This window comes from Equus caballus, chromosome X (genome assembly GCF_041296265.1).
Source record: "Equus caballus isolate H_3958 breed thoroughbred chromosome X, TB-T2T, whole genome shotgun sequence".
NCBI classification, from domain to species: Eukaryota; Metazoa; Chordata; class Mammalia; order Perissodactyla; family Equidae; genus Equus; species Equus caballus.
In genome coordinates, this window is record NC_091715.1 from 138,048,552 (window position 1) to 138,120,640 (window position 72,089).

The window sequence follows — 72,089 nt, forward strand, 5'->3', positions numbered from 1 at the left end:
AAAAGGAGTTTGGGCTTCAGTGGGGAAGGGCAGGAGGGTGTCTTGGCTACCTAAAAAACAAAGTTTGAATATTGTGAGGAAAACAAATGGGTGTAAGCTTTTCAGGAGTTTTGAAGGCAGGAAGTGTACTGGGATTGTGCAGAAAGGAAAGACTAAGAAGTACAAGAGAAGGAGGATCATGTTCGTATCCTAAAATATTGTTTCAAGTGTGGTCAGTCTTTTTGTAGACAAAGAGTTATAAAAATCTGAAGAAACTACATGGCAGACTTTTTCCAGGGGCCCTCAAATTTTGAATCAGGTCTCTGAAGAGGTGCTTCAGAGAGTACTGGCAAGTGGTCCCTCACTGAAGGGTAGGTACCGGGGCTCAAGGGAGTGCAGTTCTGTAACTAAAGCTCCACCCACCATTACAAGTACCACCACAAACGTTGTCCATGTTGCACATTACTCTACTCAGAAAGGTGCCATTCATATACCAATCTATGTGAACAACGCCTCCCTGAGTAAGGCACTGAACAAACGTAGCTGAAGGTGACATTCTTAACCTTTTTTAACAAAGTGATATAAAGCCCTGAAGAACCTACAGACGAGGCTTTTCCTAGGACTATCCTTCTCCAGGTTTTAGAAGCCTTTTTAAAGTGTCCCATGAGTCGAACCAGCTGTTGAGTGAACGATTCCAAGATTCAAGAAATGGCACCTGTGTGCAGGTCGCCATATTCCCTCTCCCAGAGCCAGCACTGATGTACCTGTTGTGCATTACTTCACTCTAAGAGGTGCCAATCATATTTCTAGCCACATGGATGGCACTTCCTGAAGTGGAGCACTGCACACAACATGGCTGAAGGTGGCGATCCTGCACACACCCCAATACACCCCTCGCTATGCCTGTTCAATCAGTATCCCAACACTCTCAGTCAAAGAGGGATCAGCAGAACACACCCAAAAGAACTGGAGAACAACTGCTGTGTTCCCCTCTCTCTTTTCTCTTTCCCTGAGTGCCTATCCCCTCACGTGCTGTGCATTTAATAGGACAGATTTTAGGAGTGAGAGAGAACAGGCCTTCCTCCTTTCCTTTTCCCTCTTCCTCTTGGACTTAGAATACTTGCCTGCATTATTCTGCTTATTTTCTATTTAATATAGTTGGCACATGAAAAACTACTTTGTATTTCCCAAAAGTCAGTTGTTTAAGTAGAAAGGATCACGCAACTCACTTGTTGTATCTGGATATTGCAAACTGGCTAGAGCTTGGTTGGAACAGTGCTGGACAGAATTATCTTCTTCTTCACACCTTGATTCTTCCTTATACCACCATGTGGGCTGCAGCTTGGCATCCTCTGCCCAGAGATGGAAGTCTGCAACAGCAGAAGCTGCAACATTACATACTAGAAAGTCAACATGCAGACAACGCAACCCATGCAACACATGCAAATAAACATGCAGATAAAGAAACAAACCAAAGTATAATCCACACAAAACAGTGCAGTGGCAAACAATGGAAAGTCAAAAATACCACAGGAAATTCTAAATAACACACATTAAAAAAAACACCAATCAACAGAGCAGTGAAAAGAAGGCACAAATACAACAAATTCTAATACACAAAAGCCCACAGGAAACAAACCCCAAAAAGCAAACAAGTAAAGAAAATAACAACAAAAAATAATGCACAAACCAAATTTTAATGAAAAATATCATAAGCAAAAACAAGAATTAATTCCATAAGTAAAACACTAAAAAGGAAACAAACAAAAAACCCCCACAGAATATATTCTTACACACACAAATACAAAACTCCCAAAACATGCACACTGAAAAATGACTTCACTCCTAATAAGCACAAAAACCTGAGAACAAACTTCAAAGGAGCCCCTGTTGCAACCTAGCACATATGAGGGATGGAGGACACTCACTGCAGATGGAATGCTGAGAGGGCAGGAAAGAGAGAAGTGGCCACTGTGAGAAGTAAACAGACATGGTACCCTGGTAACAATGTTAGGAGATAAAATAGAACAATTTTCCTCCTCTTCATTACAGCCTAAATTTCCTCATGGCTTTGCATCAGATTTTTGGGTATATGGTGATTTAGAGATAGGCAACAGAATCCACAGATATCAATTGCCAACTCAACACCCTGATCTGATTTATATGAACTTACTCAGGAGGTGATGTGGCATTAAGTTATCAGGTTATGTCTCATTCCCTGATATACGAATCTATCACTTATACCTTGATCCAAGGTGGTCTGTAGGAGTTGGCGCTTGCTCACTCTCTCTTGCTTTCTCCTGTGAGAGCCCTGGGTTAAGAGTAACACCTCAAAATGAGCAAGAGAACAGGCATAAAAACAGGCATATAGACCAAAGGAACAGAATCAGGAACAGAAATAAACCCACACATACATGGTCAACTAATCTTTGACAAGGATGCCAAGAACACACAATGAGGAAAGGATAGCCTCTTCAATAAACAGTCCTGGGAAAACTGGATATGCACATGCAAGAGAATGAAATTGGACGCATCTTACACCACTCACAAAAATTAACTCAAAATGGACTAAAAATTTAAACGTAAGACCTGAAACTGTAAAACCCCTAGAAAAAACATAGGGAAAAGCTCCTTGACATTGGTCTTGGAAATGGTTTTTTGGATAAGATATCAAAAGTGTAGGCAACAAAAGTTAAAATAAACAAGTGAAACTACATCAAACTATAAAGCTTCTGCAACAGCAAAGGAAACAATAAATTGAAAAGGCAACCAATGGAATGGGAGAAAATATTTGCAAACCATGTAACTGATAAGGGGTTAATATCCCGTATATATAGGGAATTCATACAACTCACTAGTAAAAGAAGCCCCAAGTAATCCAATTTAAAAATGGGCAAAGGACCTGAATGGATACTTTTCCAAAGAAGACATACAAATGGCCAACAGGTACATGAAAAGGTGCTCTATACCACTAATCATCAATGAAATGCAAATCAAAACCACAATGAGATATCACCCCACACCTCTTAAAATGGCTGTCATCAAAAAGACAAGAAATAATAACTGTTGGTGAAGATGTAGAGAAAAGGGAATCTTTGTACACTGTTGGTGGGAATGTAAATTGGTAGAGCCATTATGGAAAACAATATGGAGTTTCGTCAAGAAATTAAAAATAAAAATACCACATGATCCAGTAATCCCACTTCTGGGTATTTATCCAAAAGAATTGAAAGCAGAGTCTTGAAGAGATAGCTGCACTCCCATGTTAATTCTAACATTATTCACAATATCTAAGATAGGTAAGTAATCTAAGTGTCCATTAATGAATGAATGGATAAAGAAAATGTAAGAGGTATATATATATATGATGGAATATTATTTAGAGGTATATATATGTGTGTATATATATATATATATATATATATATATATATATATAATGGAATATTATTTAGCCACAAATAAGAAAATCCTGCCATTTGTGTCATGGATGAATCTGGAGGGCATTATGGTAAAGGAAATAAGCCAGACAGAGAAAGACAAATACTGTATGGTATCACTTATATGTGGAATTTAAAATAATTTTTTTAATTGAAAGAAAATAAGCAAGAGAGAAAGGCCAACGCAATACTTCCTCATTCTCAAAAGTTCTGAGAGGTAGATTTTCACATCTCGCCATGCCTCTATACAAAACTTTAAAAAATTAAATTAAAGGGAAAATATATCAATTTCATGCAAATTTCTGTGTACCGTCTTAATCCCCTACTGATATGGTGATCAGAGAAGGTACAAAGAAATATTAAAGGAAGAAAGAACTTCTAGGCCCTGCAGAAACAGGTGGATTCAATCCCTGAGAGAGTAAAGGGCTTCTGAGTCCAGCAGAGAATTGTAAGGTAGGATAGCATTAGGGCAAGGAAAAAGAAGAAGGCTCCTGTGAGGGAATTGGAAAGCTGAGAGAAGATGGTAGCTTTGAGCACAGGAGGTGTATTTAGGTTCTTCAGAAAGAAGAAACTCTAGACTACAGAGAGGGCAAGATATCCACCAAAATTCTTTCCAATTTGGTCAGGTCTTTTCAGAACAGTGGGACACAAATCTCTGAAGCGAGTAGATGAGAAGCTTTTTCCAGGGACCCTCATTTGCTGGGTCTGGTCTCTCAAGATGTGCTTCTGAGAGTCCTCTGAAATAACTCGGCACTGAGGAGGTGGCCTCTAAGTCATAGGAGGGCAGTTCTGTGCCTGAAGCTTCACCCCCAGCCCCAGGACTACCACATATTGATGTACATGTTGTACATTACTCTACTTCAAAAAGGCAAAATTCAGAGTTTAGTTTGTGTGATCACACCGCCTTGAATAGGATACTGCATACAATGTGGCTGAATGTGGCTGTCCTGCTCAGACATGTCTCATGTAGCTTTCACTCCCCCCTCACACCTTTACGTCTTTGAATAGACACCAACATTTATCCAAAGTGCCTTTGCAATGCTCATCCCACTGCTCTGCCTCTTCCATCCTCTAAGTATCCCCTCACCTACTGCATCTTGAATGAGCCAAGTTTCAGGAACAATGTGGAATAAACCTCCCTCCATCTCCTCTTCCTTAGGAAGAATAATCCATATCTGCCTTATCCTGTTGATTTTTCAAATTATTAATGATATTATAGAAAGTTCGTTAAAAATTGTTTTGCCACCCCCAAAGTAAGTCTTTAGGTAGAAAAGTCCAACACCTCAGCCCTTCGGGCTCCTGCATCGCAAACCTCCTGATGCCTCTTTCAGTGTCAGGTACCTAAATGCCAAGCCCCAGGAGAGCCAGTGAATAACAGCAAGAATCTCCCTGGGGAGAAGAACATACTCAAGTGCCAGAATGGTGAGATCAGAAAGCATACTTCTTCTTCGGGTGCTGGAGAAACAAAACAGCCCATGCAAACACACAGAAGTGATTTACAAAACAGTTCGTGAGGCTTTCACGTGAGACTTGTTTGCTGAGAGCATTTTCCCACCTTTCCATTCTGTCTCTCTAGGTGATTTCAAATCTCATGACAACATCAACTGGGTACACTCAGAATGAAGTTCAGGGTAGACAATTTCCAAAAGTAAATGGGATTTTGGGAGATTAGCAACCAGAACCTCAAGTTCTTGTAGGGAAATGGATAGGGAAGTGGAAGGATTTGGGGAAATCCATAGTGGGCTGTAACTTTTCATTGAAAGAAAAAGGAAGACTGGGGTGAAGTAAATAGATCCAGATTTCCTCAAGTCCTTGGCCTCTTCTACTTAATTACCCATCACTGATAACGGAAATCTTAGGATAAATGAGACAAACCACAGGAAGACACTGCAGTGCTGATGCGGTGGTGCTTTCATTTTAATGGTAAAAGGACAGGAACAAGGAGCCTACCTAGCCCGCCTTCTGTTGCTAGGTCCAGGACTGAGAAACACCATGCCTAGGTTGACTTCTCCTGTTGGGTGAGGGGTCATAAGACAACCTGCAGCTCTGCCGTTCCTCCAGTCAGGAAGTTCCTAACCAGTTCACCTCTTTCTTTCCACCTTTCTGAGTTTTCCTTTAGTTGCCTCTCGTGTTATTTCCAGCATTATAGTGCACTTAGCTGAGACATGCAGGGTTTGGTCTATGCCAACTTGTCTGAATCTGAGGTTTCCCATTTTATTGACAAGATTTGGACTTGCAATGATTTTTGAGGGCAATGTTTTGAGAATCTGGTTTGAAGCCTATGACAACCACTCAGATCCTTCTGATGATTTAGCTAGCTAATATCATCTCTCTGCCACACGCATACCTGGGGAATGTTTTAGGATAGAAAAAAGGAGGCAGTAAATGATAGGATATTCATGACTATTGAGTCAAAAGCAACTGTTGCAAATATAGAAATAGGAAACAAGAAAATAGCAGAAATCAGACGCACCCATATCTGCCTTCATCTACCACCCCCATCCTGTACAACTCCCGCTCTCATCCCAGCCCTGTCTCTCTCACCGGACACCTGAAAACCGAGGTGGCAGAGTTCTTACTTATCCCTTCTGTCTTAGTGCAGGCTGCTATAGCAAAGTCCCACAGACTGGGTGGCTTGTAAACAACAGAAATTTACCGCTCACAGTTCTGGAGGCTGGAAGTCTGAGATCAGGGTGCCAGCATGGTGCAGTTCTGGTGAAGGTCCTCTTCAATTTTGCCAATTTTGGTTAGGGAAAGATTTCTTAGATATGACATCAAAAGCAGGACCCATAAAAGGACAAATTGAAAAACTAGACCTCATCCAAATTAAGTTCTTCTCTTTGAAAGATACTCTTGAAGAGAATGAAAAGACAACCCACATGGGAGAAAATATTTGCAAATCACGTATCTGATACAGGACATGTATCCAGAATATATAAAGAATTCTCAATACTCATTAATAAGAGATCAAACACAATTAAAAATGGACAAAAAGATTTGAATAGGCACTTCAGCAAAAGACATACAAGGATGCAGATCAATCACATGAAAAGATGCTCTTCATCATCAGTAAATAGGGAAATGCAAATTAAACTCACAATGAAACACCAGGACACATCTATTTGGATGGCTAAAATTAAAATGATAGGCAATAAAAAGTACCAGCAAAGATACAGAGCAAGTGGAACTCCCACACAGTGGTAGTAGGCATGTAAAACAGTACAACCACTTTGGAAAACAGCTTGTTAGTTCCTTAGAAAGGTATACATATGCCTACTGTATTATATGATCCAGCCTGTCAAAGAGAATTAAAGCATATTTCCATACAGATGGTTTTATACCAAGGCTCATAACTACTTTATTTCTAATAGCCAAAGTCAAAATCACTCCAAACTGGAGACAAATGCCCTTCCATAGGCAAACGCAGTAAAACAAACAAACAAAACAAAACAAAAAACCTTTGGGACATCAACATAATGGAATGGAAACCAAAACAACAACAAAAAAGAGTATATTCTCTATGATTCCGATTTGACAAAACTCTGCAAAATAAAATCTAACCTCTAGTGACTGGAAGCAGATCAGTAGTTGCCTGGGCATATAGTGGTAAAGGGAGGGGAAAGAATGAAGGATCATCAAGGGGCAGAAGGAATCTTCTCGAGAAGATTTCCTATTTTGATTGTGGTGATGGTTTCATGGGTGTATAAATATGCCACAATGTATCAAATGGTAGACTTTTAATTATGCCAAATATAACTTAATAAATCTTTTTAAATGGAAATTCAAATGACTGGAATAGCCAAAAATAAAATAAAGTCATCCTCCAAAATAAAGTCCCTTAATACAAAAATTCCAAAATAATGAATACACACTTATACACACAATTCAAAAATCAAATACCGTATAAGCTAAAAAACATCTATAAAGAACAACACAAATAATCCATCTCTAGCAAGACAATTTATACTCCAATGTACAAGAAGTTTGATAAACAATGAAAAAATCAATCAGAAAAACAAGGCACAAATTACTCAATAATAATACAAAACAAATAAGATTGTTTTTCAAAATCCCTACCAATAATCCTCCATATAAACCAAGTTCAATAAAAAGAATTTAAAGAAATAAATGAAGCAACTACAACAAAATTCAAACAGAAACAATATAGTCACATGCCACAGAATGACAGTAGGGTCAATAACAGACCACATATACAATGGTGATGCCATAACATCAGTACCATAGAGCCTAGGTGTGGAGTAGGCTGTACCATCTAGGTTTGCGTAAGTACGCTCTATGATGTTCGCACAACAACAAAATCACTTGACAACAAAGTTCTCAGAATATATCACTGTTCTTAAGCAACACATAACTGTACATGAATATATCAATAAGACAACATACTGAAAATACCTCACCATACGAGCATACACACAGGCACTGAGGCAAAACATACAAAACCCAAGTGAATTCCCACAACTTGCAGAAACCAAACTTCAAATACAATATATACACATAAATACTCACAAAACAAAACTTAAAGGGCCCCACACAAATATTAAAGGGAAAACAACAAAACAAAAATCATACAAATTAAAAGGTCTCCAGGGCCTGGCCCAGTGCCACAGTGGTTAAATTTGCATGTTCCGCTTCTCGGCGGCCCGGGGTTCGCCGGTTCAGATGCTGCGTGTGGACCTATGCATTGCTTCACAAGCCATGCTGTGGTAGGCGTCCCACAAATAAAGTAGAGGAAGATGGGCATGGATGTTAGCTCAGGGCCAGTCTTCCTCAGCAAAAAGAGGAGGATTGGCACCAGTTAGCTCAGGGCTAATCTTCCTCAAAAACAAACAAACAAAAACAAAACAAAACAAAAACAAAAATAGTCTGCAAACACAAAAAAGTGCACACAAACACACACACACTCCCCTCACAAATGAAAGAAGAAACATTAGCTGAAACAAAAAATACATGGGAGGGCCAGCTCCAGTGGCCTAGTGGTTAAGTGTGACATGCTCTGCTTTGGCAGCCCGGGTTGTTTTCGGGCACGGACCTACACCTCTCTTCTCTCAGTGGCCATGCTGTCACAGTGGCTCACATACAGAAAGAGGAAGATTGGCAATACATGTTAGTTCAGGATGAATCTTCCGCAGCAAAAATAAATAAATAAATAAAAAATAAAACATGCTGTCATGGAAACATGCACAAACCCACATCCAGAACCATCCACCCACATACACACGTACGAAAAGTCAAGCTGAAAAACAGATACACAGCAGAGAAAAAAAATAAGACAAAACAGGAGGAAAGAAACACGTGCATATGTACACACAACCACAACTAAAACTACAAAGCACTTCTCAGAACAAATCAAACAGAACACAGAAACAAATCAAAGCCAAATCAAAAACAAAGAAAACCCAGACTTAAACCAAAAAGAAATAATTCAAAAATAACTCCTCCCAAAAAAACAAAAACAAAAACAACATATTCACTAAAACAACGTCAAATTTCTAGCTAAAACAACCCTCAAGCATACAAGCAAACAATAACAACCAAAAATGCCCCACACAATGAAATAGAAACAAATACACTAATTAAAAAAGCAAAAGCCAAGCTTTAAAAACGAATACACACAGACTCTGCAAATAAAAGTACAACTATAAATAAAATAATTACAAAAAGCAAAGAAACAAACAAATAATAAAACTAGGTACCAAAGTCCAAATAAAATGTATTACTAAACAAAAACAATCTGAAAGCTCAACCCAAATTCAAACAATACAAAATGTACATGGACCAATCAACTAACTCACACACACACACACACACACACACATAAACTCTCACACCTGAAAGATAAGTACACAACCAAATCTGAGAACAATCTGCAATGGCATCACTGCCACTGCTGACACAAATCTGGGGATGTAAGACTTTTTGCCCAGGAAACCCACAGAGCTCGTGAAAGGGAAACAGGCCTCTTGAGCAATGGACACCGGTTGTATGAAGGTAGTAATGTAGTAATATTGGGAGATGAAAGAGAGGAATTCCCATCCTCTTGGTCACTATCTAAATTTTCCCCAAGATCTGGAGTAGGGTAAGATATGTAACTGATTTGAGATGACAGCAAAATTCCACAAACTTCCACTTTCCCATTCAGTGCACTGATGTGACGTGGTTTATGGGAACTCATCTGGGAGGAGGCATGAGGATGGTGGCTCCCCAACCCCACTTGCCAGCACTGTAGTGTATACAACCTGCTGCCCGGTCACTGCTCTGCTCCTGCAGATGGTCTCCAGGGGTCTAGTGCCACCCATCTTCTCTCTGTGACTCTTGTCTTTCTTTGCGAAGACCTTAGGTTAAGAAAGAACAATGTAAGGAATGTAGAAGGGAAAAGACAAAGTGACATGTCCTCATTCTCAAGAGGTCTGAGATAAGTACCGTCCCCTCCCTTCATCCTTTCACAGAATTTTTAAAAAGGTTAAATAGAGTAAAAGGAACTAACCAAATTAAAAGTTCTAGGCATCTTCTTAACTCCTACGGTTATGGTGAATTCAGAAAGAATTGACATAGATATACATAAACATATATTTTAAATAAATATTTAAATAAATGTATATATTTATATACATATACATTGGAAGAAAATGTATATATTTTTCCAAATAAAGAAGTACATCCAAATCGCCGAGGAAGGCTTGTCTTCAATCCTGAGAGAGTAAAGAGCATTTGGGAATAGAGGGAAGCTTCTGAGGCAGGAGGGAGTTTGAAAAGCCCCAGTGGAAAGGGAAAGGCTTGGGAACTACAAAGAAGATTGCCAGGGAAGAACAGGTGAGAGTTGTGGAGGGGCATAAAGAACAGGTGAGAGTTGTGGAGGGGTTCTGCCCACAATAGAAGCTCTGAATGCACAGAGGGAAAGCCACATCCTCACTACAAGTTTTACACCTGTGTACCTGTGTGCGCACACCTCCTTTAGACAAGGTATACAAATCCCTGGAAAACCTCCATGGGTGACTTTTCCCAGGAGCCCTCAGTTCCTAGGTCTTCCTCCTTAAGACTTCCCTATGAGAGCCAATTGAGGTAGCCCAGCAATGGGAGGATGGTGCTTGGACTCAAGGAAGAGCAACCCTGTGTATGCAGCTATATACACTCACCCCACAGCCACCACATATATCGTCCATGATGTGTATTACTCTACTCCAAAAGGTGACAATCATGCTTTAGTCTATGTGAATGACACCCTCTGGAGTAGGGCACTACACCCAGCTGAGAGTGGTGACTCCGCCCAAATACACACATGTAGTTTTCATCCAATTCAGCGTTTCCAGCATGTGAATGACCATCTGGCTCTCCTGCTACCCTCTGTGAGTGAATATCACCTTACTTGCTGTGTATTTAATGTGCTGGTTTTGAGGCCTGAGAGACAAAAAGCCTTCCTCCCTTTTTCTCTTCCTCAGGTAAGAGATAATCTCATGAACATCTTCCTCTTGATTTTCAAGTTGTTAGCAATGGTAATTAAAAATCATGTGCTTTCTACTAAAGCTAAAGTTTCCCCCAACATACCTGCCACACCCCTCTGTGCCTCAACACTCCCAGTTCTTTGTTCAGAGTTCTACAGCAACTTCAAAACCCCAGAAGAAGCAAGGTAAACATGCAGGACACTCAAGAGAGCAAGGGAGATAATTTAGGTGGCGCCTGGATTCACAGGGCAGAAATCCCATTTTCTCCACCATTCCTGGAGAGTATATAGGCCATTTACCTTGCCTGGAGTCAAGAGAGAAGATAGGCTTAGAGCCTAGGAGTGATTCTTCCTTCCCAGCACTGGATCTGTGCAGTTTTTCCTAGAGTTCCCGTTGTTGAGAGGATCTCCTCCAATCCTTTCATTTGACGGCACAGGCCTCCAAGAACCTGTCTTTCCCTTTAAATCTGAGGCTGAGGGAGCTGGCCCTGTGGCTGACTGGTTAAGTTCACGTGCTCCTCATGGGCAGCCCAGAGTTTCGCCAGTCCAGATCCTGGGCACAGACCTGGCACCACTCATTAAGCCATGCTGAAGCGGCATGCCACAACTAGAAGGACACACAACTAAAATATACAATTACATACTAGGGGGCTTTGGGGAGAAGGAAAAATACAAAATAAATAAAATATTAAAAAAAAAAACAAAACTGAGGCCTAGAGAAGGTGGCAGTAAGTAGGTGACAGAAATCCACATACCCCCAAATCAGTTACACTTTAAAAGCCAGGGAGACGAGTTAAACAAGAGTCTGTAGAGAGGGAGATAGGTCTATTTAGTAAAATACACAATTAGCTAAGTTACTTGCCATAGAGAGAGAGGGAGAATGAGGGGAGGGACACTTACTTTGGACGGCCCCGAGTCCGCCAGCATTCGGGCACCTCCACTGCTGGCAATAGACTAAAATGACTCAAGTCTATGTCTGAAATCCACATCCATACACCAATAAATAAAAACTGAAATAACAAACAAATGTTTTTAAAAAATTCCCAGTCAACAGCACATGAAACGATTCTCAACATCTCTAATCAGTAGGAAAATACAATCAAAACCACAAGGAGACACCACTTTAATCCATTAGGATAGTTATTATAAAAAACAAAATAGAAACTAACAAGTGTCAATGAAGATGTGGAGAAACTGGAACCTTCGTGCATTGCTGGTGGGATGGTAAAATGGTGGAGCCGTTATGGAAAAGAGTATGGTGGTTATTAAAAAAAATAGAACTACCATATGATCCAGTAAGCTCTCTCCTGGGTATATACCCAAAAAAATTGAAAGCAGAGACTAGAGCACATATCTGTACACTCATGTTCATAACAGCAATATTCATAATAGCCCAAAGGTAGAAACAACTCAAACATCCATCACTGGTTGAATGGATATACAAAATGTTATATAAACATACAATGGAATATTATTCCACCTTAAAAAGGAAGGAAATTCTGACAAATGCTATAACAGGGATGAACCTTCAAGACATTATGATAAGTGAAAGAAGCCAGACACAAAAGGACAAGACACACAAGAACAAATACTGTCTGATCCCACTTATGATGTATCTAGTATAGGCGAATTCATAGAGACAGAAAGTAGAATAGAGGCTCCCAGTGGCAGGGGGGAGGGGGTAATTGAGAGTTATTGTACAATGCAGACAGAGTTTCAGCTCAGGATGATGAAAATGTGCTGGAGAAAGTAGTAATGGTTGCACAACCATGTGAATATACTCAATGCTGCTGAATTGTACATTTAAAAAGGGTTAAAATTTATGTTCTATATATTTAACCACAATTTAAAAAATTTCTCTTTCCCCAAATCCAAAATAGATAACACCCACAAAAACATAAGCACCTCGCCAAAAAACACATACCAAATTAAAATAAAAGATAATAAAGAAAAAAACCACACAAAACAAATCACACAAAACAAAAAATCACCTCAAAACAAAATAAAACCACTCTAAGTACACACATGTTATACAGTGTTAGCAATAGAGGATTTTTCCTCCTCAACCTAAATTGCCCTAAGATAAGTAGCAAATTTCCGTAAAAAGAAGTTGTCATTCAACCCCTCGTGTGGATTAAAGGAGAGGAGAATCAGGAAGCTCCCATTTCCCTACAGAGGAATGTCAAAGGTACAACCTGATTCCCATCCTCTGCTCCAATCCTGAGGCTTATGGGCTTACAGCTCTCGTGCTGTCTCTCACTCTCTCCCTCTTACCTTCGCTCCTACCCCCCCTAGGTTAAGAAGAGACATCAAAAGTGGGATATAAAACCAACTTAATATTTCATCCTCTAAGGCTGTCTAAGCACCGGTTCCTCTTGCCCTTCCTCCCTTCACAGATACGTATGAGGGAACAAAACGACAAGAGGAAAAGAGTAGAAAGAGGGTGAAAATTTTGGATCATTTGATAATGTCATATAAGATCCAAAAGCATATCCAAAAGAAGAGAAAGCTTTTGGGTTCATGAAGAAAGAAGTGGCTTCGATCCCTGAGATTCAACAAAGTTTTTGTCCAGCCGTGGGGGAAACTGAGAAGCAGGAGAGAATTTGGGCAGCAAGAAAGGACAAGTTTTGAAAACAGTAAAAGGAAGTAATAGATGAAAAAAGTTTAAGAATTTGGGCAGAAAAGGAGAAGACTGGGTTCTACAGAGCAGAAAAGAAGTGATAAGACAGAAAGGAGGGCTATGTTTTTCTATCAAGTCTTGTTTCCATTTGGTCAGGTCACCTTCAGACAAAGAAACTTAAATCACTGAATAATCTATATGGGAAGCTTCTCCTCTTCTCCTTTAGGATCTTAGTCCCTAGGTTTTGCACCTTAGGAGGCACTTAAGAAAGTTCCCTGAGGTAGCCCAGTATCGAAGTTGGAGAAGGGGACCTAGGCTCAAAAGAAAGCAGTTGTCTGAAAGCTAATAAACACTTGCCAATTTTAGGGCCACCAACTATGTGCGTATGTTGTGCATTTCCAGCCGAGAGGATGTTACAGGGAACTAATTTATCCTCCCACCTGAAACAATGAAAAAAACCTGCCAGAATATGGGAAACAACAGTTTATAAGACACCAGAAAGCAGGCAGTGAAGGACACTGATCCCTGAAAGATGGGCAGCAAACTATAAATAATATTTCTATAAACTAGCAATGAACAATTACGATTTAAATATTTTAAATGGTACAATTTAATCTAGAACAAAAATTACATTCTTAGCTATAAATAAATGGAGACATATACTGTACTCATGGATTGGAAGAGTCAGTATTGTAAGATGTCAAATTTTCCCATGTGGATCCATAAATTCAACACAATCTTAACCAAAATCTCATCAGGAATTTTTGCATATATCAATAATTTGATTCTAAAATTTATGAGGAAAGACAAAAGAACAAGAATAGACAAACCAATTTTAAAAAATAGGTACAAAGTTGGAGGACTAACACTGTGTGATTTCAACTTTTCCTATAAAGTTACAGTAATCAAGAGAGTGTGGTATTGGTGAAAGAACAGATAAATAGATCAATGGAACAGAATAGAAAGCCCAGAAATAGACCCATATAAATAAAATTTAAAAGTAGGATGTGGCTCAACTGGAGATATTATACGTTTCTGGCAGTAATGTAAAATGGCACAGCCACTTTGAATGTTTGGAGGCTTCTTATCAAGTTAACCATACATTTACATATGGCTCAGTGAGCCTACTCCTAGGTATTTGCTCTAGAGAAATGAAAACTTGAGTTTACAAAGAAAGTTGTATTCAAACGTTTGTAGCACTTGTATTCTTAACTGCCCCAAATTGGAAACAACACAAATATCCTTCAGCTGGTGAATGGATAAAAACACGGTGGTACATCCATACCGTGGATTACTACTTAGTAATAAAAAGGAGCACAGGCAACAACTTTATGAATATCAAGTGCGTTATGCTAAGTGAAAGTAGCCAAACATAAAAAGACTACCTTCTATATGATTTCATTTATCTGAAATTATGGAAAAACGAAACTATATTGACAGAACGCAGATCAGTGGTTTTCATGGTCTGAAGGTGAGGGAATGGGATTGAATGCAAACGGACATGAAGGAATTTGGGAGGGTGACAGAAACGTTTAGGTGTTAGCTACATTATTGAATATATTTGTAAAAGCTTATTAAATTGTACAACTAAATATGGTTAGTTTTATGATATGTAAATTAGACTTCTGTAAAGCTGATTTAAAAAAGCTCTCTACAGGAAAACAGTGGCCCAAACGGCAGGACTCTCACTCTTCTCCAACCACCCCAAGCCCAGTGCCATTTCTTCTTCTGTTCCCCATCCTTCTCTCTCTCAGGAACCTCAGAGTATTCATTTCAACAGCTTTACATACGTCAGGGATATCTGAGACCAGCTGCCAAGAGAAACCATTGACAGAAACTCACAAACAAGCAAACAATAACAGCAAAACAATAAAAGGAATGAACCCAAACCCAAATATAAGCAAAAGAACCTGCAACACATATGGACAATTTCAATGAACAAAAAGACAAAAACAAATCATGACTCAGATAATCACACACATACATAGGAAACCCAATTAAAATGACGACAGTAACAAGAAAATACCACATTGCAAATTCTTAAAAGCACACATAAAAAACACATAAATCAAAGCACCAATAGCAAGGAACATAAAAATCCAAACACAAATTCATATGTAGAAAGCCCTACAGCAATACAAACAAAACAACAAATAAAAAGTGAACATATTAACCAAAATATAAATGAACAACTAACTCATAAAGACCAAATAAGAATAAAATTCATAAATCAAAATCAAAACCACAAAAATTATACCATATAATATACCCTCCCAAACTCAAAACGAGAGCTCCAAAGCATATGCGCACATGTACACACACACAACCTCACAAATATACACAAAGCATGAGAACAAATAACAAAGAGTCACTTTCACAGTCTGGCTCATACCAGGAGTAGCTGAGATTCAGTGGAGGAAAGATGGAGCAAACACTGAGCAGTAGACACATACGGTACTCTTGTAAACATGCAAGAGACAAAGTAACGCAATTTCCATTCTCTTCACTGAGATCTAAATTTCCACCAAGGCTTGGGGTGAAGAGAGACAAGTGGCTGTTTGGAAATAGACAGCAATATTGACAAACACCAGTTGCCAATTCAACTCTCTGTTGTGATTCCCAGGCTGGGGACATCAGGATATACTAATTTTCCCATGTAGGAATGTACAATATACAAAGTGCTTCCCACAAATTGCTACTGTCCTGAAATGGTCTTTAGGACTGATGCTTGCCATCTTTTATCTTTCTGTTTGTCTCTCTCTTCTGGCCTCTCTTTGAAGGAACTGGGTTAAGATAGGACCCCTTAAGGACGGAGAGAAAAGTCCATGCAATACATCATTAGTTCCAAAGGTCTGAGAAGTGAAATTTCTCATCACTTCAACAAATGTTAACATTTCACATAAAACATACAAAAAAAAACGGTAAAAAAATAAAATGTGCAAAGAAGCTAACTGAATAAAAAGTTCTGGTCACCATCAGAACCGCTGCTGATATAGTGATACCAGAGAGGATATTAAAGAAGGAAGAGCTGCTAGGTTCCTAGGAAGAGAAGTAGAATTAGTGCACAAGAGGGAAAAGGGAGAGAGAGAGAAAGTGAGTGAGTGCTGGATCCAACCCAAATCTTGTTCCAAGGTCCCAGGCTCTTAATGGACAAAGGTATGTAAATCCTTGAAGAACCTGGATGGGAAGTTTCCCTTAGTGCCCTCAGATCCTAGCTCTGATCTTTCCAGAGGCACTTAAGAGTCTTCTGAGAGGATGGTCATTTCATCAAAGTGAACACAGATGTGCACAGACAACCACACCATCTCGCCCCCAGGGCCAACACATGTGGTCGTATATGTTGTGAATTACCACACTCAAAAAAGTGCCAATCATACTTTCCTACACCTGAATGGCACTCTTTGGAGTGGAGCACTGCACACAGTATGGTTAAATGTAGTGACCCTGCCCAAATGCTCCCCAGCCATCTTACTTTCATAGTCACCTGAAGCTTCCGGCCCATGTGGGGCCGCCAGGATTTATACAAAAGATTTAGGAAACACCCACCGCAATGCCCTCCCTCTTCCATCTCTCTCTGCTTTAGTATCCCCTCACCTGTTGCATGCTTGATTTGTAGGTTTTCAGGCTGAGATAGAATGATCCTTTCTTCTTTCTTCTCTTCCTCACATAAGATATATCCTCATCTGTGTCAATCTGTTGAACTTCAAGTCTTTAGAAGTAATGTTTTATAGATGATACACACACAGGACATAGATTTACGCACCCACCACATCCTTCTCCTCCCCAAACTTCAACTTCAAACTTCCAAGTCCTTTAATGGAAGGCAGAATTCTAAGATAGTCTCAAAGTTGAGTCTCCATGCACATGCCTGGCATAATCTCCTCCCCTTTCATGTGAGCAGGACTTTTGAAGTTTATGAGATATCATTCCCATGATTATGTCATATTTTATAGACAAAGGGAAGTTACAGACATAATTAAGGTCACTAATCTGTTGAATAGCCAGTCCTGGTGGTTTAGTGATTAAGATTTGGTGTTCTCACTGTGGCCTGGGTTCATCTCTGGTCAGGGAACCACACCACCCTTCTGTTAGTCATCATATTGTGGCAGCTGCATGTTGCCGTGATGTTGAAAGCTCTACCACTGGTGTTTCAAATACCAGCAGGGTCACCCATGATGGACTATTTCCAGCGGAGCTTCCAGACTAGACAGACTAGGAAGAAGGACCTGGCCAACCACTTCCAAAATAAATGGCCATGAAAACTCTGTGAATAGCAGTGAAGGACTGTCTGATAATAGTGCCGGAAGGTGAGAGGATGGTGCCGCAAGACCCAGCAGGGTTCCTCTTTGATGTATACAGAGTTGCTGCAGTCAGAACTCAATGATGCTAGCAACAAATCTTTTGAATTTGATTTAATCAAAAGGTAGATTATCCTGAGTGGCCTTGACCTAATTAGGTAAGCTCTTTAAAAGAGGATGTAGAGGCCAGACACAAGAAAGCAGACTTGAGGCAGCAAACCGCCATACTGTGGACAGAGTCACATGGCAAGGAACAGCAGGGGACTTCTAGGAATTGAGAGCCTCAGTCCTATAGTTGAAAGGAAGTGAATTTTGACATTTTTGGAACAGGACCTTGATCTCAGATGAGATTAAAATTCCAGTGGAGACCTCAATTTCAGCCTTGTGAGACCTTGAGCTGAGGACCCAGTTAAGCTGTTTACAGATTTCTGACCCACAGAAACTGTGGGATAACAAATGTGTATTGCTTTAAGCTGTTAAGATGGGAGTAATTTGTTATGCAGCAATTGAAAATTAGTACACCATTGTTTGGAGTTCCAAACCTTAATGACAAAACCACAAAAGAAGCAGAGAAAACATGCATAAATCTCAAGGGAGACAAGGAGAGAGTAATTGGTAGTTGCCAACAGCTAGAAAGCAGAAACATCTTATCCTCCTCCTTCCCCAGAGAAGAAACAAAATATAAATTACCTGGATTGATTTCCAAGAAAGAAAATGGGCTTAGAGCCTAGAAATGCTCTGTTCCTCCTCTCATCCTTGAAATTCTTAGCCTTTTATAGGAGGTCTGGTTGTAGAAAGGATCTTTTCCAAATTTTCCATTCTGAGCCACAGGCTTCCATGTGTATGTATTTTTCTGGCCTGAAAAAATACCCTAAGACAACGTGAAAGGAAGAAGGTAAACAGATTTCAAGACCAAAAAACATTTTGGATTTAAAAGCATAAACACCAGATTATGGCAAAGCTTATGGATGGACAGTTGGCAAATTTGGAAACATATATACCTGTCCAAGTTATTTGCTATGAGGAAAGAAATAAAGTTAAGAGGTCAGAGACACTTAAACTGGATTTCCCCAAGTCCTCCAGAATTCAGGGGCCTATCTTGCCTTCCCTAGCTTAAAACATGAGTCAAGTCTACATCTCACAGAACTTTAAGAAATCCCACACCATCCATAAATATAGAAGACTCAAAATATTTAAATTGACACAATCATGTTTGGCCCCAAAGTTGGCTCCTATTTGCCGTAAGAGATCCTTCTGTTTTATTCCCAGTAGAAATATAATAAGACAAAACAAAGTAAAGAGGAAACTTGCCCAGTGTCTATAGACTCTGAAGGTCTGAGGGAGCTGGTAGGTGGAGAATTTGATAATCTCTCTCTCACCCCCCCCCCCCCCAGTCAATCCTTTACATTCACATGTTGGCCTGGCTTAGTCATCTAATTCACCAGGGAGAGGACTAGACTCGTTCCAAAAACCAAAACAAAAGCTATGGATTTGTCTTTATCCCCCATTATGTATATCAGTAATGAGATTAGGATGATTTCAGTAATTTATACCCATTTCTAGGCACCATTACCCACTGAAAGGGTAAAGGGGGTTGAACGTGGGCCTCTCTTCTAGCATTCCAGGGAAAGGGGTGAGTGTTTTATATTTGTTGACACTTGGACTGCCACCACCTGAATCTCAGACAACAGCTAGAATGTTATTCTAGTTTTAAGCCACATAAAAATGTAACTAGGTAATAATGGAAACATACTTCAGCTTCAAATCTGAATCTGGTCAAACACATTGTCCAATAAACCAACAAAATTTAAGTTTCTCAAAACTTTTGTTGTTATTTTCATTGAAAATTGTGAAAAGGATTTTACTTTAACTTCTATAGGTATGTTCAAAAATTTCAACTTTCTCCTCTAGTGCCATTGCACCCAATGACTCAACCCCAAGGAGAGCCTGATAGACAAAACATAGCAAGACATCCTGGTGTCCTCAGATAAGGGTTGAAGATTCTGGTTGCAAATTAAGCTCTCTTCAATCCATATCATTCCCACTCGTCAGGTAGGAATACTTGTGAGTTTTCTCAGAGCCCCTTTGCCTTGAACAGGGCCATTATCCAAACTCCAAATAAGGAACTGTAGTTGGTTCAGATGTTCAATACATTCTAGTGCTGGATTTAGAATCAAAGGACCTGAGGTATGGTGGTGTGTTGACGTAAAGCAGGGACAATGGAGAGTGACTGCCTGTGTTCAAATAACAGCTCTACCTCCTCCTGGCTATGTGATCTTAAGGGAGTTATTAAACTTATTTGTCTTCTCTTTTCTCATTAGTAAAATAAGGTTAGTTATACCAGCTCTTACTTTATAGAATTCTTGTAAACATTAGCTGAATTCATGTGTTTTTTTTTTTTAAGATTTTATTTTTTCCCTTTTCTCCCCAAAGCCCCCTGGTACATAGTTGTATATTCTTCATTGTGGGTCCTTCTAGTTGTGGCATGTGGGATGCTGCCTCAGCGTGGTTTGATGAGCAGTGCCATGTCCGCGCCCAGGATTTGAACCAACGAAACACTGGGCCGCCTGCAGCGGAGCGCGTGAACTTAACCACTCGGCCATGGGGCCAGCCCCTAGCTGAATTCATGTGTTTTAAGAGCTTAGAGCACATAGTAAGCATGAAATGAAGAACACAAAACAGTGTATAAATATCTGTTTTCACCATTATTCTTATTATTATTATTCTCTCCCAGGTCAACATGTTTCCTTGGGCAAGTCTCTCAGCTGTGTTTGACTCAGTTGTCTGATATATGATATGAAGGTTATTATAGACAAAATCTCCACAGGGGTATAAATGCAACAAAATGTATGCAGGACGTCTATGATGAAAAGAACAAAAATCTGATGGAAGAAATTGAAGAAGATACAAACAAATAAAGATGTATTATGTTCATGTATTAGAATAATTAAATATTATAAAAGTACTATTCAAAGCAATAGACTCTGATGAGCCCTAAGTGTCCCTGCATGCCCTTGCTGGGTATGACAAAATGCAGGAATTATTGTCTTCTGAAACTGAGAAGTTTCTGCAGCTGGTCACATAAGCAACTAAGTAGGTCAAAGTGACCACAACATGACTAGCCTGCAAATGCTCACTCATGGGAGAGGGGGACTGACTTGTTTGCTGCTTGCTACAAAACATGCTGACCCATTGTACATGTGTTCCTCAGCTACAGCAATGGTCACATGATATATAACCTACATCTGGCCTACTGTATTACCTAATGGTACTCGGGGGCAAGAGGAAATGGAGCAAACATGCTGATGCTCCTGATATTTACTATGCTGTGAGAAATAAACTAGTTCTGTCCATTACATATTATTACCACATAGGGAGTTGTGGAGTGGTTATTCCTTGCTGTTGTCTATGAGTTTGGGGTTCTGCTATGACAAGTGTTAAGTCTCCCCTAATTGATCTACTGATATAAAGAATCCCAGTCAAAATTACAATAGGATTATATTGTAGATATCAACTACAACAAGATATCAACTACTAAGCTTATTCTAAAATTTATATGATGTGATAGAAAACAACAGTAGCCAAAATAATTCTGAAAATTAGAAAAAAATTCAAGGACTCGTTATACCCAACTTCAAGACTTATAACAGTATTCAGGATAGTCTTTTATTGGCAAAAGGATACATAGATCCGTAGAAAAGAATAGAGTCGCAAAATAATCTGACAGAATTATAGTCCACTGATTTTCAATAATGATGGAAAGACAATTCAACAGAGAAAGATTAGCCTTTCAACAAATAGTGCTGTAATAATATCCATAAGTAAAAATAAATACAAATACATCACACTTTATACAAAACATAAACCAAAATGGCTTAAAGACCTCTATGTGAAAAGTAAAATTTAAAATTTATAAAAAATAAAGAAAGAAAATCTTGGTGACTCTGGGTAAGGCAAAAAGTTCTTAGATATGGTGTGTAAAACACAATCCATAAAATTAAAAAATGATAAATTACACTTCATCACAATTGAACAGTTTTCCTCTGCAAGAGACACTGTTAAACACAGTGAAAATAACAAACCTCAGACGAAGAGAACATATTTGCAAATCACATTTCTGTCAATGACTTGTAATCAGAATATATAAGAACCTCTGAAAACTTGTCAATAAAAAGTAAAAAAATAAAATAATAATGAAAAAGACCTCAACAAATACCTCATCAAAATAGATATGTGGATGATATTAAGTACATGAAGAGACACTCAACATCTTCAGTCAATAAGGTAATGCAAATTAAAACTACACACATAACAGACTGAAAAAAAATAATAATACATAGAAGAAGTGCCATCAGCATCATGGCAGAATGAGCTCTCCCTATAAACTCTCCCCTCTAAAATACAATGAAAAGGGCATTCATACTCCAACAGAGGACATCCACACAACACAAAAGACGTCTGAATGACCCATGCAGCCATACCTTGGAAGATACTGGTGCTGTAACCACCACCCAGGAAGTGGAATGAGGTAAGAGAAAGCTTCTCTTCCTTCCTGAAGGGTAGTGACACAGGGGTTGTGCATGGGTTCTGAGAGAAAAGTAGGAAGGGAGTGGTAGCCCTCTGTTGGAACACCATAGATCTCCAAGGTCCCTCACAGCCCAGGGAAAAGCCCCCCAGAGAGGTAACTAGCTATCCTGGGGGTGTCTTCATCAAGCCAACACCCCACTAGAACAGATAGCAAGGGCAGAGTGAGAAGCCCCCAAGATCATGCAAGAGAAAGAAAGCACCCTTGCTCCCCCCTCCAGGTGCCCCAGACCAGCACCTGGGACTGTCCCATGGATTACAGTGGGCTCACAATACGCAGGTCTTGACTTCCACCCAGTGGTGACAGCTGGAAGTAGCGATCAAATACTATCACAATGCAGAAGCAAAAATCCATGCCATATAGCAGTAGGAAAAAATATATTAAACCTCCAGACCAGAAGGAAAAGCACAAGTACACAGAAATCAATCCTGAAGACACAGAAATCTATACCTAACTGACAGAGAATTCAACATACCTATCATCTAAAAACTCGATGAGTTAAAAGAGAGTACAGACAGACAGTTTAATCAGTTCAGGAGCTACTTCACAAAAGAGATTGAAACTATAAAGAAGAAGCAATTGAGATATTGGAGATGAAAAACACAATGGCTGAGATAAAGTAGACTATGGATTCCCTGAACAATAGAGCTGATATCATAGAGGAACGAATCAGCAACATTGGGGACAGAAATATAGAAATGCTTCAGATGGAGGAAGAGAGAGAAGTAAGACCAAAAAGAAATGAAGAAAGTCTCTGAGAAATATCCAACTCAATTAGGAAATGCAACATAAGGATTATAGGTATTCCAGAGGGAAAAGAGAAGGAGAATGGAGCAGAAAGCTTGTTCAAAGAAATAGTGGACAACTTCCCAAACCTTGGGAAAAAGATGGAAATCCATGTGAAAGAAGCCAACAGATCTCCTAAAATATCAATGCTAAAAGGCCTACTGCAAGGCATATAGTAGTGAAGCTGGCAAAAGTTAATGACAAAGAAAAAATGCTAAGGGCAGCAAGGCAGAAGAAAATAACTCACAAAGGAACCCCTATCATGCTTTCAGCAGATTTCTCAGCAGAAACCTTACAGGGTAGGGGAGAGTGGAATTATATATTCAAATCTTTGAAAGACAAAACCTTCAGCCAAGAATACTCTATCTAGCAAAAATATCCTCCAGATATGATGGAGAAATAAAAACTTTCTCAGATAAACAAAAGCTAAGGGAGTTGATTGCCACAAGATGCCCCCTGCCAAACAAATCCTCAAGAAGGCCCTCATACCTGAAAAAAAATAGAAGAAAGGTGTTAAAAAGCCCTGAGTAAAGAGATAAATAGGTAGACAAAATAAGAAAATTGTAGCTATCCATCAGAACAGGTTAGCAAATACACAGTAAAACATTAAAGACAAAGGGAAGCAAACACCAACAACAAAGAAAGTCTTGTCATTTTAACCACAAACTCACAACACAAGACGGAATAAGATGTGACAAAAACAACATAGGAGGGGAAGAGGAAAGAGACTGAATAAGCTTAGCCTAAGAGAATAAGAGGTCATCCGAAAATGGACTATCTCATCAAAGAGATTTTTCATGATAACATCATGGTAACCACTAAACAAAAAAGTAGAACAGAGACACAAATAATAAATGAGGAGGAAAAAAAGGCCAGCACAAAAAACTTCCTAACTGAATTGGTAATGCAAGATGTATGGGACGAGAGACAAAGGAAATGCAGGAAAGCTAGAAAATGAGTGATAAAATGGCAGCATTAAGCCCTCATATATCAATAATCACTGTAAATGTAAATGGATTGAATTCTCCAATCAAAAGACACTGAGTAGGGGGATGGATTAAAGAACAAGACCCAACAATATGCTGCCTCCAGGAAACACATCTCAGCTCCAGTGACAAACACAGGCTCAGAGTGAGGGGATGGAAGATGATACTCCATTCTAATGGCAAACAAAAGAAAGCTGGTGTTGCAATCCTTATATCAGACAAAGTAGACTTCAAGATAAGACAGGTGAAGAGAGACAAAGAAGAACAGTATATAATGATCAAAGAGACACTCCACCAAGAAGACATAATGCTTATAAATATCTATGCACCCAACACAGGAGCACCAAAGAACATAAAGCAACTATTAGCAAATGTAAAAGGAGACATTAACAACAACACAATAACGGTAGGGGATCTCAACACCCCACCCACATCGATGGATAGATCATCCCGACAGAATGTCAACAATGAAACAGTGGAATTAAATGAAAAACTAGACAAGATGGACTTAGTATATATATAGAACATTCCATCCAAAACCAGCAGAATATACATTCCTCTCAAGCACTCGTGGAACATTCTCGAGGATAGACCATATGTTGGGAAACAAGGCAAGCCTCAATAAATTTAAGAAGATTGATATAGTGAGAAACATCTTTTCTGACCGTAATGCTATGAAACTAGAAATCAACTACAAGAAAAAAGTTGTGAAAGGGACAAAGATGTAGAGACTAAATAAACACTACTGAACAACCAATGGATCATTGAAGAGATTAAACGAGAAATAAAAACATATCTGGAGACAAATAAAAATGAAAACATACCATACTAACTCATACGTGATGTAGCAAAAGTGGTACAAAGAGGGAGATTCATCGCAATACAGGCTCACCTTAAACAAGAAAAATCCCAAATAAGCAAACTCAAACTACACGTAACTGAATTAGAAAAAGAAGAAACAAAGCCTAAAGTCAGCAGAAAGGAGGGAAATAATTAAAATCAGAGCAATAATAAATGCAATTAAAACAAAAAGACAGTAGAAAGGACCAATAAAACAAAGAGCTGGTTCTTTGAGAAGATCAACAAAATTGACAAACCTCCTAGCCAGACTGGCAAAGAAAAAAAAGAGAGAACTCAAATAAATAAAATTAGAAATGAAAGAGGAGAAAGTACAACAGATACAACAGAAATACAAAAGATTATAAGAAAAAACTACAAAAAGCTATATGTCAACAAATTAGACAATCTAGAAAAATAGATAAACTCTTAGACTCTTGCAACCTCCCAAAGCTGAATCAAGAAGAAATAGATAGTCTGAATAGACCAATCACAGGTAAAGAGATTGAAACAGTAATCAAAAACATTCCAAAAAATAAAAGTCAGGACCAGACGGCTTCCTTGGAGAATTCTACCAAAGAGTCAAAGAAGATTTAATACCTACCCTTCTCAAACTCTTCCAAAATATTGAAAAGGAGGGGAAACTTCCTAACTCGTTCTACAAAGCCAAATAATAATGTACAATTGAAATTTCACAAACTTTTAAACTATTATGAACTCAATTTAAAAAATAGTAATACATGTTTATGGCACTGATTATGATGATGGTTTCACAGCTATACACTTATCTCCAAACTCATCAAGTTGTATGTATTAAATATGTACAACATTTTGTATGTCAATTAGTCCTCAATAAAGTGGTTTAAAAAATCATAAAGTAAAACATACAAAAAGGCCTGTCAATACCAAGTGCTTGTGAGGATTTGGGCAACTTGATCTCTGACACATTGTTCATGAAAACACAAAATGGTGAAGTCATTCTGGAAAATGTTTTCATCCAGTTTCTCATAAATTTGAACATACATTTTCCATGTGACTCAGCAATCTCACGCTTAACTATATAAGTGAAATGAAACATATATTCACAAATACTCTATCTACTAAGATTTAAAGCAGGTATATTCATAATTATGGACAACTGGAAACAATCCAGATTTCCTTCACCTGCGACTAGAATGTTATTTAGCAATTATTATATATATATTCATATATATACATACATACATATACATTCACACAAAAATATGGATAGATCTCAAATACATTTTTTAAGTATTGGAAGCCAGACCCAAGAGCTACATAATGTATGATTGCATTTATATGACATCCTCAAAAAGACAAAATATAAGGATGGAAAACAGAGCAGTAGTTGTCAGGGGTTAGGTTGGGGTGGGGGCTGGCTACAGGGAGCATAAGGGATTTTTGGAGGTAGTAGCACCCTTCTTTATCATGACCCTGGTATTAGATACAAGACTATGGGCATTTTCAAAACCCATTGAACTCTACACCATAAAAGGAGTTTTCTAATGTATTTTATATTTTAAAATGGATATTTCTAAGGATCAGTGTCCCAAGAGGAAAATTCTGCCTCTAACACTCTCTGGAAGAGAGGGAGAGCCTTGGGGCATGCAGCTGTTTCATTTCCCAGTTGCTTTGAAGAACAAACAATACAACAGCAACCAACTAATTGGTAATTTAAAACAAAAATAAGAAAGCACATAAAGAACACATTTTGTACCCAAACCCGACATATAAAACGTCTATAACAGTATAACTTTCCTCAAAAACATGCACGAAAAAATTAATCAAATGACAGAAAATGAAAAAATAAAATCAAACGATCCATCACAGCACTGTGCCCAGTAGACAGAGGTAAATCAGGCATAAAGGCAAAAGACAAGAGAAGGCGATATCCCTCCTCTTGGGAACTACAATTTTTCAAAGAATTGAAGTAGTGTGTATATAGAGAGCATATTAATATAGACAAAATGTCACAAAGAGCTATTTCTGACTCAACACCCTGATCAGAATTAAAGAAGGGAGGCATCAAGTTACCTCCCTTTGTATAACATAAGAATGTGAAATTAGTGTCTTGCTTCCCTAGACATTTCTCCAGTCCACATGGCGGCACCCAGGCATATGGTGCTTACCATTTCTAAGCCCCTCCCCTCAGAAAAGCAAAAGATGCATAATTGTGTGTGTGTGTGTGTGTGAGGAAGATTGACCCTTAGCTAACATCTGTTGCCAATCTTCCTCTTTTTGCTTGAAGAAGATTGTTGCTGAGCTAAAGTTTTTTCCAATCTCCCTCTATTTTATGTGGGACGCCGCCATAGCAAGGCTTGACGAGTAGTGCTAGGTCCGCACCTGTGAACACTGGGCCCCTGAAGTGGAGCACACAAACTTAACCACTACACCACCAGGCTGGCCCCAAAAGATATATAATTTTTTAAATGAACTAAATAAAATAATCAAACAAAATATTGTCTGGGTAGGATGCACAAGCCTTAATGAACGGATGACTTATACTAGATTTAAACATATTTTCATAAGAATGAGCATCTTATAGGTCTATGAGGAAATAAGGAGGCTTAATACCTGAGAGGAAAAAATACTTTGAGCTTCAGCACGGTAGGTATCTGAGAAGCAGGAGGGGATTTGCCACAGTCTGAAGCAAAATAATTGAAAATGGGAAGGGGGGTTGATAGGTGAGAACATTTTATCATATTTGGGGTTTGGGGTAGGGTATAATTTCTGAAAAATGGACAAATACAGGTAGAGAGGAACACCATGAAAGCACTAAAGTCTTGTTCCCATTTCAGTCAAGCAACTTTGGTAAAAGGGATATGAATCCCAAAAGAAACTCAATGGGAAGTTTTCTCCAGGACCTTCAGTTCCTAGGAATTGCCTCTGAGAATTTATCCAGAGAGTTCCCTGAGCTAGTCCCACAGAGTGGAGGATATTAGGTAGGTGAAATGTCTGGACTCTAGGGAAAGCATCCCTCTGCAAGCAACTAAACACTCCCAATGCACCTACAGTGCCATCACCTGTGCCGCATGTGTCACATGTTACTCCACTCACAGAGGTGTCAATCACATCTAATTACACATGATTGCCACTCTTTGGAGTAGAGTACCACACAACGAATGTCTAAGGATGGCAGCCTAGCCTAATCACCCATTCATGCTCCTTTCAAAAACCCTTCAATGTCTTCAGGCTGTGAGTGGCCACTGGCATTTGCACAAAGGACCTCTACAGCACCCACTCCACTGTCTTTCCATACTCACCCTTCCCTGAGTGTTATTCATTCACAGTTTGGAGTTTTTCCAAGGAAATTTTCAGAATTATGAACCCTTAAGCCCTCCTGTTAAGTTCTCCTGCTCATGGAAGAAAAATCATTGCATGCCTTATCCTGTTTCTTTTCTCATTGTTATATATAAAGCACTAGCAAGTGGTTTGCATTCTCTAGATCCAATAATTAATCAGAAAATATACTCCACATCACCAAACTGTGCTAGTCATCCAAAAATCTGAGTCTTTCTACCTGAGTACATACCTCAACTCTTGAATCACAAAATAAGCAGGGAAAATACACAGGATCCTAGAAGCAAAGAATGGGAGAATAATCAGTGGTCGGTGTGATGGGGAAAGTAGAAATCCCTTGCTCCCTTCAGATCTAGGAGTGAAAAAAAGCCTATCTCACCTACTAGGAATTATCTACAAGATATAAAATGTTCTAAGCACCTATGGATGTCCTTATATTGCTTTCAGTTTGTGAGATTTCTGAGCCTTTTCCTGAGCAAGATTAATAATTTTAGAGCATGTTTTTGCATTTTTACTTTTTGAGACCTGCAACTAAATGCCCTCATTCACCTAGACAGATTAGTCTGGGACACCAAGACATATGGAAACAAATATGCAACTGAATGCCAGAGCCTAGAGACTGAAGTAATGAGGTGAATGTGACCTATTTTATGGGGTTAACTCTCTTGAGCTCCCGCTCAAGGATTATGGTATCTTCATGGAAGGAGCAAATCGCCAGCATCTCTCATCTGCTCCACTCCCAGCTTTCTGCTGCTGAGGCTAAATACCAGGTACATGTGGTGAGAGGTCAGGGGCACTATTTCTACACTCAGCCCACTATCATAGGGTGGAGGCTCTACTGTGGTTGTGGCAGGCTAAGAATACTGTATCCCTGATCATCTTTGCCTGAGAATGACTGTCAGGCAGAGTTTCAAGACCAGGTCAGGCAAGTTGAGAAGCCCAGAATCTACCACCACCAATCAGCACCCTGTACATATGGCAGGAGTGTCATCATGAGAGAAGCAAGTCACTGCCCCTATCCCAAGTTCCTGAGCAGTGAATCAGAGATTTCTGTCCAGTGTGAGAGGCTTGTCTGAATAACAGAGGGCACTAAAGCTCTCTTTAGAAATACGACTTTATTTGTAACACAGTATGAGGAAAGTCAAGTCTAATGGCACTCCAGAAAACAATGCAGATTTAGAGGTATGTAAATGAGATAAGACTGTTAATGGTATGAGAGCAACAAGCTAAACCATAGGCCAGCTTGTCTACCAGTGAGTATACCAGGTAAAGAGACAGCTAATAAGAGCCATTCTAATATCAGAACAAATATGAAAGACGATTACAAAAAATTACTTGTTCACAGTGTTTCAAGTTATTTTATTTACCTCTGAGGGATTTTTTTTCCCATGACGTTTTTAAAAACTATAGAAAAATCAGTCTTCAATTAGGAAACCTAACAGCTAGGTGTGATACACACAGATGCAGACAGCTTGACAGAGAGATCAAGAAAAGAAACAAAGAGAATCCTCCTATAACTACTGTCATCTCAGAGTGACTGTGTGCCTGCATAAGGCTGTGCCCTCTGAGGAACAACATAAGAAAACTTATAGCAGATGAAATAGACTTAACTGACATACCCCAGTCAATTCAATAAACAAATAAAAACCAGATGACAACAATAACACAATCCCCAGGAGAAGAGTATCAGTATTTAGAGTGCTGGCTGTGCTATTTTACAGGAAATTATGAGATGGGCAAAAAAAAGATAATGTAACCCTTACACAGGACAAAAACAGATGACAGAAACTGCCCATGAGATTGCCCAGAAGTTATATTAAGCTAAATACTTTAAAGCAATGGTTATAAAGTTTTCCAAAAGAACAAAAGCCATGCTTGAAAAGTAAAGGAAGTTATGATGACAATGTCTAATCTATACAATATAGCAATACAGAGGTAGAAAATATTTTTCAAAATAGGAAAATCTATATTTTAAAGATTTTATTTTTTAGTTTTTTTCCTTTTTCTCCCCAAAGCCCCCCAGTACATAGTTGTATATTCTTCATTGTGGGTCCTTCTAGTTGTGGCATGTGGGATGCTGCCTCAGCGTGGTTCGATGAGCAGTGCCATGTCCATGCCCAGGATTCGAACCAATGAAACACTGGGCCGCCTGCAGCGGAGCGCGCAATCTTAACCACTCGGCCACGGGGCCAGCCCCGGAAAATCTGTATTTTAAAACTACAATAACTGAAATTAATAAATTCAATAGAGGCTCTCAACAGTGGATTTCAATTAGCAGAACAAGGAATCCATGAATTTGACTACAAATTGATAGTGACAATGTATATAAAGAAAATAGAGCAAAATGAACAAGTAAAAATGAGCAGAGCCTCAAGAAAGGTGGAACCCCAGAATGTAAGTGTACAAAATATGCATTGTGGGATTATCAGCAGGAAAGGAGAGAAAGGACAAAAAAAATCCAATATGTGTTTTTGAAAATGAAAATTTCCTAAATTTGATGAATAACCTTACACATCCAATAAAAGGAACAAACTCCAAACAGCATTAAACAAAAGAAATCCAGAGCAAGAAAGGTATTTAGCCTGCTGATGCTGAAGAAAAAGAGAGAATGTTAATAGCTGCAAGAGGAAAACAACTCATTGTATAAAGGGATCCTATAAGATTAACAATTGACTTTTCATCCGAAACCATTGAGGCCAGAAGTTAGTGGGTGGATACATTCAAAGTACTGAAACAAAACATAGTCCAACAAGAGTTATATATCTAAGGCTAAAAGCTGTTACATATGGCATTAAAAGAGCAACTCATAAAATAAAAAAGGATCAGTTGCCTTCACCAAAACTGAAATCATTTGATTTGCACAACACATGGTTAAGAGAATGAAAAAATGCAGACTGATATATATGCAAATCACATTTCTTTCAAAGGTGTTGTATTCAGAATATATAAACAATTTTAAATGTCATTAATTATAAATCGAACAATGCAATAAAATTTGGAATATAAATGGCAGATAAGTACATTAAGAGATAGTCAATATTTGCAGTCAATATAAAGATGCAAATTAAAACCACAATGACAAAAATCTACAAATATTAGAATGGCTAACACAGAAGCAAAACAAAACAAAACAAAAAAACCTGCCAATGTTGAGTGCTGCTGAGGATATGGGTAACTGGAAATTTGATACATTTTTTACGGCAGCACAAAATGTTAAAGTAGTTCTGTTAAAGGGCTTTTTTCTTAAAATGTCTTAAAATTTATTTTATGTTTAATCTTCACTTGCCATAAGTCCCACGAATTCCACTCCTAGCTATTTACACAAGTAAAATGAAACTTGTGTTTACACACAGACAGCTGGACATGATGTACTGGGTGAAAGGAACTGCTGTAAATAGGCCTTCAGTACTGTGGCGGGGGGGGGGGGGGGAAGGGGGAGGAAGTGTTCATCGTCCTGTGATTAGGCCTCATGCTTTTCTAAGTCTATGCCTGTGGACTGTGAACTTCACAAGTGTCTCTCACTTTTTCCTCCCTTCTTAGGTAGGACAGGATTGCTGGAGTGGGCTCGAGCTGTGTATTTCCCTTCTCCCAGATAAAAGGCCAGAGCCAGCTGGAGTTGGGTGTTTCCCTTTCCCATGCCCATTTGGCTCTTGATAATACCCCAGCAGGTTAGGCTGTGGTTAACTAGTTTCTCCCGTAGGCAGGCCTTGTTCAAAAGAGCAGAGTGCTCTGGCTTATTTCAAAATGATTCCTTTTTCCCTCCCGATGCCAAAAGGCCAAGGGGTTATTTCTCTGATATTTACTGTGGGAATCTTGTCAATCCCCAGAAGGTAAATCTTACAAAATTGTAGGGCCCCTCCATGACTGGGTCCCACTGGAGTTTTTAACTTTTGGAGCTGTCCACACTGAGCCTGCAGCAACTCATCCATTAGAGTTCAGGTTTGCCTACCTTGGCACTAGTTCCCACAGTGGTTTCTGCTCCTGAGTCTCTGAGTTCATAAGCTTGTTTGTCTCTCCAATCTTGGAGGCAGTTGTTTGCTCTATTTCCTCCCTTTCCTACAAATCCAAGAAGAGTGGTTGATTTTTTCAGTCTACTCAGCTTTTTATTTGTTGTAAAGATGAAGTGGTGACTTCCAAGCTCCTTACTTACAGAATTGGAAACTGCTGTTGACATACCTAGATATTTACACAAGTAAAATGAATCTTGTGTTCACATGAACATCTGTATGCAAATATATGGAGTAGCTTTATTCATAATTGCTAACAACTAGAAAAAACTCTGACGTCCTTCACCTGTGACTAGTACCCTGCTCAATAATAAAACGAGCTGGACTATTGGTCTATTGATTCTCTGTCTTCTCTCTCCCTTTCCCTCTTTCTCTTTTTCTTTCTCCTCACTGCATTAGGAAGGGACACAAAAAGGAAAGCAAGAGCAAAAGTAAGGACATATAGATTTGTTTCTTTTTTTTTTTTTTTGAGGAAGATTAGCCCTGAGCTAACATCTGCTGCCAATACTCCTCTTTTTGCTGAGGAAGACTGGCCCAGAGCTCACATCCATGCCCATCTTCCTCTACTTTATATGTGGGACGCCTACCACAGCATGGCTTGACAAGAGGTGCTATGTCCGCACCCGGGATCTGAACCAGCGAACTCCAGGCTGCTGAAGTGGAACGTGTGCACTTATTAACCTCTGTGCCACCGGGCTGGCCCCAGGATACATAGATTTTTTAAAAAGGGACAACAAAAAATAATATCAAGAGAAACAAGTTTCTCAGTTTGATGTTCAAACCCTAATAAATTGGTGATTCAAATGGGTTTCAAAAACTCTTTCAAAAGCATGTTCTAGGCACATGTAGAAAGAAAAAACTCTCATACCTGAGATAGAAAATATTCTGAGCCTCAGAAAGTTAAGGAAAAGCCTTAAAAATAGGGAGGGGAGCTAATCGGTGAGAACGCTTTAACAAATTTGTTTTTTTGGGTAAGGAATAAGTTCTGCAAAAGGAATACGTACTACTGCCCAGGCAGAATGAAACAACATAATAGCACAGAAAGCCTCGTTCCCATTTCAATCAGGCAACTTTAGAAAAATTGATATGAGTCTCAGAAGAACTCAGTGGGATGCATTTTGGAGACCTTATATTCTTAGGCCTTGCCTGTGAGAAGGTACCTAAGAGAGTTCTCTGAAGTAGTCCAGCACAGGGATGGAGGGTGTGTAAGAGTGGCCTACTGGCACTCTAGGGAAAGCATGGCTCTGCAAGTAACTAAACACTCCCAATGCAGCCACGGTGTCATCACATATATCTCATGTGTCATGTGTTACTACACTTGCAGAGGTGTCAATCATTTTTAATTATACATGATTGCCACTGTCTGCAGTAGGGTACCACACACAGTATGTTTAGGGATGGCAGCCCTGCCTAAACAGCCGCTCATGCACCTTTGAAATAACCTTTTAGTGTTTTCAGGCTGTGAGTGACCAGTGGAATTTGTACAAAGGACTTCTATAGCACTCAATCCGCTGTCTGTCCTCATACTTCCCTCCTGTGTGCTGTCTACTCACATGTTGGAGCTTTCACATGGCAGTTTTCAGAACTGATAAATATTAATTCATACTGTTAGGTTCTGTTGCTCATGGAAGAAATATCCTTGCATACCTTATCCTGTTCCTTTTCTCATTGTTATATATAAAGTATTGACAAATAGTTTGTATTTCCCAGATCCATTAATTAAGCAGTAAATATAGTTCATGTCGCCAGCCCATGCTTGACTCACCTGATATAAGCCCCTTTACCTGAGTTACCTACTTAAACTCCTGAGAAACAGAATAATCAAGGAAAGCACACATGATCCTAGAAGTAAAGAACAAGAGAATAAACAGTAGGTGGTGGCATGAAGAGAGTAGAAATCCCTTTTCCTCCTCAGACATACTGGTGTAAAAAGCACATTTTACCTTCTACAAGTGATCTACAAGATGTAAAATACACCTGACACCTGAGGATGCCCTTACATTCCTTCAGCTCTTGGGTTTTCTGAGTCTTTCCCCAAAACAAGATTGTTTAGAACATGTTATTGCATTTTCCCACTCTGAGATATGCTATATGGTGCCTACATTTCCCTGGAAAAACTCAGTCTAAGACACTACTATATAGGGACGTAGAGATGGTGAATTGATGCTAGAGGCAGCAGTTTGAATATTTAGGGTGACTATGGTCTATGAAAGGCCATAGACTCTCCCTCTAGCTCCCAATCAAGAGGTACAGTGTACTCATGGAAGTTGCAGTCCTCTAGAATTTCTCATACATTCCACAAACCCAGTTTAAGGTTTCAGAAACTAAATACCAGGTGCATGTGGCAAGAGCTCAGGGGCACTGTTTCATCACTCAGCCCACTATCACAGAGTGGTGGCTCTGTCACAGGTGCAGCATCTGAGAATACTGTATCTCTAATTTACTTTGCCCCAGCTCAGTCATTGGGTAGAGGTTACACATTAGGTGTGGCAAGTCAAGAGACCAAGATCTATTGCCACTGATAAGCATCCTCCTTATAAAGCAGAAATGTCACTCTAAGAGAAGCAGGCCGCTGCCTGTAATGCCAGTTCCAGATTAGTGATTCCAATATGTTTCCCAGTATGAGAGGCTGGCTTGAATAACAGAGAACGTTAAGGCTCTCCCTAAAGAGCATGACTTTATTTGTAACAGAATGTGAGAAATGTCAAGCCTAACCAGATTCTCAAAATCAACGTAGATTTTGGTGGTCAGTAAATAAAATGAGCCTATAGGACTCCCAGAGCACTAAGCTAAAAAACGACCAGCTTGTTTACCAGAGAGATCCAGGGAAGAGATAGTTAATAAAAGCCCTCATGGTAGCAGAACAAATCTCAAAGACTTACCTTAAAACTACCCACACAAAAGAGTCCGAACTATTTAGATCAAACTCTGGAGTAATTTTTGCCTATAGCATTTTGAAAACTATATAACAATCTGCCTGCAACGAGGAAGTGTAAGGGCTAGGTGTGATACACACAGAGGCAGACAGCTTGACAGAGAGATCAGGAAAAGAAAGAGTCAAAGAGTGCTCCACTAAAACTACTGTCTTCTCAGAATGACCGTGTGCATACTGAAGACTGTGCCCTAATTAAAAAAAAAAAAAACACAAATTGCTTCATGCAGCAGACGAAACTTCACTAATAGAGTATTGCCAAGTCAGTATAAAAATAAACCAGCAGAAAACAACAATGACAAAACAAAACAATCCAAGGGAAACGGGATAATTATCCAGCATTGATAAATTAATCATATAAAATGTCCAGCTTTCAATTGAAATTTTGAGACATGCAAAGGAAAGGAAAATGTATCCCATACATAGAGGAAAAGCAGACAACAGAGACTTCCTGTGAGAGGTTCCAAATATCATACTAATAGATAAAGACTTTAAAGCAAACATTATATTTTGAAAGAAATAAGCCATTATTTGAGAAGTAAAGAAAGTTATGATGACATGAATATCAAGATGTATATCTTGTCAAATGTGTATATCAAAAAATAGGTAGAGAATATTTTGTAAGAAAAGACTATTCTAGAGTTTAAAAGCACAATATCTGAAATAATAAATCAATAGAGGAGCTCAACAATAGATTTGAATTAACAGAAGAAGGAATCAATAACTTGAAAACAAGTTGATAGTGATAATACTTTACAAAGAATAGAGAGTAAAATGAATGCAGAAAAATGAGTAGAGCCTCAGAGAATGGTGGAACATCAGAAGGCACAACAAAATATGCACGATGAGAATACCAAGAGAGGAGGAAGGGAATGAATCAGAAAAAAACCTTAAAGAAATATGGCTGAAACTCCCTAAATATGATGAAAAATATTAATCTACACATCAAAAATGTGTGACAAACCCAAAGTAGGATAAACACAAAGAAATCCTGACTGGAAGATATTATATTTAATCTCTTGGGGCTGGCAGAGCACGGGGAGAGAGAGGGAATTTTGTGGGGGTTTTATTGTTTGTTTTTTAACAGGGTATTTTGAAAGCTTCAAAAGAAAATCCATTCTTTGCATACAAGGGATCCTCGATAAGATTAACAGCTAACTTTTCATCAGAAACCATGGAGGGCAGAAGACAGTGGGATGACATACTCAAAATGCTGAAAGAAAATCTGTCCACCAAGATTCATATATCTAAGACTAAAAGCCCAGATATCACATTGAAAGCACAATATAATTAAATCAATAAACCACAGAGAGAGAAAATATACACAATTTATATTTTTGGTAAAAGAATTATAATGAGAATATACAATAAACTCTGAAAATTCCACAATGAGAAATAAAGAACTCAATAAATTGGGAAAAATATCTCAACAGACTGTTCACCACAGAAAATTGTGGATGGCAAATAAGTACATAAAAAACACTCAATATAATTAGTCAGTAAAGAAGTACAAGCTTAAACCAAAATATAAAAACATTGTAAATCAGTTACTAAATCTACAAACATTATAGAATTGTTTAAAAATTGTAAATTCCAAGTGCTGGTGATTATTTGGGCAAATGTATCTCGCATGGAAACACAAAATAGTAAAGTTACTCTGAAAAACAGGATTTTTTTTTTCAATTTCTTACCAATTTAAACATAAACTTTGCATAGACATAGCAATTATATTCTAGCTATTTATACTATTTATAGTGACAAGAAACTTGTCTTCACACATATATCTGTATGTAATGGTTTACAGCAGCTTTGTTTATAATCACCAACAACTGGAAACAACTGAGATTTCCTTCACGTTGACCTGTAATACTACTTAGAAATAAAAATAAAGAGAATACTGATTCACATAAAAATATGGGAGAATTTTGAATGCATTTTGTTAAATGAAAGGAGCCAGACCAAACAGCAATATACTGTGTGATTGCATTTATATATTATTCTGGGAAAGATAAATTTTAAGGATGGAAAACAGAGCAGTGGTTTCTGGGGTTAGGTTGGGGTGGGGTTTTACTACATGGGGCAGTATGAGGTAATCTGGGGACAATGGAACTCTTCTGTTTCATGACCATGGTGGTCGATACAGTATGATACGTATTTTTCAAAACCCAGAGAATTATCCACCTTAAAAGGAGAGTCCTATTGTAGGTTAATCTTTAAATGGTTATTTCTCAGGGTCAGTGATCCAAGAACAAAATTCTGTCTGTGAATCTCTTTGGAACTGAGGGAGCCTTTAGGGCATAGGGCTGCTTTATATCCCATTTATTTACAGATAAGACAGATAAACAACAACCAAATAATCAAGGACTCAAAATGAAAATAAGTAAACACATAAAAAAATTTGCATCTAAATCCCATACATAAAACATCCCAAAACTGTCTTCAAAAACACATATAAAAATATATGAAAAGACAGAAAATGAAATTTTAAAAAACCAAAATCAAACCACAATCAAAGTACTGTGATCAATATCAGTACACATTTTTAGAATGACCATGATGGTAAGAGACAAGAGAACAATTTCTCCCTTCTTATAAGTAAACTTTTACAAAGGATTGAAGTATGGTGATCCCTATGGCTTATTATTATAGACAAAATACCAAAAGGGCCCATTTCTACCTCAACTCCTTGATCAGAATTAGAGGGGAGGCACCAGCTTACCTTCTTTTGTACAACATGAGGATGTAAAATGTGTGTCTTCCTTCACTGACACCTCTCCAGTCCAGATGATACACTGGAGCATATGATGCTTGCCATCTCCAACTGCCTCCTCTGTACGATAACAAAAGGTACATAACTCTTAACAGGTAACAAAATAAAATCATTTCAATGAGTAAAATTTTCTGGGTATTATGCATAAACCTTAAAAAATTGGTAACTTATAGTTGATTCAAAGGTATTTTTAAAAGAATGGTCTTCTAGGACCATGAAGAAAGAAGGAGCTTCAACACCTGAGACTAAAAAGATTTGAGCTTCAGGAGGGTAGAGAATGAGAAGCAGTTTGGAGTTTGGGAAGGCCTAAAGGAGAAGCTTTGAAAACAGTGAGGGGAGCTGACGGGGAGAACAGGTTAAAGGATTTGGGATGGTGTAGGGAAAAGTTTCTACAAAAAGGAAAAATACTCCACAGGCAATGAGGAACACCATGACTGCACTGAAAGTTTTCTTCCCATTTCTGTCAGGCAACTTTGGGAAAAAGGGATATGAATCCCAGAAGAAACAATAGGAAGATTTCTCATGGAACCTTCATTTCCTAGGGCTTGTCTCTAAAAAGGCACCTAAGAGAGTTGCCTTGATGGAAACTATCACGAGGGGCTAGGATGGTCGGGGGTCGGGGGAGGTGCATACCTGCACTCTAAAGAAAGCATGCCTCTGCATGCAACTAAACACTCCCAATGCACCCACAGTGCCATCGTCTATGTTGTACAAGTCATGCATTATTCCACTCACAGAGGTGTCAATCACATTTAGTTATACATGATTGCCATTCTCTGGAGTAGGGTACCACAAAAAGAATGTCTAGGGATGATAGCCCCACCTAAAAATACACTCATGCACTTTTGAAACAATCATACAATGTTTTCAGGCTGTAAGTGGCCACTGATATTTGTCCAAAGGACCTGTGCAGCACCCACGCCACTGTCTTTCCTCATCCATCCCTCCCAAGTGCCACCCTCTCATATGTTGCAGGTTTTATATGGCAGTTTCCAGAACTGAAAACTTTTAAGCCTTTTTCCTAGGTTCTCTTACTCATGGAAGAAATATCCTTGCATGCCTTATCTTGCTCTTTTCCCCATTCTTATAATAAAGCATTACTAAGCAATTTGCATTCCTCAGATCCAGTTATGCAGAAAATACCCTCCATCACACCAACTTCAGCCTTATCACTCAAAGGTCTGAGACCCTCTACCTAAGTTACTTAACTCAACTTGAACCACAGAATAAGCAGGGAAAACACATAAGATCCTGAAAGCAAAGCGGGAGAAAATGATCAGTTATTGGTGGGATGGAGAGAGTAGAAGCCCCTTTTCTTTCTCAGACTCTGCAGTTAAAAAGAAAAAACTTTTTACTTAACAGGAGTGATCTACAAGACAGATATGAGCTTGGAGCCCAGGGATGCCCTTACATTCTTCTTAGCACCTGGGTTTTCTGAGCCTTTTCCTGGAGAAAGGCCATTTTCAGCATGTTTTTGCATTTTTTATCTAAGATACATGGTACTAGATGCCCTTGTTTCTCTGGGAATACTGAGCCTGGAGCCCCAAAATATAGGGAATCAAGCATGGTAAACGGATTCCAGAGTCGGGGAATTGAGGGAAGTTTTGACTCCAAAAGAATTGATAGGATTTTTTTTTGACATTGTGGTACTATTCTTATCTTGAACTTTGTCACTGCTATACAAATTTCACATTCAGCTAAATTCACAGAAGTGTTCACTGAAAAGAAGCTGTAGTATTGTATATAAAACAAAATGCTAAACTATATATATATATATATATATATATACATATATATAATGAGCCTGAAAACATTGGAAGGAAGTTCAGCTGAGAAGATTCCCAGTCTTAAATTGGAGTTTGTTTTAGAACTTGACAACTAGAGTCTGAAAGGTCTTTTAGATAGGGAGGTGGGCAGGTTTGGGAAACATCATACCTAGTTTATATGTTTTCATTGAAACAACAATGAAGACTGAGGTAAAGGAAATCATCTTTGTGTCTGAAAGTCTTGAAATTGTCTTTCTTTAACAGGAAAAATTTGTGGCCTATATTCACAGATGCAGGAAGCCCCACATTTTTTTCCAAATCTACCAGTATTTCCAAGAAGACAAACACTTCTCAACATTATTCGCCATCATACTGACTCTTCCCAAATGAGTGTCTTAAGGACTACTGGCCACTTTTGTCTCTGTTCTCTCTGTGCAGATCACCCAAAATGAGGAAACACCACTTTCCTTTCCATTTCCCATGGGAGATAAAGTAAATGTAGTAGAGAGGATCCAATCTCCTGTTGACATGGCAGTAGTGATGAGCTCTGTTATCAGAGAGCTTGACTGCAATCTATCTGCCCAATTAATCCTTCCCTTTTACCACCATGTTGTCTTGTGCTAGGTTGTTCTCAGTTCACTCTAGTAGGAATGCAGAAGCACAAGCATGAGCCACCATAGCCATGTACTGGCTTTAGGTTGGTAGAGGATAGCAAGTTAGATTATTCTCCCAGACATACCTGTGCACAGCCACGATCAGTTTAACAGGCAGCTGCAACTCCTTTAAGACAAGAAACTGATGTTTCAGTCTCGCATCTGGATTCCTCGTGGTCAAGGATAATCAGTGCTGGCAAAAGCATAATTTAAAATATCTTCAATTTCCTTTCCTGAAAAACACATTCAATTTATGACTGGTGATTTTTGGAAACCTCCCAGGGAAGAGAAAGCCCCTCTACATAAAGAATCATGGCAACAGCTATTTTTTTTTCTTATTTCCCTTGACTCCTGTTCTCCTGTCCTGGGGATCTATTACACAGCTTGACAGCCTCTTTGTTTGTGTGCTCCCCTTTCCTTTTCACTTCTCAAACCAAAGTGCCTCAATATTCCCATGAATTTGCATCACAAAATCTCTTGGAACAGGAAAGAACTATGTGGGGTGGAATTGGATATGGACAACAAGAAAAAATCAACAGGAAAAACTGAGATTGCCTTTCACTGTCTAGGAAGCGGTGACATTTTGGAGCTTTGAGAGACTGGAGATTGATTCTATTCCTTACCTAATTCAGGACTTTACTCAAATAGGGTCTTCTCAGTGAAGCTTTCTCTGACCACTCTACCTGAAATTGCCACATCTCCTCCTTTCTGGAGCACTGCCCAACTCTCAATACACTTTATTGTTTCCCCACAGTACTTCGGGCTGTTGCACATAGTTCATAGTCCACTCATTTACTAGCTATCATATATTTGTGCTAGCAGCATATCAGCTTCTGGAAGTCAGCACGTTCTGCCTGTCCTGTTGTCTTACTGTATCTGCAGCACCTCACAGATGGATTTGCATACAGTATATGCTTGGTGATTTCTCAGTTGAACAAATCGGAGGATATCCCATTTAATCTTAGCTGCCAGGTCCATGTCCAACCTGGGGTTTTCTGATGTCCTGTGCTTATATGGGACCTGCCTAAAATCATGTTGAAATTCCAACAGAGAGTCCACCAGGGATCCCTGTTGCTCTTATGAAGATGGAGTAGGATTATATTGCTGAGTATAGAGAGCACCATGTTGACCGAGTCTTGGTATTGTCTAAATCAGGGAGTTTTCCTTAGCAGAATACAGGAAGGGCTATATCCCCAGGGCAAATATCCTTCTCATTGATCATATCTCTTTAGAATAAAGGATTATAGACCAGTGAATGACTTATTTGGGACAAATTTTCCTCAGGGACTTCAGCCACCACAGAAGTTGTACTCATTGAGCATTACACTATTCAGAAAGGCACACTTCATAATACAGTATATGTGAATAGCGTCTTCCTAAATAGGGCACTGCACACAGCATGGCTTCAGGTGGCTTCTCTGCCCAATCCACCCTACACCAATGTAGCTATTCTCAAATCTGCTCAATCTCCACTACCACAGCATGGCATTCACCATTTCTCTGTAAGAACTTGGCATGGTCCACCCTACCGCCCTCCAACTTCCATCTGTCCCTGAGTAAGTTTCCCCTCACCTGCCCTATGTATCCTTGGATGATTTTCATGCCCAAGAGAGAATAAGCCTCTTGGTTTCCCTTCCTTATTTAAGAAATGTCTTTGTTCTACCTAATCTTTTGTTTTTCAAGTTGTTAGGAACTAAGTGTTGAAAATATCTGCTTTCCCCAAAGTAAACCAAACTAAACTCAAACAAAATAAAACAACAAAAAAATACTTACAATACCCCACACACACTCTGGTACCCCCAAATCCCTTCATTCCAAATCCACATAATATTAATGAAAACACACTAAAACCCTTAGGAAGGAAAGGAGAGATCAGTCAAGGGGTGCAAATATTGAGAGAGCAGAAATCACATTTCCTTTATCTCTTGAGAGGAAACTAACCGTTTACACTGTTCAATTATGAGAGAGATGAGCTTAAATCCTAGTGATGTCCTTTTTTCCTCCTCTCAGCTCTAGATTATCTCTGCCTTTGATCAGAGGTCTGATTGTTGACAGTATATTCTCCCACTTTTCCACTCTGTGACAGAGGCGCCCAGCACTCTGACTGTCCGATGACCAACAGAACCTGACAGAAGATGAAAGAGTGCATGTAAAAGTGATAGGAAACCAGAAACAAGTCATAGTCTAAGACAATGGTAGCCATGTTAGACAAATCCTGAAAAGAGAGGGGAAAGAGGACTTGGAAACATACTTCTGGCTAAGTTAGTAACCGCGGACAGAGAAAAAAGACTCAGAGAAGGGACATTCAAGCTGGACTTTCCCAGGTGTTTTTTCCCTTCAACAGACTAAAAAGTCAGTCAGTTTCCCATTTCACAGAACTGTTAGAACTTCCACATCTTCAATAAATATATCTGAGCCATCTGGGACCCAAGTGTGTAGTCTGTGATAAGAAGTGTGTTATGGACAAAATCCCCACGGCCTCTTTCAGCTCTGACGGTCTTTTGTCTGGTATTTATTTCTACCTCAGCCTTGCCCTGCAGCCAGTCATCACAATATAAGGAAGTGTAATGGGACAGAGAGGATGCTCCCACTTGGAGAACAAAGTAAAAACAGCTGCATCCCCTCGTGTTTGTCTTTAGGCCGGAGAGTAAGAATTCAGAGAGTTCTTTGAAGTGGGCAGTTCGGTACTAAACCTGAGTGTATAGTAAACTTGAGTGTTTTGGTTCTGCCAGAGACCTGGGAAAAAAGACTAAAATGATATAGTCCCAGGTTCCCAAGTCCCTGGGCTGATTGGTCCCTTTCTCTTTGTTAGACAAGGGGCACCTCCTCTGACCTTCCAACTGCACAGCTGAAGCTAACATTCATATGTGACCTTTCTGAAATGGTGTCAACAAGAACCAGGCTATGTCTGTTGTACTAATTTGTGATTTCATATCTTTATGATACAGTCAATGTGTAAGGAAATAGAATTCTCCTGAATGCACATTCGCATTTGTTCTCTCACTCATGAGATGCCCATTCCTTATGCCGTCTCTCTGTGCTCACTCATTCTTCCTCTCAGATATTCCCTCTGCTGCCTTTAAATGCTTTTGTTATTCAAATGTTGAGTCACAGAGTTTATTATTTTCTAAGTCTCTAAAATATTCCTTTGAATATTTGAAACAGGTACCTTTGAATAAGGGGTTATTTCCTTCAGAGTCTACTTTCAAATTGAGGCCATTTCTAAGGCACTTGATCCATGATGAAGTCCAAAAGCAATACTCAGCAGTAATATTTTCATGTTCTATGGAACATATTACTTCTATTTAGAAGCTGTACCATAGCCATGTTTGGAATGGGTATATCATTTGTGTCAGCTTTTCCCACACATCTTCCTCCTGAAAACCTTACAGGGCCACCCCAGCATCAGACAAGAATCCCTCCATATTCCAGAACACTTACGCATAAACACACTCACACATATGCTCTCACATCTTCTCAAAAATAAACACACAATTACACGTGAGAACAATCTTCAATGGTGTCGCAGTCACTGCTCACACACATCCGGAGCAGCGAGACTTTCTGTCAGGGAAACCCTTAGATCATGCGAAGGAGGAGAGAAGACACCATAAGCAGTGGACACAGGTTGTACATGGGTAATAATGTTAGGAGACAAATAGAAAAAATTTCTTCCTGTTGGTCACAATCCAAATTTTTACCAAGGATTGAAGTGGAGGTGAACCTGTTCCTGTTTAAGATACAGGAATACCAAAAACCCTAGTTTTCCATAACCACTGATTCGGTTAAAGAGGGCTTACCTTTGTAGGAGCATCAAGATTCTGTCTACGTTCCTACATAAGAATGTAAAATTTATAACGTGCTTCCCGTGCACTGCTCCAGTTCTGCAGATGGTCTCCAACTACTGGCGATCTTCTCTCTCCTCTTCAGTGCACAGAGTTAAGAATGGAAATCCAAAGGTAAATAAGAGGAAAAAATGCAATATTTTATCATTATCAAGAGTTCTGAACCATGATTTCTCTTTGCCCATCCTTTACATAATAACTAACAAAATAAGTGAACAAACAAGTATACACATATCAATAAATAAGAATTGAAATCTGTATAATAGACTGACAGAACCTCATCTAATTTAACCATGCTCAACATCTAAGTCTTCAGTGACTTCGAATATGATTAAAGCTGGATCCCAAAAGGAGGAAATTTGGTTCTGCAGAAAGGAAAATCAGTGGGAACAGGGGTATCATAACTATACTTCATGTCATGGTCTCACATGCACAGGCCTCTTTTTAACAAACTTCTAAATTCCTCAAGAACATACATATGAAGATTTTCCCAGGGGCCTTCGTTCCCTATGTCTTACTCCTTAGAAGGCATGTACTGATGTGGCCCAGCATTGAAAGGTTGGTGCCTTGGTTCAAGGAAGGACTCAGACGGCCACAGCCCCTCCTCTAGGACCACCATCTATGTCGTACTTGTTGTGCATTACCTCACTCTAAGAGATGCCAAGCATTTATCTAGCCACATGTTTGGCACTTCCTGGAATGGGGTACTGCGCACAGAATGGCTGAAGTCAGCAATTTTACATATACTCAAACACCTCTCACCATGCCAGTTCAATCAGAACCCCAGCACTCTCAGTCTAAGAGGGATCAGAAGCATACACCTCAAAAAATGGAAAACGATTACTCCATTCGCCTGCCTCTTTCACCCTTCTCTGAGTGTATATCCCCTCACCTACTGTGATTTTCATGGGACAAATTTTAGGACTGAGAGAGAATAAGGGTTCCTCCCTTTCCCTCTTCCTCTGGGACTTAGAAATTTGGCCTGCGTTATTCTGTTGAGTCTCAACTTAATATAGTTGGCACACGAAAAACTAGTTTGCATTCCCCAAAAGTCAGTTGCCCGTCACATCTAGATATTGCAGGCCAGATAAAGCTCTAGCTGAAAGAGAGCTGGACAGAACTCTCTCCGTCTTCCCAACTTGAATCTTCCTTACACTACCACTGAGCCTGACTTGGGAAACCTCTGGTCAAGGTCAGAGGACTCTAGTAGCAGAAGCAGCAGCCCTGGCCTTCATTTAGGAGAGGAAGATAGTTTCTCCCTCCTAGTCCTTCCTGTACCCAGCTCCATGCAGTCTACACCAGGTTGCTGTGATACTTTCTCCACAGTACTTAGTCTTGGAACTGGATCATGGTCAAGGAAACATCATTTACCCAACAAAATTATTCAAAATATCTCAAATTCTTCCCTTGAATTTACTGACATCAATGAAAGGGATTAAAGTTATACTCCACTGCAACATTTACATGTACCTCCTTCCCTTTCTGTATACTTCTCTCACACACCAGTTTTCCCCTGGATTGCCACTTCAGTCACCACTGTGGAAATCAAATACCTTACAATAAAATGAATATCCCTATTTGTCAACCGCTAGGCCAAGTGCCATTTCTTCTCCTCTTCCTCTGACTCTTCTCACAGTAGCTTCAAAGAAGTCGTGACGACAGCCTGGCACATATCAGGGGTAGCTGAACTTGAGGGCTCAGAGAAGCCCCAAACACACAACCCTTCTCTACCTCCTTAATACTCAGGGTCCAGTTAGAAGGGAGAAACAACACAGTAATTTGAACAAGAAAAATATAATATAATGAGTTATTAACTAAACCGGGAGATTCAAGTAATGAGGATTGGCAGTACAATGTAAAGAAAACTCTAAAGAATATAGTAATACCAGATATAGCATTATATATAGTTATACATAGCAGTCACTAGCCCTCAGGCAACATCTGATTCATCTCAGTGTTAGTATCTATTCAGTTTGTTGGTTGTCTTTTCTTGATCACGTTTATTTTCCTGCTTCTTAGTATGATAAGTAATTTTCTATTAAATAGAAAATGGACATTTGGAAAATTAATGATATAATGAGGCACCTTATCATAATTACTCCTTTTTTTGTTAAGCAAGCAGTCTCTCTGCTGAAGGCCAGGTGAGTATGTATGTTCAGCTTCCCACTGGGCCCTGCCCTCAACACATTAGCAAAAGTGGGACACTGACTCATTCCGTTTCTTTGAAGACATGTGGGGTATAAGTACAGCTCTTCCCAACTCAGCCCCACTGACATTATCCCAAGAAAATGACAATATTCTCCAAGGTTTAGAAATGGAACTTTCTTACAAGCAAAATTTTATTGCGTTCTATAGCTAGGTCTCTGGGAAGTTTCAGGGCTCAACTCATTAAGTTAAATCCATAAGGTTCTTTTATCTACTGTAAACGTTTATCATTAGTGAATTCACTATAACTACTTTATTTGAAAAGGCTTTGCAAGGCATAAATAACATAAAGGGAAAGATAATAGAAATGAACATGAATGAAAACACGTTTTGATTAGAAAAACAAATTTCACATAAGAATGCCAATCATTGCATGTGTTTTTCTTTCCATTTTAAATTTTTAATGTTATAAACGGATGTCAACTACTTAAGCTTAATCCAAGAGATTTTATTTTATCCTTTTTGTGTGTGTGATTATGACCGTGGAGAACTGTTATATCAGCTCATTGTGCACATTCCAGTATATTATGGGCCAAATAATTCTAATTCTTCCAATTCTTCCATTCAACAATCATTTAGTGAGCCACTGAGTAGCTAGAGAACATTATGGACACTATAAAAGCTAAGGGACCTTCACAATCCCTGCCCAGCCTACTACTACTTGATTCATGGGATTCTTATTCCCTAGCCTCTGTAACCCTAACTGGTTCTTATTCTGATTCAAGTAGCTTTGAACCTCTTTTTGTTCACCCTCCAATTGACTCTATTCTTATTTAGTGTAAAATTATATGTTGATAAAAAGGAATTTATCTTTTTAAGTCTATGGTATGTCAGTGGTAATTGTGGAAGTATATTAGCAGACCAGCACCACCACTGAAATTATTCATTGTTAGAGATCAAGCTTTGATTTGTCCCTGAAGATTAAATTAATGTTTCCCACACAGATGTCATCACGATGACTCCACAGTAAAGTAAGAAATTGCAAACTCCAGAAATTACAAAAAAAATGACTTTCCAAACCTGTCAATAATTGCTTATGGAAACTCGTTCCATGGAAAGATTTCCAGGGTAAAAATGAAAGACAGACTCTAGCTAACTCCAAGATCTCATGAATTCTCATTTTAGTTACAAATTAACACCTGCTGGCAAAAAGCACTAATTCTTTAGCAAATTGCAAATTAGTAATTGGAATTGCAACAAGGGTGCTAATTTTCATTTGCTAAATGCTGTTAAAAAAACACCTTTTTATAAATCAAGTCCTTTAACATCAATGCCATCATATTTTCACTGTTTAAGTTGAAGGTGGTTACTTTAACTCTGAATTCCTACATAAAACCCAAACTAACATACAAAAAGGAAAATAAAATTATCAAATGAAGGTACGTTGCACGTATATGTACTTGTGTGTCTGTGTGTGTTGTGCATACATGTATGAGAAGGTGTATATGCACGTATGGCATGAGGTGTATGTGTGAAGGGGATATATTTAGACTTGACAGTGGTTTCATAACCTACTTTTTCAAAGTTGTAATTAATTTATCATTGGGGATGTGTGAGATGATTTCAATTGGTATGTTGACAAACATTGTGTAATCTAATTATGTTTTACTTGAATATGTTTATTTGAACAAAACTAAATAACAAGTAAAACATTTGGCTTCAGGGATAATTATTTCTCAGAAAGAAGGCATATACAAAAGACGATATGATATATGAATATAAGAAGTGAATAATAGTAGAGGTAAAATATGAATATGGCAAAAATATGAATATGTTACACAGGCCCTGAAGTTTAGGATGCAATGATTTAAATCATGTTGCAAAAAAATCTAAATGGAACACAAAAATAAGTAGCTTTCTATTTTGTATTTGTATTTAGCCACCGGATCAAGTTCTCTCCCTTGAGGAGTAGTGAATGTATTATGACAACAATAATCTTTTGTAATGTAATTGGCATTATGTTTACACCTATGCTATTGTGAACAAGTGATTACCGGTACTATAGCATGAACATGAGAATAAAGAATCACATGAACTATACAGTATAATACTATGCTATACAGTAAAATACTATGAAAAACACACTGCACATAAGCTGCCGAAAGAAACAGCTGTGATGCGGCAGCTTCTTAAATCACAGCATTGGCACAAAACCACTTAACATGAGGACTGAAATGGGCCATCTGATATCTCGTTAGGATAAAAGATGCACGTACCAGACTTTATTACATTAAACGACACGTCATTTTCCCTGTTATGTATTTCTACAGCCAATCTGAGGTCGGGAAGTTCTACAGAACTCACTGGATCTGGATCACTAAGCTGGATTTTTAATTGTTGTATAATGAGCCAGAAATTAGCTTGGGAATCAGTAAGGATAAAATGTACTGACACATGCAGCATGAGAAATCAGACTACACACGGCCTAGCATATTTGGCAAGATCCAGTTCTATTATTTACAGATAATACACAATGTAGACAGAGGATTTGGGTAATTTCATTTGAAAATTGTCATGGCATCAGCTAAATTTCATTTTTCAAGCTATACAACTCTTTACGGTAATCTGTTCCCTAACCATGCGTATAACATTGGCCATAAACTCTTAGATCCACAAAAGGCTAATACCACCAGAATTCCCTGGCTCCTAACACCTGTTATTTGCTTATTAACAGCATTACAGTATCTTTTAGCTGTTTTAGGGTAAAGAGTAGAAGTTTCTTGCAGTATAAGAAAAGAGAAAAGAGGAAGGGAAGATATAGGATCAATGAGTGCAAATACCTCCCAGAAGGGAAGAAAAAGAGGTGATTTGGTAGTAGGTGAAAGGACTACAGAGAAGAGCATGTTTGGTCCATTTGTAGTCACCATCTGTCTTTTATGAGACCTCAGGGCAAATTCCACAATATCAAACAGCGTGAATTCAGGAATAGACATTATTGGGGAGAAGGAAAAATTGAAAGAACTGAATTAACAAGAAATGAGAAGGTGTGAGTCCTCCATTATTCCATTATCCCACAGAAAGAAGAGTCAGTGTCTGAATCCATTGGACACATAGCAAGAGTGAAATTAAAATAGAGAGAACTCCTATTGCTATCCCTTCCTGTTAGAGGCATGTGAGAATGTGACCTTGTCAGATGGGATACAAACAGACTCCTAGCACAAGGCAGTCTGTTTTTATTTTCTTTCTTTCTTTTTTTTTCTTTTGAGGAAGATTAGCCCTGAGCTAACTACTGCCAATCCTCCTCTTTGTGCTGAGGAAGACTGGCCCTGAGCTAACATGCATGTCCATCTTCCTCTACTTTATACGCGGGATGCCTACCACAGCATGGCTTTTGCCAAGCAGTGCCATGTCTACACCCGGGGTCCGAACCGGCGAATCCCCGGCTGCTGAGAAGCGGAACATGCAAACTTAACCACTGTGCCACCAGGCTGGCCCCTGACAATCTGATTTTAGATGCCATCTTTATATAGGAGCTACATGAGACCTCCAGCTATCCAGAGTCAGAAGAACTTGGGCTCCATGTGGTGACACACTTTCCCTTCCTCATTAAGCACTGAACTTGAAGGCAACCACTTCAGCTGAGAGAAGGAGAAGCCTGAAAGTACAGATGTTTTATTGTTCAGGTGACTCAGAATAAGCTACTAGGTTTATTTTAAACTTACTAAGTCTTCCTTCCATCCTTTCTTCTTTCCTTCCTTCCATCCTTTCATGTGTGTGTGTACACGTGTGTTCAATTTCATTTTGCTGTGTATATTCAAATAATGTTACTTATATATATTTTATATTTTATACTATTATGCAATTATAATAATATATATTTATTTATATTCATTACATATAATTATATATATAAATAAAATCTCCTACTAATCTGCCTTTCAATAAATCTCTTAATATATCTCTTAATGACACAGGGCCCATATGGCTCCATTGGCAGATTCTACCAATCATTAAAGAAAGAAATATCAATTCTATCCACTCTCTTAGAGAATATAGGAGGAATTTACATTCTCAACTCATTTTTCATGCCACCATTATCCTGGTTCTAAAACTAGATGTATGCCTCAGAAGAAAAGTAAACTATGAACCAATATTTATCATAAACATCAACATAAATATCTTTAAAAACAATTGTTTTAGCAAACCAACCCAGCAATATACAAAAGGATAATACTTTATAGCCCAAGAGAGTGTGTTCCAGGAATGCACAGCTGGCATAACATTCAAATATTGATGTAATTTGCTCCATGAAAAAAATAAATGAGAAAAACCAGGTAATCAATTCAATTAATGCAGAAAAGTGTTTGAAAAAGATCTGCCCTTATTCATGATAAATTCCCCAGCGAACTATGAATGGAAGGGAAGTTTATCCTGATAAAGGGCAACTACCAAAAGAAAATCAACAATAATGATAAAAAACAATATAGATGTTATAATATTTTGTGGTAGAAAAATGTGAATGTTCTTCCCCCCAGTATTGGGGAGAAAAGAAGGATACCTGCTCTCATTAATCACATTCATCATTATAATGGAGATCCTAGCAAATGTAATAAAGCACAATAAATAAACTTATTAATAAAGGCATACAGATGATGAAGGAAAAAATGAAACTGCCTTTAGCTACAGATAGCATGAGAGTCTGTATAGCAAACCCTTAGGAATTTACCAAAAAGTTAACAGAATGAACAAGCGAGTTCAGCAAGTTTGCTGGACATCAAGTACGGGAAAACACTTGCACTCCTCTATCCCAGCAATGAACAATCGGAGCTGGGGAAAACGGCCACTTACAGTAATACACTAACATGAGCGATATTTAGGCTATTTTAGCCACTATTTTATTCTAAATAGGGACAGACTTTTATTATACCTGCTTCTACGAAATTAACCTTGAAATTTTCCCTGTTTTTACATTTGAGAAAAAAATCTAAACTTAGTCTGTTAACCTCTTGCCTTATAAACACTGCTTCATACCCACTGTTTATTCTGTAAGCCTTATGCTAGCCGTTAGTCAAAAGCAATTGATTTCTGACTTTCAGTAAGATTCAATCAAAGTAAAATTATTGACATTTATTAACATGTATAGACATAAAGCTGAGCCTAGTGTTTACCTGACTTTGAACTCATGCATACAAAGAAATGCTAATTTAACTGCTTCTTTCACGACATTTATGTAAAATTAATGTAATTCTATAATTGCAAAGGAGGCTTATAAAAATCATTAATTTATAGAGCTATGTTTATATGATTGCTTTATCCTTTAGAGTAAATTGAGTTAAAGAACTTGAATCTGTTAAATATTAATATGCTATGGGAGAAGTAATTAAGACAAGCTAACAGAACACAGACTTCTCAAAATAGTTACATATAAAAAAATCAGGAAATTTTTGCATAATTTCATTAAACTCTTTGCCACTAACATTTGAGTGGAAGGGCTTCTTTCCACTGAAATATTTAACAGCTGAAGAATGTAAGCCTCACGAGGGCAAATCTGATTTAGTGCACTGCTGTATTCCTAGGGCCTACTACCATGATGCCTGCCAAAGAGGAGCAGTCAAAAAAAGTCACTAAAGAAGTAAATGAATAACAGCTTTCTTTGTATTTAACTGTTGATGGACTTCAACAGAGCTGGAGAATTTCTGGTTAAAAGTGAAAAACTAAAGTAATTTTCAAGAAGGAGAGAATAATGGCAGTCTTTTAAACTATGACCAATTGTATTACATTGATAATAATAAATAAAATAATACAAAAGCAAGGTAAAAGTGATAGAATAAATTGCATTTTTATTGCAACAAAAATAAAGGAGAGGTATTATTTTGCCTTTTTCTGTGATAGGATTAAATGCAATATTACATGTAAAGTGCTTATTATAGTGTTTGATACATAGTATGGGCTCAGTGAACTACAGTCACTATAGAGACACAGATAGCATAAGAAAACCAGAGATGCAGAGTCGAAAGAAATGGAGGATGAGAAAATTTTTCAACAGCTAGCTTCCAGGAGACTATCTGGGCATGACTCACACTACGCTGAACCCTTCTTCTCTGTCCCACCTGCCAGTCTTACAGTTGGCATCTTAATTCTAGAAGTAAGTCCCTAACAATCTACCACTAACATTATCTTGAAAGTCTATTGGTGCGGCTAATCTGATCTTGTCTCAAAACCACATGTTCCAATATCCAGGGCCCAGTACATCCCATTGGTTTTCTTTCCCTTTGTGTGAGTATGTGTATGTATGTGAAAAAAATATATATATAATTTTGAATATATATTGGGATACTACCTATATATATATATATACATATAATTATTTTGAATTATCAAAACCCAGTAGAAGAGGAGAGTTTTCTTATGTATTTTAGCAAAAAAGCAATTTTTTTCCAAATATAAGATTTCATTTCGGCCTCAGAGTGTGTAATCCATGCCATGGTATAGTAGTTGATTTGTGACATTCAAAATACTGACTTAAGGTTGGGATGGATTTTAGCTAAAATAAAGTGCTTTAAGTATCCTGAAGTCCCTTCTGTATTGAGTTAATGAGATTGTTCCATCACTTTCCTTAGAGAGCTGACACCAAGGAAGTAAGCATCTCATTTGAGCTTGTTTGAATAATTTATCACAACATTTTTAGGACATTCAAGATAGCCCCTGGTTCTATGCTTGCACAATTATAAATGATTCTTTAGTGTTTAGAGAAAGTATATTTTCCTCTTTGTAGATCTGCATATGATTTCAGAAAGATTGCTTTTCATATGATGGTTAGTCTTTCCTCCATTTCAATATGCTCTTTAAAAAACCGGACACAGTTACATGGGTGATGGTGTCTGATGGACAGGGAAACTGTCCAAGTTCATTTATGCCTGTACCTGTTTGTGGGTGAAGGCCAGTTTTGTTTGCAGTTTTGTCAGTTTAAAGATTTTACAAGTCTTTGCCTGGTAAGATTATGCTAAGATGATGTTGATAAAGAGTCAGTGTCTGCCTGAAGTGGGTTCTCAAATTTGATTATGAAACTTTACTCATTGTAATTTATTCATTCATTCATCAAATATTATTGAATGTCTATCATAAGCTGAGCACTGTCCTGGAAAAGATACGACTCAGATTTCAAGTCCACCATATCCCCTACCCTTAGACATGGAGCACTATATGGACATAAAGGAGACTATGAACAATGGTAGAAATGAGACTATTTCCTTCTCAGCAGCACAATACCATAAATTACCTCATGATATTCTGCTTCCTTTTATTATTGGGAATGAAATGAAAATCATATCATATTCAAAACTCGGCAGACCATGTGCTGCAAAGCCCAGATGTTTATGACTTTATTATCTGAAATTCATTTCTGTTATAATTCACTGACACAAATAGACAGCCAGTGTCAGTGCAAATATGCGGACAAAAAATATGCTGACAATGTGAATGGAGAGATTATTCTCTAAATATTACTACTCTAAATATTATCATTTGAATTTAGGTTATTTTCATCTGCAGTTGTCCTTGTTTGGTTACATACTTTATGCAGATATATAGTAGCAATGGGAATTCTCTCTAGAAACCTGGTTTACAGTATATATCATGTGGTGAAATTTATTTTCTCTAATTTTTTAAAAGAGATTGTAAATCCTTTTTGAGGCACACCATGGGAACAGTGTTAAAAATACATGCAAATTGGCTCAAAGCTTTATATAAAGCCTTATTTGTCCGGCCAAGTTTCCCCAAATCAAACTTAAACACCCTTCAGAATAGAGGAGAGTATCAGAAAATTGAAGGAAAATTGACTCAAAGCCGTTACAGTGCATTGCACATGATAGACTCTCACTAAATATTTGTTCATTTGATGAAATGAGAGGCAACTCAACCTAATCGATGATGTGGCTCACGTATCAGTTATGTAATGTATATGTAAGCCAGTGTGAGAAGCCACAGGAATCTTAATAACACTTGATCTTTTTCCCCTATAATTAAAGAGACAAAGTTAAGAAGTCAGAGGGTTTTTTTCCAAGAAAAGGTCTAACTGTGGTAATAAATTTACATAAAATTTAACAAAGGGCTTCAGATCAATACCAACCAAATCTCAGCACATTAGAAGAGACTGGATCACAGCTGATAATAAATCTCTATTTGGAAATAAGGAATGCTCATCTCATTCCTTGAAATTATGCAGTAAAATACAACGCATTACCGCTAATTAATGAGAAATTCTTAACAACCCCATGAATATGCAATTTCTACATTCGGATATTTCCAACTGGATGTGTATTTGATAAACTTTTTTACTTTAGTAGGCTTTATCGTTTGATTAGCTGGCTGTCAGAAGAAATAGTTTTCTTCTGAAGATAAAAATCTTTGTTTTGAGTAATACTTTAGTCCCTATTAATGCAATATGCCATCAACTTGATTCTCAAATATTTTTGCTGATGAACACCAGTTCTGCTTCTTACTTGAACTCCAGACTTCTATAATTTCAGTCATTTGCTTATTCATTGATTCATTTTCATCCATTTCCGAATCAAGTGTTTACTGAGAACCTACTGTGTGCACAGCCCTGCCCTGGGTATTTATACGCGTAATCTTCTGTGTATCACCACATCCCACCAAGTCCTTTGCTGAGTTTGATTCCCCAGTGGCATACAAAGGGGTTACATTAATGTGACATTTGCAGGCATCTCCTTAATGTTTATCACTACCTTATTTTCCTATCCCACTATCTCAATCATGGAGCCAACGTTGTCTACCAGATAAAACCCTTTTGATTTTCTTCTGAACTGACTGTGGTGGACAGAATGAAGGATGACTTCCAGTTATCTCTGCCTTTGCTAGTCATTTTGTGATCTCCTCTTTGTGAGTCTGTGTGAGACCTATGACTTGATTCTGAACAAAAGAATACAGCAAAAGTAACTTCTGGGATTACACTATGTAGGAATGTAGCATATGTAAAGCTAGGAGACTCTCTCACTTGCTAGCTTTGACGGGGTAAGGGGTTATATTGGAGAGTCTCATGTGTCAAGGAACTGAGGCTGACTTCCAGTTAACAGCCATCAAGAAAACGAGGCCCTCAATCCAGCAGTGCTTACAGGAAACTGAATTCTACCAACAACCACAGGAGCTTGGAGGTAGATCCTTCCGCAACTGAGCCTCAGATAGGGCCACGGCCCCGGATGACGCCTTAATTTCAGCTTTGTGAAACTCTGAGGCAGAGGATCCAGCTGAGCTGTGCCCAGATTCCTGACCCACAGAAACAGTGTGACAATAACTGTGTGCTATTTAAGCCACTAAGGGTGTGGTAATATTGTTACACAACAATACATAACTAACACCAGTGCTTCCATTTTAGCGTTCTTCATTAGTTCTACTTTTTCCCATCCTCTCTTTAAATATACATGTTCAAAAGTTATACACCTCATAGATCTCCTTGTTTGCTCTTCCTAATTTATATGGGTGCTATTTATGTAAAGTCACCATCTCTCGCTCTTACCTAATAGATTCCAATTGAATTCCAAAACAATATCTCCCTATTTTTGTCCAACCTCCACCTTGTTTTCAGATCTGTTATTCCAAGGATCAGATTATCCCATTTCCCATCTTTAAAAAAGTGCTTTCCTTTCCAACTCATTTTATGAGGCTTGTATTATTACCATGATGCCAAAACCAGATAAACACAGTACAAAAAAAAGAAACCTATATATCAATATAAATCACAGTCAAATTCAAAAACCCTCAACAAAATATTAGCAAATAAAATCCAGCAATGTATAAAAATAATTACACACCATGACAATGACCAAATGGATTTATACTAGGTTTGAAAGTCTAATTAACCGTTTACAAATTAATTAATATAACCCATGATATCAACAAGCAAAAGAAGAAAAATCATATAGTCATATGAAATGATACTGGAAAAAAATTTGAAGAAATCCAACACACTTTCATGATAAAGACTCTCATCAAGTTAGGAATAGAGAATTACCTCAACTTGATAAAGGGCATCTACAAAAACTTGCAGTATCATAATACTTAATGGTAATACAGTGGACACTTTCTCTTTGAAATTGGGAGCAAAGCAAAGATGCAAGCACTCACCACTTTTACTCTACATAATACTGAATGTTTTAGCCACTGCAATTATGCAAGAAAAATAAATAAAAACCATACAGATTGGAAAGGAAGAAATGAAACAATCTCTATTTGCCGATAACATGATTGTCAACGTAGAAAATCCCAAGTAATCTGCGAAAAAAACCAAAAACCTACTAGAAGTAAAATATTAGTTCAGCAGAGTTTCAGGATACAAGATCAACACGTAAACATCAATCATATTTCTATATACTCACAAAACATATGGAAACTGAAATAAAAAACATGATATTGTTTACAATGATATTTAACAAAACATGCACAATTTCTGGATGCTGAAAATATCAAATGTTAATGAAATAAATAAAAGAAAATCTGAATAAATGGAGAGGCATACTATGTTTATGGATTGGAAGACAATATAGAAAAGATATCACATTTCCACAAACTTATTTACAGGCTTAATGCAATTCCTATCAAAATCAAAGAAAAATTCTTTATAGATATACATAAGCTTATTCTAAAATTTATGCACAAAGGCACAGGCCCTCCAATAGCTTAAACAATCTTTTTTAAAAGTTTAAAAAAATTTTTCTTTTATTTATTTATTTTGAGGAAGATTAGCCATGAGCTAACACCTGTCACCAATCCTCCTCTTTTTGCTGAGGAAGACTGGACCTAAGCTAATATCTGTGCCCATCTTCCTCTACTTTATATGTAGGACACCTGCCACAGAATGGCTTGACCAGTAGTGCATGGGTCTGCACCCGAGATCCAAACCGGCAAACTCTGGGCTGCTGAAGTAGAATGTGCAAACTTAATCACTGCGCCACCGGGCTGGCCCCAAAAACAATCTTGCTAAAGAAGAATAATCTGAGAAGAATCAGTCTACCATATAGTAAAGCTTACTATATAGCTACAGTCATCAAAACCGTATGGTATTGGCAGAGCAATAGACATACATATCAATGGAACAGTACAGAGAACCCAGAAACAGACCCACAAAAATGTTCCCAATTAATTTTGGACAAAGTTGCAAAAGTAGTTCATTGAGGAAGGATAGCTTTTTCAACAAATGGTGCCAGAGCAATTGGACATGGATTGACAGAAAAAAAAATGATTTAGGGCATAGCAAAGAGTTCATATATTTGATTCAAAAGCACAATCCATAAGAGGAAAAACAGCAAATTTTACCTCATCAAAATTTTTTTCATCAAAATTTTTTAAAAATCTAACTTTCATCTGAAAGATTTGAAAGCTCATTCGAAGAGGATTAAAATATAAGCTATAAACTGGGAGAAAATATTTGCAAACTACATATTCAACAAAGTACTCATATACAGAATATATGAAGAACTCTCAAAATTCAACAGAAAAAAATATTAGAAAATGTGAAAAAGACATGAAGAGATATTTTACCAAAGAGGATCTATAGATGCCAAATAAGTACATTAAAAGATGTTCAACATAATTAGCTATCAGGGAATTGCAAATTAAAATAACGATGAGATATCAGGACACTTATCAGAATGGCTTGAAAAATAGTAGTGACAACACCAAATGCTAGCAAGGATATGGAGAAGACTGGATCACTCCCGCAGTGCTTGTGGGAATATAAAATGATACAGCCACTCTGGAAAGCAGTTTGGCAGTTTCTTTTAAAACTAAACATGCAGTACGATACAACCCAGCAATTGCACTCTTAGGCATTTATACCAGAGAAATGAAAATATGTTCACACAAAAACGTGTACAGGTAGTAACTTTATTTGTAATAGACAAAAACTGGAATCATTCCAGATGTCCTTCAACAGATGACTAGTTAAACAAACTGTGGTACCTTGATGCCATGGAATACTACTCAGCAGCAGAAAGGACTAAACTACTGATATACACAACAACCTGGACGAATGTTCAGGGGAGTTATGCTGAATGAGTAAAAACCATTCCCAAAGGCTACACACAGATGATAGAAGACAGATCAGTAGGTGGGATTAGGGATTAGGTTTAGGGGTGGGATGGAGATGGTGGTAGGTGTGGTTATAAAAGCGCAACAAGAGGGATCCTTGTGATGTTGGAACTATTCAGTGTTTTGATTGTGGTGGTGGACACATGAACTTCCCCAGGTAATGATAAAATTGCAGAGAATTTCACACACACACACACACACGTACAAGTAAAACAGGAAATCTGAATAAGATCTGTGAATTGTATCAGTATCAGTTTCCTGGTTGTTTTATTACACTATAGTTTTGCAAATTGTTATACTTGGGGAAACAGCAAAGTGTACAGGGATCTCGCTGTTTTATTTCTTACAACGGCATGCGGATCTAGAATTATCTTAAAAATTCCCTTTTAAAAAAGCACTTGGGTGGTTCTTCATGCATGTACAGGTCGGGAATATTGGAAGGAGTGTTTTTGCTCCAGATATATACACATGAGTGATACAAAGTTTCACAAGATATCTTGTGTTGAAGATCCATTACATCATGGATACAGTAAGTGCTATAGCATTGCTGAGGCAGATAGACCATAAAGAAGGGGGAAAGATACAGTGTACTTAACCATAACGGTGGTTGATCTCAGTAATATGCAAGAGGCACTTTTGTTTTTCTTTTTAATTTGATTTTCAGAAAATAATTTCTGGTTTACATTAAATTTACTTAGAATTAAATTCTCTTTTAATCTCTGAATGTTTTTGAAAATGGAATTCTTCATGAACCAGATAGGACTTCTTAATGAAAGGCAGCAAAATGAAACAAAAGAGAAGTTCATTAGAGTTATGTCAAGCCCCTCAGTGTTACTGTGTTTGGATTTGCAGCTTTTGGCCTCGACTTCCTTGTTCACAGCTGGAGAGGTTTTCTGCACTATCATGGAGATGAGCAGGACTTGTCTGATCAGGTTTGGCTCTACAGTCCCATGACAGTTTTATAGGCTTTGGAACAAATCTACAAAGCTGGAATAGACACTCTGGGTTTACTGTACATGACGGTGAAATAATCAGATCCATTTCATATGACTGGCCTTTAAAGCTGTTTAATCAAAGTCAAAGCAAAATTAGAAGATAATCATTCTTGGAATGTATACAGGCCCATGTTCATGCATAAGCATTCTCAAAGGACTGGTATAATTATTTTGATCACTGCTCTTTTTAACCATCACACTGCAAGGTTTTGCAGAGCAGAAAACTAACATTTTCTCTTTGAAGATGATTACAAAGTTTGAGCTGACTGCTTCTAGTTTACCTATTAAATGCTTTAATATATACCCATGGACAGAGTTAAACTAGTGACAATCCACATGCTCTGAACAAGGCGTGGTTAGAAAGTTTTCCTTGCTTCAACAAGTCTATGGGCCCTCTTACCCATATGTTCTTCTCTCCTTCAAGATCAAGAACAACAAATAGGGGCCGGCCCGGTGGCGCAGCAGTTAAGTGTGCATATTCCGCTTCAGTGGCCCGGGGTTCGCCGGTTTGGATCCCAGGTGCGGACATGGCACCGCTTGACAAGCCACACTGTAGTAGGCATCCCACATATAAAGTAGAGGAAGAAGGGCACGGATGTTAGCTCAGGGCCGGGCTTCCTCAGCAAAAAGAGGAGGCTTGGCAATAGTTAGCTCAAGGCTAATCTTCCTCAAAAAAAAAAAATAACTATGAATAGCTAACAAGTCTATTCACTTCTTATGACCCTCAGCTAAAACAATTTACAATGGAATATAATAATGACAATAATAACTAGATTTCTCAACTACCACTTGTCAAGCTCTAGACTCATTAAACAAATATTTATACAACTAGTTTATTTCAATGTGAAGATAATATTGAAAATGAAATTTAAGTTTTTATGGGAGTGCAATAGACTAATGTAGTCTGAGAGGTCAAAGAAGGCTTCCTTTTAAAAGTGGCATTTAAGTGAGAATTAAAGGATGAGTAGCTAAGCAAACATGGGTAGGATAAGGGTGGATGAAATATTCCAGGCAGAGCAAAAGTCATCTGTGAAAGTGCAGAAGTCAGAAAGGAGCATGGAGCATTTAATGAAGTGATGGAGTCTAGAGACAAAGGGGAAGAGTAGCAAGAGAAGAATCTGAAGATGCAAGGAGGGTCCCAGTGATACCAAGAGTTGCAGGTCAATGTAAAACTTGTGGATTTTTTACAAAATGCAATGAAATAAATTGCATGTGCGCTCTGAGACTAGATTGTAAAGACAGGATAAATATCATAAGCAAAGACCAGATAGGAGGTTACTGAAAACGTGCAAGTCAGATATGATAGTGGCTTGAATCAGGGCAGAAACAGATTCTAAGGGTGATCAGATTATAGCTATTTTGGAGGTAGAACAGACAGGACATTGTGATGGATAACATGTGGGGATAGGGCAAGAAGTATGGATCAAGGATTACCTTTACATTTTTGACTTATGTGACTAGATGGATGGTGGTCACATTTGCAGAAATCGATACGTTTGGTGGAAAGATTGGTTCAGTTTTAGACATGTTTAGGTTGAGGTGTCTGTGAGATATCCAAACGAAAAGGTGTAATAAGTATCTAAATATAGATCTTGAACTCAGAGAAGTTTGGCCTAGAAATATTCATTTGAAGGTATTTTTTCAAGAATGAGATTCCTAGGTGAGATAACCTAGAAAGAGCATGGAGTGAGAAGAGAGCCTAAAACAGAGCTCTAAGGAACTCTAACATTTAAATATCAGAGAGTGAGGGGTGATCCCATAAAGGAGAATAACCAAAAGAAAAAAAGTACCCAGAAAAGCACAAAGAAAATGGAACATGTATGGGGGTCCCAGATGCCAAGAGTTTCAGTGATGAAACTTTGCCACATTTTACTGAAAAGTCAATCAAGATGAGGTTTGAAAAGTTTTAATTGGACTTACGCATAGTATGTTTTTCTTTCAATACCTCCATAATACTACTGCCACTACTACCAATCAATGCTACTACTTCTGCTTATGACAAAAGCTAATATACATTGAGGACTTTGCTCATCTTATCTAATTTATTACTCACAACAACTCTATCATTATTCCCGTATTACAGAGACATTAACTGGGTCACAGAGAGGTTAATTAACATGCCAAGGGCATGCTGCTAAGTAAATGCTGAAGTTAGGAGAGGAACCCGCGTAAGTCTTAATTCTGCATTTATAAACTTAAACTTGATACTGCAAGACTTCTTCCCAAGGAAGGAAAACAGCACGATGAGGGCAAGGGTAAACAGGGGGAGCTGAAAGAGGGATGGACCAAAGATTGGAAAAAGAAGATGCAGGAGTAGGAAAGAGTGGAAAGAAGAAGGGGAATTTATTTATAATAGTCTACAATCCAGATTCCTTTCAGTGCTGAGGGGTTTTATCTAGGCTGCAGAGGAGAATGGCTCCTTGAGACATGAATCTTTAAGGTGGAAAATTCAATGCAGATCTTCTTCAACTTACAATGGGGTTACATCCCAAAAACCCATCGTAAGTTGAAAATATCGTGAGTCAAAAATGCCTTTAATACACTTAGACTATCTTAAATGTGCTCAAAACACTTCCATTAACCAACAGTAGGGCAAAATTATCTCACACTAAGCCTATTTTATAATAAAGTGTTGAATATCTCGTGTAATTTATTGAATACTGTACTGAAAGTGAAAAAACAGAATGGTTGTCAGGGAACAGAATGGTAACAGGTGGATCAGCTGTGATCTGGTGATTGTGGGCTGACTGGGAGCTGCAGCTCTCTGCCCACGCCCAGTATCTCAAGAGAGGATCATATCGCACATTGCTGGCCCAGGAAAAGAGCAAAATTCTATGTTCAAAGTACGGTTTCTACTGAATGCCCATCTCTTTCACACCATCAGAAAGTCGAAAAATCGTTTAAGTTGAACCATTGTAAGTCGGGGACCTCTGTACTGGGTTCCTATTATCTTTTCTAGGGATGGGGCCTAGCAATATGAAGGAGGTCTCTTTTGATAGGGACCAATATGGTGCTTGATACACTGGCTCAGATTCCTCTCATGTCCTTTCAGTCTCAACTTTGATTCAAGTGACAGTAGCTGTGGAAATTTCATGAGGACTTCTACTCACTTCATCTTGATACCTCATCAAACACACAATGAATCTTTTGTTTTCTGCCCTGGGCCTTCTCTGAGGCCGAGTTGAGACAGCTAGAGCCTACTGGTCATGCACGAATGTGTACCGCAGAAATTCAGATTATTATCCCCCATCCCAAAGGCACCCCTCAAACAGTGAGTGATGGGAGCCCATGTCTAAGTGCTTTTCCCTGTCACTTCCAGGGCAGATGATTCTGAGGGGCAGCTGCATATTTTTTTCCGGATGCCCTTACGATCTAATGTCTTTTGTTTTCTCTTGATTTTTAACAATATTTTCCTTGGTACTCAAATTTTCAAGGTAAGTTTGGCTTGAAAAGTCTGATGAGAATCTGATTTTGCTTCCCTTTTAAGGGACTTTCTATTTTTGCCTAGAAGCCAAAGAGATTATTCCTATTTTTTCCCTTTAAAGTTCAACGGTTTTACTGGGTATACCTTTTTGTTTGTTGTTCTGAGTCACTTTTCCCAGATCTGTGGTGTACCCTTTCTAATACAGTATTAAGTTGTTTTTATTTCATAAAAGTTTTATTGGATTATATTTTTTGGAGTTTGTTCTTTTTAAGTGCCTTAATTTTTCCTTTGGGAATCCTATTATATGAATATTGTCAACAGCAATGTTTTATGCCACAAGACAATGGCAAAACTAATTTTAAAAACTCAAAAAAAGAAATATGAGGCAAGAAGTTCATATTGAGCCAAGAGGAAACAAGGAGGTGAGGGGCTCCTTTGCTAAGAATAGCTAAGAATATGCAAGAATGGGCAAATACTAAACTTTCTTGGAAAATATGCAGGGCCTATTTGAGAACAGCAGCTGAAACTGGAAGGGATTTTTGCACAATCCATTTTGTGGGTGATCCTAGGAGCCTGTTGCAAGGTCTGAAAAGAATAGAACAGCCTGGGTCCTGTGAATTCTCCAAACAAACTAGCGGAACTTTCTCTTGAATTCTTTTTATCTTTTTCTTCACTTCTTTTTTAAGTTTATCTTTTTTACATTTTATTTCCTTTAAGAGGCATCATCTGTCATGTTTATTTGCTCTCGTAATCCTTCAAATTTAATCTTTATTTCTGTAATGACTTCTATTTGTAATTATTTTCTGGGCGTAATCACATCCCCCCGAGTTTGTGTAATTCAAATTTACACTGTTCTTTCATAGCTTCTATTATTTTGTTAATTCCTTTTAACTTGTTTTGAAATACTAGATAATACATTTTGTTTTACGGATGTGTCTTTCTACAAATGTTTTCATTGCCTGTAGTGATATTAATCTGCTCCTTATTCTATTTTTTGAATTATACATTGGTATAGTATTCTCTCATGATAATTTTCTGATTGTTTTTAGGTGAAATCATTTTCCTTAACTTTCAGGCGTGTGGGGTATTAGAATAGATTTTCTTCCTTCGTGGCTATGAAGTTCCCTTTCTTTGATTTTTGTCTAGTGTTCAAACTAATTGACCATATATTTTCAGGAATCTCCTGGCCCTGTTTCCCAACTGCTATATCAATGATCTCTTTCCTTTGCCCCTAATGTCCCTATTTTTCTGAACTGGGTTTCTACTCCCAGAGACTGCTCTTCAGTGTGGGGCTTTGTACTGATCGATACATTATGGATGTATTTTTAAGTTAGAGCCAACAAGATTTGCTAATCTTCAGGTGCGGGGTGTGAGAGAAAGAGAGGATCGGTGATGACTCCAAGGTCGTTATTTGGCCTGAGCAGTGGAAGAATGGAGTTTCCTCTCATGGGTGGGAGGGAGACAGATGGAAGAGCAGACTGAAGTCCAGAGGGACGGGGACTGAGAGTTCAGATTTGGCATGCTAATTTTAAGCAATACATTAGATATAAAGGGGAAATATCAAGTAAGCAATTGGGTCTGGGATTCAAAGAAGCTCTCAAGGCTAAAGATATATATTTGGACACTGTCAATAAATATATGATTTTAAAACGATGATGCTCACAAGAGGGTGAGTGGAATTTATACTATGTAAATAGATAGGAGATCCAAGCTCTAATTTTGACTCAGTCCAAACGAAGGAGACCAAGAAGGGGGCCAGTTAACAAGGAAAAACTAAGAGTGTGGTGCCTTAGAAGTTAAAGCAAAGAAAATATTTTCAGGAGGAAATGATTGCCTGTGACAAATGCCACTGATATCTACACATCAAATAAAATGAACCTACAGGCTAAATTATGCTCACTGTATGCCAGCTTGTGATCTCTCATTAATCCACCCCTGTTAAAATACAGATAGAGAAACTGAAGCCCGAATTGGGGAAATAACTCTTTCAAAGTCTCAGAGCTATTAGAGGCAGGCCCAGTGTTAACACTAAGTCACCTTACACCCAATGTAGTGTTGTTGCTGTCTTTCACTAACACTCAGTAGTATATCATCCAGGTTTCCTTTCTGAGAAGGCTTGAATTATATTAATAAGTTGATACTTCCAAAACTGTAAAATCTCTAGCGAATATTACGCATTATGTTTAGGTTTAACACAGTTCACTTAAATCTTGAGAGGGCTTTCAGAAAAAGCCCTCCTTAAGAACTCAATTCCCAGATCATCTGGAATCTCGTACCACCAGATACCCGGAAGACCAGGGTGCAGTGAGTTACAACAACCAATTCTAAAAATAAGGGGGAAAAGCACTAATTAACCACATCACATCTTTTTGAGCAGGGGTTGTCATCTGGTAATACAGTGAAGACAGTGAAAGCATGTCTTAGTGTCAGCTATAAGATAGCTATCCACCTACAGATATAAAGTGGATAGTGCTCTGGCGTGGATTTGGGAATTCAGAGGTGGAAAAAAAATCTTAGTGAAAACAATTCCCTCTAATGAAACCCTTCCCAACACTGCAAGGATTAATCAATAATGTTTTATAAAGAGAAAGACTTGAAAATCTCTTTGGACCCATTTGGAATACTTCCCTCTTCTGTCAATGTAATTAGCCTTTCAATTGCATGTGAATCTACCTTTTTCCACAGTCCTATATTTCTTTACCTTAGCTGTCTTATGTAATTCACATACCCCTCTGAGCTTCTGGATATTCTTTTCAATTTGGAAAAAAAGGTTAACAATGCAGAAAGTACAGGAGACTATTATAGCAAACGTCTATTCATCCATTGCCTAGAATGTGACAGATATTTTTATTTTGCTATACTTATGTGATATTTTTTAATATAAGCAAGTAAACTTTTCTGATAACTTTTGTCCCTAGAATTTCCTCCTCAATCTTATTCTCCTACTTAGCCCCTCCCCAGAGGAAATCATGAATTTTGTGTTTTCCTATCAATCCATATTTTATAAATATATATTTATCTTCATATATATTATATGTTACTGTTATATGTTTTTAAATTACATACATAGAATTCAGACTATGTATATCTTCCTACAAATTATTTATTTCCCTCCAAATTAGATTTTGGAAATCTATCATGTTGACACATAGAAATCTAGTTCATTATTTTTAACTGCTACATAATATACTTCATGCACATACCAAAATTCATTTGCTCATTTTTCTATTGATGGGCATTTAGGTTATTTCCAATCTTTATCACAAACTGCACTGCATTGACTTAATGATGCATGCCTCTTTGCACTCAAACAGGAGTATTCCCCTAGGTACCATATCTAGAAGGAGAATTGCTGGGGATTTTTATACACATATCCAGATTTTCCAGCTATTTCTGGCCCTCTACAGAATAACTGGCCTAATTTACACACTCACCAAAAGTATGTACTTGTTACTGCCAGATTTTATAGTTTTTGCTAGTCTGAAGAGTATGAAATGGCATTTTACTTGTTTTATTTATATTCCCCTGATTACTATAGAGGTATAGCCTTTTTGCGTATAACTTTTTGTCATTCAATTTCTCAGCTGTGAATTACCTATTTGCATTTATTGCCTATTTTTATCCTGGATTGTTCCTACTTTCCTTATTCACTTGTAGAATGTCTTCACATATTTTGGATTCTAATCCTTGTTCCATTGTATATACTGGAAATATTTTCTCTTATTTCTCCTAATCTGTCCTTTGCCTTTTCACTTTTTCATGATTTTTTTTTTTGGTCACATGAATGTTTTAAATTTTGATGTCATCATTTTAATTTTAAATAAAACTTAAAAATAAATCTCTTAAAAGAAATCCTCCTTACCCACAAGACCTTGAAAATATTTTCTTATATGTATTTTAAACATGTTTACATTTTTTTGGTTCACATTTAGGTCTTTAGTCCATTTGGAATTTACTTTCACTTCTGGTGTGATGTAAGGATCTAATTTCAGGGTTTACGTTTTTCACTTGTATGGTAACTAATTGTCCAAGCACCACATGTCACATAGTCCATCCTTTCCTTACTAATCTCTAATACCACCTCTGATACATACCAACTTCCCCTATCTGCATTATTGGTGCATTCACTTTTGTGAACTGGAAAATTGCGATATTAATATTTTTATCTGCTTTATTATAGGGAATTCCTAGAAAGTCTGTCTCTATGGGCCAGGAGTGAGAAACTGAAATGCTTTAGTACAATTCTTTGGATTTGTTTTTTGATATTCACACTCTGGTTTCAAGACAACTGTCAAGTTAATAGAAAACTGCATTGTAGAATGATGAGAACTAATTCAGGGTAGGTGGCAATAGGAAATGCCAGGGCTGCTCATAAAAGAGATAAGCTATACTTAGATTATAAAGAAAAACCAAACATAGGCTGCTGACCAGCAGTGTAACTTTGAGCAAATACTTAATATTTCAGAGCACAGTTTTATCAGCTGTTAAATGGTTATAATAATATTTCTAAGGCAGAATGATCATGAGACGTATGCAAAATGCTGAGCATAGAATCTGGCACATAAGAGTTTAGTGTATTAGTAAATGTTAAGTTTACTCACTCAAAAAGAATGAACACTTACAGTTGCATTTAACAATTAATTATGTTCACTTCAGTTTCATGAGTATCTTTTCCTTATTTTGGCAGTGTTCCCTCTCCCACTTGTTGAGCAAGTTCTGATACGTTAAGAATTATAGGAACTGTAACAAAGGAGTAGACTTATTATCAAATGCTGTCCACAGAAGCATTGTTGGAAGAGAAATGTGTGTAAACACAGCTTTTCAAAGTAAGCATCCACTCTTCACCCTCAGGAGGCACAGCAGGATGCTAGGCTAGCAGTGGTTCTCAAACTTTATCATGCATCAGAGTCCCCTGAAGGGCTTGTTAGACATAGATGCTGGGCCACTCCCCCAGAGTTTCTGATTCTGTAGGTATCGGTGGAGATCTAGGAATTTGCATCTCAATAACAAGTTCCAGGGGATGCTAGGGCTACTAGTCCAGGGACCACACTCTGAGAACCACTCCTTTATAGTGTCGCTATATGTGAGTTATTGCCATTAAACACTTTCTGGTATTGTTCTCTCTGAAATATGTTGCACTGGAGAAATTTAGTTACAATTTGCCAAGCAATGACCATTCATATCAATCTAGAGAAGATTTTAGAAAAACATATTGTATGATAATTATGTTATTTCAAGTCAATTTGTGACACTGTTTGTAGAAAGTAACTACTTAAAACTGTGAAGTAAATAACTTGTTGAGTTTCCAACTGGTTAGAAATGTAAATTCTTGTAACACTACATTTGCTCAATTCATTTGGTCAAAGAAACCACAATGACACGTTGAATGTGCTATATGTTTTACTCATAGCGATCTTATTAATGTTACATCTCCAATGGAATCATACAAGCCAAACGACTGGATTGCAAGAGATGCCTGCTGGGACTAGTTTTACATAATGAAAAGCAAAAGAAAATCTCCTTCTGGAAAAATATAAAATACTGAGATCTAATCAGTCCAAAAGACAGCTTGGGCAGAGTTAAAATAACGTTACACATGGAATCGAAGACTGTGTCTAATTACCTAATATTCCACTAACTAGCCATATAAACTTGGACAAGTATCCTAATCGTTCTGATATCCAGTTTTCTAACCTGTAAATTGGGGTTGAAAATGCCTAACTTCTATGTTCCTTGTAAAGAGCATGCAAGACATATAAATCCACTTTCTAACCTATAAAGTGTTATCCATATTAAAGTATCACCTGTCAATCAACAATATCTTGAGGCAGGTAGCAAGGAACTGATACCTTAACCATTCTCATCCACAATAATAACTGAGAGAGGACGCAGAGCTGCTAACCCCAGACCCCCAAGGTTAGGGCTGCTAGATTTAGCAAATAAAAATACGCGATGCACAGTGAACTTTGAATTTCAGATAAACAAGAGATTTTTATTATAAGTATTTCCCATACAATATTTGGGACTTACATATGCAAAACTTTTATTTTGTTTATATCAAATTCAAATTAACTGTGTATCTGTTAGAGGAAGTCATTGACAGGACGTGACTGCCCGTTGACCTGAAAGCTGGACTCAGGCAATCCACAGGCTCCTCACTCCCTCCCCTGTCCTTGGAATCTATGTTCTGCCCACTGTTCCCACACTAGGAGCTACTTCAAGGACACAGCCTTGAAAGAGTAATGCGTTGGTGAGACCATCTGGACTGTATATGTGACTGAACCCCACTAAGGCCTCTATATAAACTCTTAAGATTCTGGCGGGCAGGTGTGGAGATCTATTCATCTTGCAGCCACCCAAGACAATCCTCATATGGGAGGTTCCTTGTTTATTACAACTGCCACCTACTAATCTGGAGTGGCCTGCCTCTTTGGTCTCTCTTTGTCCTCTGTGTCCTGGGTCCAGTTTCAAATTTTACCTGGGGAACTCTCAAGGTTGTGAACCAACAGTATCCTGTATTTTCTTTGGTAACCTTACTCCCAAAAATTACATTCCTAGAGATCAGGGAAGATGATCCAATGTTTCCATTCTCTTCAAACCTCCAGTCCCTTCTGCGACCCCTGGCCTCTAACTCCTGCAAGTGAATGACTTATTTTACTTCATTGAAAAAATATAACTTATTCGAGGTCAAGTCCTACAGCACTTACGCCACCTCAATGGGCATGTCTAATTTCAGGAATTCTCCATTTGCTCCCACTGTGGCCATTAGTCTTTCATTGCCAGCTACCTCACAGAAGATGACATACTAAACTAACTTGATATTCATAGCAACTCTGTGAGGTCTTAAACCAGATGCTACACTATACTAATTGGAACAATAAACAAAAGGCTCTGAAAATTAAGTGAAATATGCAATATTGGGCAGAGCAAGAACTAAATGCCTTTTCTTAAATCTTTATCTAGGCTTCTTTCCATTCCACTCACATTCCCATCCCTACCCCTGACACCCCAGCCACTGCCACCACCAAAAGGAAGAGAAAAAAGGAAGGTATTATCTGATCATATAGGTAGAACTGAATTAAGAAATCAATGAGCATCAATATATATAAATGAGAACTAATTGAATCAAGGAACTGATGGTACTTGACATAATGGCTAAAGGTAAAACAAATCCATCCATTTCAACTGATGCATCTCAAAGATTCAGAAGACCCACTTGAGGGCTTCCACAAGTTTTCATGGCTCATTCAGCACCCTGATTTGCTCATATGGCAAGATCAGCCACACATGCAGAAGACAAAACAACTACTATCAGAGTTTTCAGTCCTCAGCATTGCGGCAGGTTTTTACATTTGTGCTTCTGAAACTTTTTGTTGTTGTTTGTTCAGTTTGGAATTTTTCGTTATCCTGGTATGGAAAAATATATATACCAACCTGGAACTCATAAGCCATATGGATTTCAAGCTATGGCAGAGTGTTCCATAGGCAGGTCTCAAGTTCATGCTTGACGTTTTGTCAGTGGCTTTCATATTATCTTTTTTTTAAATATGGTGATCACATAGCAGGTAGCTCTTCCCTCCCTGAAAGAACACATATGCCTATTACCTTCTATAATTCTGTCTTAACCCAAAGTCTAGTTCACACCTGAGTGGAGAGATGTGTAAAGTGCATACAAATCCTGTTTAGTGTAGTGGTTCTCCAACTTGGCTGCATATTGGAAGAAATTTGGGAAGCATTAAAAACACTAAAGTCTGAGTCTTAACCTCCCTTCCTTTTTTTTATTTAATTGCTCTGGAGGGTGGTCTGGTATCCAGGTGATTACTTAAAGCTCCCCTAAGTTATTAAATATGCAAAAAAGCTTGAGAACCACTAATTTAGGAAAGCTTGGCTTACAAATTAGAAGCATTTGAAGGTGCTTTTTAAAATCCTCAATGCCCAGGATAGACCTCAGACCAAATAATAAGAATATCTGAGGGTGGGGCCCAGGCATGTAATTTAAAGCTCTCCAGGCGATTCCAATTTGAAACCAAGGATGAGAATCATCTTTTTAGCTTTAATGCCTTTTCATGCCCTTTTACTGGCATTTAATTCACTGGAAGAGGATAGAGGGCAATTATTTGTTAATCTATTTAAACTTACATTTGGCTGAACACAATGAATTCTGACTCTTCCTGAGTGCTTGGAAAGTGTTTATTTAATGCATAACTATATTTGAAGATCTTAACACATTGAAGACACAGTGAGTTCAATACATAGTTAAATATACTATCCTGACATCACTGAGAAAAAGTATATATAATATGTATCATATATATGATACATATATAGTGGATACCAATACAATTTGGTGTGTGTGTGATGTTAACACAATGCACTACTCAGAATTACTTTCTTCTTTTTTTTTTTTTTTTGAAGAATGGCACCTGAGCTAACAACCATGGCCAATCTTTTTTTTTCTTTCTTCTTTGTCTCGCCAGATCCCCCCAGTACATAGTTGTATATTTTATCTGTGGGTACTTCTAGTTGTGGCATGTGGGATGCTGCCTCAGCGTGGCCTGATGAGTGGTGCCATGTCCACACCCAGGATCCGAACCAACGAAACCCTGGGCCGCCACAGCAGAATGCACAAACTTAACCACTCGGCCATGGGGCTGGCCCCTATTCAGAATTTCTGAATTTTACTCCTTATTAACTGCTGAGATGAAGTGAGAGTGTTTGTACATGCTCCCTATAGTTTCATGCAGTAGTCAAAACAAAACTACATGTAAGTGGCTCTCTACCTTCGTGATCAGTCTAGGGTTGTCAGATTTAGCAGGAACAAGAAAAGAATTCCCAATTAAATTTGAATTTCAAATGAACAACAAGTAACTGTTTTTAGCATAAGTATGTTCCATACAATATTTGGGACATACTTACATGAAAAAAAAAACCTATCCTTTCTTTCTCTGAAATTCGAATTTAACTGCATGTCCTATAGTTTATCTGGCAACCTGAGACCAGTCCAGACTGTTAAGTATGAACACCTCTTTCAACTAAAAAGTAAGAAAAGTAAAGATCTAATAAAACATATCTAGGGGCCGGCCCTGTGGCCTAGTGGTTAAGTTTGGTATGCTCCACTTTGGCAGCCTGGGTTCAGT

General features: G+C 38.1%; 9 non-coding genes across 9 annotated transcripts; all 9 read right to left on the reverse strand.

Annotated features, from left to right (window-relative positions):
- Nucleotides 1-403: 403 nt before the first annotated feature.
- On the reverse strand, nt 404-548 carry MIR506A (microRNA mir-506a). Its single transcript, NR_128195.1, has one exon. It is a non-coding gene; the product is annotated as a microRNA mir-506a (primary transcript).
- A 191-nt stretch (nt 549-739) lies between these two features.
- Nucleotides 740-834, reverse strand: MIR507A (microRNA mir-507a). Its single transcript, NR_033103.2, is given in 1 exon segment — nt 740-834. It is a non-coding gene; the product is annotated as a microRNA mir-507a (primary transcript).
- Nucleotides 835-10,578: 9,744 nt separating this feature from the next.
- Nucleotides 10,579-10,695, reverse strand: MIR508 (microRNA mir-508). Its single transcript, NR_033104.1, has one exon. It is a non-coding gene; the product is annotated as a microRNA mir-508 (primary transcript).
- Nucleotides 10,696-16,808: 6,113 nt separating this feature from the next.
- MIR507B (microRNA mir-507b) lies at nt 16,809-16,945 on the reverse strand. The gene has a single exon (NR_128181.1). It is a non-coding gene; the product is annotated as a microRNA mir-507b (primary transcript).
- An 11,073-nt stretch (nt 16,946-28,018) lies between these two features.
- On the reverse strand, nt 28,019-28,151 carry MIR509B (microRNA mir-509b). Its single transcript, NR_128197.1, has one exon. It is a non-coding gene; the product is annotated as a microRNA mir-509b (primary transcript).
- A 5,458-nt stretch (nt 28,152-33,609) lies between these two features.
- MIR509A (microRNA mir-509a) lies at nt 33,610-33,707 on the reverse strand. The gene has a single exon (NR_033105.1). It is a non-coding gene; the product is annotated as a microRNA mir-509a (primary transcript).
- A 5,024-nt stretch (nt 33,708-38,731) lies between these two features.
- On the reverse strand, nt 38,732-38,820 carry MIR514 (microRNA mir-514). Its single transcript, NR_033106.2, is given in 1 exon segment — nt 38,732-38,820. It is a non-coding gene; the product is annotated as a microRNA mir-514 (primary transcript).
- Nucleotides 38,821-41,716: 2,896 nt separating this feature from the next.
- Nucleotides 41,717-41,861, reverse strand: MIR8908N (microRNA mir-8908n). The gene is given in 1 exon segment (NR_128189.2): nt 41,717-41,861. It is a non-coding gene; the product is annotated as a microRNA mir-8908n (primary transcript).
- A 3,045-nt stretch (nt 41,862-44,906) lies between these two features.
- Nucleotides 44,907-45,001, reverse strand: MIR514B (microRNA mir-514b). Its single transcript, NR_128193.1, has one exon. It is a non-coding gene; the product is annotated as a microRNA mir-514b (primary transcript).
- Nucleotides 45,002-72,089: the final 27,088 nt, after the last annotated feature.